The sequence below is a fragment of the Hypanus sabinus genome, assembly GCF_030144855.1.
Source record: "Hypanus sabinus isolate sHypSab1 chromosome 1 unlocalized genomic scaffold, sHypSab1.hap1 SUPER_1_unloc_1, whole genome shotgun sequence".
Classification (NCBI taxonomy): domain Eukaryota; kingdom Metazoa; phylum Chordata; class Chondrichthyes; order Myliobatiformes; family Dasyatidae; genus Hypanus; species Hypanus sabinus.
Window position 1 is genome coordinate 361,848 of NW_026778903.1, and position 72,089 is coordinate 433,936.

Sequence of the window (72,089 nt, forward strand, 5' to 3'; positions counted from 1 at the left end):
AAAATTAAGTAAATTAAGCATTCATAATACCTTGGGAACACTTTAAGATTCTCCATGTTGCTATGAGTTTCTCCCCAACCATCCAGGCAAAAAAGAAGAAAAATAGAAGAAAGATAACTAATATATAAGAAAAAAAAACAAAGTACCCCCACTAATGTTGTGAATAAAAAGAACATAACATTACCCCCCCCCATTGGGTAAAAGTGAAATTTTACCCCTTACCAAAGGAAATTATAATTAATGTCGATTAGTAACTCAATTTCGATGGTCAATAAGCGGGATAAAATACTTAGGTATTAGAGTTGATTAAGATGTAAAAAATGTATATAATCAAAATTATTTGCCATTATTTAAAAAAATAAAAGAGGATCTTGATAAATGGATGATGTTACCAATAACATTAATAGGTAGAGTTAATGCTGTAAAAATGAATATATTTCCTAGATTGCAATATTTATTTCAAACTTTACCAATACAATTACCTCAGAAGTTTTTTCAAGAACTGAATAAATATGTGAGGAAATTTCTTTGGAAAGGAAAGATGTCAAGAATATCATTGGAAAAATTGACATGTAAACTTGATTTAGTAGGGTTACAACTTCCAAATTTTAAGAATTATCATAAAGCAAATCAACTTAGATTTATTGCGTCTTTTTTTGATGAAGAAAAACCGGCATGCATTGAAATAGAATTAGATAAGATAGGAGAAGATATACCAGAAGATTTTATATATATGAATGGGAATCTAAATGATATGGGAAAAAAAGAATCTCCTATATTAAGACATTTGATTGATTTATGGAATAAGGTAAATATGGACGATGAGATAAAGAAATCTTTATTAGCAGAAAGAACTTTAATTCAAAATAGGCTTATTCCTTTTACAATGGATAATAAACTTTTACATAATAGGTTCCAAAAGGGGATTAAATATTTAGGTGATTGTTTTGAAGGAGGTATATTGATGTCGTTTGATCAATTAAAAAATAAATATAAAATATCAAACAACACTCTTTTCTGTTATTTTCAATTAAAGGCTTATTTACGAGAAAAGCTGGGTCAAACAATGTTGATGCCAAAATCTAGTGAAATAGAAATATTAATTCGAAAAGGAAAAATTAAAAAAGTTACATCTTGTATGTATAATTTGATTCAAAAACAGACAATTAAATCAGGAATTCATAAATCGACAAAAATGGGAATTTGATTTGAATGTTAAAATTGATGGAAAAAAGTGGTCAACATTATGTTCTGATAGTATGAGAAATATAATAAATGTTCGACTTAGATTAATACAATATAATTTTTACAGTAATTATATATAACACCACAGAAAATAAATAGATTAAATTCAAATATGTCTGATCAATGTTTTCGATGTAATCAAGAAATTGGTACTTTTTTACATTCTACTTGGTCTTGTTTTAAAATTCAACCATTTTGGATAAATCTAAGACTTTTATTGGAACAAATTACTGGAGTACAACTCCCACATAGTCCAGTATTATTTTTCTTAGGAGACATTGAAGGGACAATACCGAAACTTAAATTGAATACGTTTCAGAAAAAAATTATAAAAATTGCATTGTCAGTAGCCAAAAAAGTTAACGCAGTTACTTGGAAATCTGATTTATATTTAACTATGGATCGTTGGAATAATGAAACACATAGTTGTATTCCACTTGAAAAAATTACATACAATCTAAGAAACGAATATGATATATATTTGAAAATTTGGCTCCCATATCTACAAAAGACAGGATTAAATACATAACTCCTTTGAAGGTAAAATTATAAAGTAATTGGGGAAGTAAAAATAAATATTAAAATTATTTTGAACCATGGAGCATGTGGGAATCCTCCGATATCCAGGCAATCTCTCTTTTTCTTTCTTTCTTTAGATAAGGGTTAAGGGGGGAGGGTTAATATTATTTTTCTCACTGTTTATCATCACATTTATTCTTTGTAACTTTCTAAAATTTAATAAATAAATATTTTTTTTTAAAGGCGAGGCAAGGCTCCAGGCAGAGGCAAGGCCAGGCGAGGCTCCAGGCAGGAAGATTAAGAGAAGGGATCCAGACAACGGACTTGGACAGGAACAATCCAGCAGGCAGAGGCTGAATCCTGAAGCTATTTATGAGGTCAGCCCTAACAAGAATCAGCTGCCTCAACAGAATCTGGGGAAACCGGGAAATCCTGGAATTAGGTATCAGGACTGTACCCCGAACCGGAATGCGGATTTCACAGACCGGACCATGACAGGGGGCTGAGCTACGGCACGGGACCGAAAGAATCTGCAGAGTGTTGTAAATTTAGTCGGCTCCATCTTGGGTACTATCCTACAAAGTACCCAGGACATCTTCAAGGAGCAGTGTCAGTGACCATTATCAAGGACCTTTAGCACCCAGTGCATGCTCTTCTCTCACTGTTACCATCAGGTAAGGAAGCGAGAAGGCACAAACTCAGCGATTCAGGAACAGCTTCTTTCCCTCCATCCGATTCCTAAATTGGACCCGTGAACACTACCTCACTTTTTAAATATATATTATTTCAGTTTTTGCAGAATATTTAATATACGTGTATTGTAACTGATTTTCTTAATTATTTAATAATGTTTTAATTATTCTTTCTTCCTCTTCTGCGTTACGTAGTGCATTGAACTGATGCTGCTAAGGTAACAAATTTCACGACACATCCTGATGAAAATAAACCTGATTCTGAATTATAAGGTGAACTGTGCGGCGCTGGTGAAAGTTGTAGAGCAGCGCCATCTAGCGGTAGAGGAATGTAACTCACTAACAGTGGTCACACAGATAAACAGGGCGGTGAAGAAGGTCTTTGGCCCACCGGCCATGATGTGTCAGGGAACTGAGTACAGGAGTTGGGCCGTTATGTTACAGTGTCCAAGACATTGCTGAGACCGTACTGGGAGAATTCCGTGAGTTCTGGTGACCAGCAATAGGAAGAATGTAATTAATCTGGAGATGATGCTGGACAGATTAGGATGTTACCGGGACTGGAGATTTTGAAGAATACGTACACAAGGCTGCAAGAACTCAGCAGGTCAGGCAGCATCCGTGAGAAAAGAGTAGCCAACTTTTCGGGCCGTTCCTGATGAAGGGTCTCGGCCTGACCTGCTGAGTTCTTCCAGCCTTGTGTACGTATTGTTTGATCCACAGCATCTGCAGTTGTATTTTCGTGTCTGGAGATTTTGAGTTAGGTATAAGGTTTGGATGAGACCTCGAACCTTTATTGTAGCTGATCTCTCAAGCTTCATTGTGAATCATCAGTAAACCAGTCACGATTAGAGATGGCGTTGAGAGAGACACAGAGTAAACAACATATTCCTTATCCCCCGTCCGCTCTTACCCCCCCTCATTCGATCCACCACTTCCAGTCCCATCTCCCAGTCCCCGTTCGCCATCCCTTCCCCCTGCTGCTTTCCAGTCTCCTCTCCCTTCCTCAAATCCATCTCTGTCCCGCAAACATTGCCCGAGTGAGGGACTGGGGAGACGAACAAATTCGATTCTGCGACCGAGCTAACCCCTCCCTCCGCAATCATTGGTAACACGTGATGTATCTAGATGGGCAGGGATTAGGTGGGGAACCAATAGGAGACCCGGGTAGCAGGGGCGAGGATTGCCAAGGCGCGAAAATAACTCCGAGCGCGGGAAAAGTTCATCTGCTGTCAGGAAGAGAAGACTCGGGACCGCAGCCCCTCGCTGAATGGAGACAACAGATAGAATCTGTATCCAGGGATTCCGGAGAGGCTGCGGGAAATCAGCAGGTACTGCGATGTCTGTGGACGCACATTGGACTGTCTTATGTTCCAAGTCGGACACTTCCAGTGAGTCAGTATGAAGGATTGCGAGACTGAACGACATGTGTGGGTGTGGGAGAGATGTCCGTGTGTGAGTGAGAAAGGTAGACTGGACCCCGGTGGCCGGCAGGGGGTGGGGGTGAAGGGGGTTGTGAGAGAGACAGAGAGATGGTATGGGGCGCAGGGTTTTGCTTGTTGCCTGCGGATCAGAATCAGGTTTCTGTATAAAGGTGACATTCGTTGTTTTGCAGATCAGTGCAATGCAAAGGCTTCAAATCTCTAAATAACAATGCAGAACGAGGTGTTGTTGACAGTTCGCGCGTCTATTCGTGCCTCTCCCTTCTCTGCGCCCCTACGGGATCTACTTCACCCCCTTCTTTGGGGAAGAAATATTTGTCCGATAACACAGGAGGCAAAACTACTCAATCCTGTAACAGCGGTCTCACCAACGTCGTATGTAAACTGCATTATAACCTCCCAACTCCTATACTCAGCGCCCTGGCTAATGCGGAGCAGCGTCCTTCCCCACCCTGTCTACGTGTGACGCCGCCTTCAGTGAAGTATACTCGTACTTGGAGGTCCCTCTGTTCCATTGCACTCCCCAGGGGCCGTACCATTCACTATACAAGTTCTACCCTTGTCTGGTCTCCTAAAATGTAATCTTGCGTTTATCTGGTTTAACAGCCATTTGTCAATGCTCGGCCTACAAAATCCAGTTCCCTTACTACAGTTCCTGTTTCGATATCGTCTGCAAACTTCCCGAGCCTTGTCGATGGGCCGGATGGCCTACTCCGGCTCCTGTTTCTTGTATTCTAGGTTCTCCGATTTCCCATCCAAATCCAGCGAGTACAGACCCAGAGCCGTCAGCAGTGAAGCCTCATAAATCCTCAGCATCACATCCCAGCTCTTGCATTCTAGACCTCTTGAAATGAATGTTAACATTGCATTTGCCATCCTCACCACTGACTCTACCTGCAAGTTAACTTCCAGAGTGTTCTGCACAAGGAGGAGTCTTTGCATCTTAGCATCTCTGGTATTTGAGACCCTTAAGGAGACCCTTAGCATAAAGAACTGTCCAATCACTGATCCCTGTGAAACACCACTAGTCCCTGGCATCCAACCAGAAAAGGATCCTTTTATTCCCAGTCTCTGCCTCCTACCAATCGGCCAATGCTCTAACTATGCCAGAAACTTTCCTGAAATGCCACGCGCTCCTAACTTGCAGCCTCATGTGAGGCAGCTTGTCAAAACCCTTCTGAAAGTCCAAATATGCAGCATCCACTCTATCCCCTTCATCTAGCCTATGTGTAATCTCCTCAAAGAATACAAGCAGGTTTGTTAGGCAAGATTTTCCCTCAAGGAAATCATGCTGCCTTTGTCCGATCTTGCCCCGTGTCACCAAGTAATCCATAACCTCGCCCTCAAAAATTGATTCCAACATCTTCCCAACCACTCAGGTCGGAGTAACTGGTCTGTAATTTCCTTTCTGCAGCTTCCTCCTTTCTTGAAGAGTGGAGTAACATTTGCTATATTCCTGTCCCCTGGCACCATGCTAGAGGCTAATGATTCTTAAAAGATCATTACTAATGCCTCCACAATCTCTACTGTTACCTCTTTCAGAACCCCAGGGGGCAGTTCATCTGGTACAGATGACTTGTGTTCCTTTCGGTGTTTCAGCTTTTCGAGCACCTTTTAATTGCCCTCAATTCCCTTCCCTCACACCCTTCAATATTTGCACACCGCTAGTGTCTTTCAGTGAAGACTAATACAAAATACTCATTTAGTTTATCTGTCATCTCATTGGCCCCTGGTATTATTTCTCCAGCCTCATATTCTAGTGGTCCTGTATTCACTCTCCTCTCCCATTTTTACCCAATTGAAGCAGCTTTTACTATCCACCTTGATGTAGTTTGCTAGCTTGTTTTCATTTTTCATCTTTTCCCTCCTAGCAATTATTTTAGTTGCTATCTGTACGGTTTTGAAAGCTTTCTAATCTTTTATCTTCCCACTAATTTTTGCTTTGTTGTCTGCCCTAGCTTTCTTTTGCTTTTACATTAACTTTGACTTCGCTTGTCAGCCACAGCAGTACAATTTTTGACATTTGAGTATATCTTAGTATTTGGAATACATCTGTCCCACACCTTCCTGATTTTCCCTAGAAACTCGCACCATTGCTGCTCTACTGTCATCCCCGCCAGCATATTCCAGTTTACTCTGGCCAACTCCTCTCTCATGCCCCTGTGATTTCCCTTAATCCACAGTAATACTGCTATGTCAGACCTTACTTTCTCCCTGTCAACTTTCAAGTTTAACTCAATGATATTGCACTCCTCAGGGCTCTTATATCTTAAGCTCCCTTATCACCCCCGGTTGGTTACATAACACTCAATCCAGGATAGCTGATCCCCTAGTAGGCTCAATGACAAACTGGTTTAAAAAGCCGTCTCATAGGCATTCAACAAACACACTCTCCTGGGATCCATTTCCAACCTGATTTTCCTAATTGATCTGCATGTTGAAATCTCGCATGACTGACATAACATTGCCACTTTGAGATGCCTTTTCTATTTCTCGTTGTAATCCACAACCTCGCTGCTTTTGGGAGGCCTGGCACCAGGGTTCTTTTACCGTTCCAGTTTCTTATATCAACCTACAAAAATTCAACTACTTCCAATCCTATCTCTCATCTTTCTATGAATTTGATGCCTAATTTCCTATCCCTCCGATGCAACATGTGACCTTGGACATTCAGCTCCCAACTACAACAATCCTTCAGCCATGATTCAGTGATGGCCACAACGTCATAGCCGATAATCTGTCATACTGCAACAAGATGATTCACCTTATTTCTTATACCACACGCATTTAGATTAAACACCTTGAGACCGTATTTACCGACTCTGTATCCCCAATTATTTGATACTCAACTTGTTGGCTGCAACTAAGGCCCATCACCTGCCTGCCCTTCCTGACAATCTGACAGCACATTAACTTTCTTTTTCTGTTCTATCCTGCGTCCCTTTACACTGGTTTCCAATCCCCTGCCAAAATTAGTTTCATCCTCAGCAACAGCTCCAACACACCTGACTGCGAGAACATTGGTTCCCCTCGGATTCAGGTGCAGCCCGTCACTTTTGAACAGGTCATGCCTCCCCTAGAAGAGATCCCAAATATCCAAGAACCCGAAGCCCTGCCCCCTGCACCAGCTTCTCAGCCACGCTGCTTTCGGATTTCTGTTGGGATTGTTCCCCAAGCAGCTCCCTATTCCATCTGTCCCTCCCCAGTGATATCCGTGCAAGCAGAACCAGTACAACACCTGTCCCTACACCTCCTCCTTCACTACCATTCAGGGCCCCGATCAGTCAGTGAGCAAGAGTGCCTTCGGCTCCGTCTGCGAGGAGAGCAGTCGGTCTTCAGGGTGGGGTTTCAGTCACCACGGGAACCACTTCGCGAAGCACCTATGCTCTGTCCCCCAGCAGAAACGTGATCTCCCAGTGGCCATCCCATTCCGATATGTTAATCCGTGGCCTCCTCTACTGTCTTGATGAGGCCACACTCAGTTTGGAGGAACACCACCAATCATCCCCTTTTCCCTCACTCACCTCATCTCCTTACCTACCATGGCCTGCCTCTGGTGCTTCACCCCCTTTTTCTTTCTTCCAGGGCCTTCTGTTCTCTCCAGTTGGACTCCCCCTTCTCGAGCCCTGTGTCTCTTTTCCCAATCAACTTCCCAGCTCTTTACGTTATCCCCCCTCATCCTGGTTTCAGCTTCCCTCTCCTCCTCCTCCACATATTCAATCTACTCATCATTTTTTCCTCCAGTTCTGCCAAAGGTTCAGCCCAAAATGCCGACTTTTTTCCATAGATGCTGCCTGTCCTGTCGAGTTCCTGCAGCATTTTGTCTATGTTGCTCTGAAGAACCATTTTGTCTTTAAAATTAATATGAAATTATACACTGTGTTGTTATGTTTATTTTGTCTAAATGCAAACAAGGCCACAGCAGCCACTTTATTCTGATCAACATGCAAACATCGATTTTGCAGGCTTTAATGCATTGAGTTGCTGCCAAATGATTGTCTGGTTAGATATTTGCATTCATCAGGTGTAGGTAAACGTGGCCACTGAGTGCAAATTCATCACTCACTGAAGTACAAATTGAAGTAAATATAACAAAAATTTAAATTATAAATCATAATTAGAAAATAGAAAAGGGAAAGTAAGGTAGTGCAAGTCGGGTCCGGATATTTGGAAGGTACGGCCCAGATCCGGGTCAGGATCTGTTCAGCAGTCTTATCACAGTTGGAAAGAAGCTGTTCCCAAATCTGGCCGTACGAATCTTCAAGCTCCTGAACCTTCTCCCGGAGGGAAGAGGGACAAAAAGTGTGTTGGCAGGGTGGGCCGTGTCCTTGATTATCCTGGCAGCTCTGCTCCGACAGCGTGCGGTGTAAAGTGAGTCCAAGGATGGAAGATTGGTTTGTGTGATGTGCTGGGCTATGTTCACGATCTTCTGCAGCTTCTTCCGGTCTTGGACAGGACAACGTCCATACCAGGTTGTGATGCACCCTAGAAGAATGCTTTCTACGGTGCATCTATAAAAATTAGTGAGGGTTTTAGGGGACAGGCCAAATATCTTCAGCTTTCTCAGGAAGTAAAGGCAATGGTGGGCCTTCTTGGCAGTGGACTCTGCTTGGTTAGACCAAGTCATGTCATTTGTGATATTCACCCCGAGGAACAAGCTTTTGACCTGTTCCACCTGTGCACCACCGATGTAGATGCGGTCGTGCAGTCCGCTACTCCTGAAGTCAACAACCAATTCCTGACATTGAGGGATAGGTTATTGTCTTCGCACCATGCCACCAGGTTCTTAAATTCCTCTCTGTACTCAGACTCATCATTACCCAAGATATGGCCTACAATTGTTGTGTCATCAGCAAACTTATATATTGAGTCCGATGAAAACTTGGCTACACAATCGTGGGTGTACAGTGAGTACAGCAGGGGGCTGAGTAAACAGCCTTGTGGGGCACCAGTGCTCAGAGTGATTGTAGAGGAGAGCTTGTCCCCTATCTTTACAGCCTGGGTCCTGTCTGTGAGGAAGTTGAAGATCCAGCTGCAGATCTGAGTGCTGAGATCCAGGTTCTGGAGCTTAGGAATCAATTAGATAGATTAGATATTTGCATTGATCGGGTGTAGGTAGAAGTGGCCACTAAGTGCAAATTTATCACTCAACTCCTCTTGCCATTTAAGGAGCAGCTCGTATCTGCTGCCTATTGTTGGTAACTGGTTTACGATTGTCACAAATACCAAGACACAGATCACGCGTTCATCTTCTTGGGTCCCAGACGTTTGGTGATGGCGGGACAGACGTTGTCCTTGAGTCTGGTTGGACCAGTTTGAACTGTTTGTATCTTCTGCTGACGGGCAGTGGAAGAGGAGAGAATGTATAAGTGCCAAGGGTCCTGAATTCTGGGGATAGTGGGATCTCACTGTGCGTAGACAGCCCACAATGTTCTGTGTGGTCCAACCTTCTCACGAGCCACACATTCCGCACCTGCATGTAGAACAGAAGGCCGTAAGGAGAGTCTGATCACAGGGTGACACGGGCAGGGAGTGGAGCTGAGGTGGGGAGGGGATTCACAGCTGGAGGGCAACTGAAGAACGGAAGGGGTACAGCGAAGCCACCAATGGGGAGGTCTGGAATAGAGACTCTCCAGGAATGGATGAGGTCACTTACCAGAGAAAGAGAAGCACGGCCACAGGCACACAGACTGCCACCGTCACTGGGGAAGAGAAATACTATAATCAGAGCAAATCGACCAGAAATGTACAGTATAGATGTGGAATAGTCTGTTTACACCCACACCTCACCGCGCGGTTCCATCTATTCCATTGCGCACTGGGGATTGGGATCTATGGAACTGGGGGGGGGGGGGTTCTTGCTGATGTTGTTTGTTGCTCCTTCTGTTCTGATTTGTATATTTACTGCAGACACCAGAATGTGTGCTGACAATCGCAGGCTGCCCCCGCACCTCCTTCGGCTCTTAGTCGTTAACACAAAGGATGCATTTCACCGTATGTTTCAATGTACATGGAACAAACACAGAGAATACAAATTCTCCCGCCCTATCCCACTGCATTTTGCATCAAGAAATATACCCATCCCCTTATATGTCAAGTACATGTTTTGTACGCAGTGGCACAGGTAGACAGGTCCGCTGGCCTTCAGCAATCAGGAGATTTACAATATTGATTACCCTGCTATTGGACAGATGCCATTCAGCTGTAGAGAGAGCCGAGGGGATTTGACGATGTTGCCCAAGGGACTGAGCTATTGAGAGAGGCTGAACATTGGGGTTTTATTCACAGTAGTGTTGGAGACTGAGAGAGGTGCATAAAATTTGAGGGATGTAAATAAGGTGAATACATTCTTCCTAACCCTGAGTTGTGGAATCAAGGAAACGGGGGTTTAAGATGAGAGGAAACATTTAAAATGGAGCACAGGGTTGAGAAAAATCAGCCGCTGTTCAAATGGCAGCACAGACTCAATGGGCTGAATGGCCTTATGCTGCTCCTCTGCCCTCTGTTGTCAAACTGCCCAGCACGGCAATGGGGAAAAGAGCAGGAGGAGGGGAGAGACCCGCTCACTTCTGGGAGTCATTTAAACCTCACCTCGAATTCCCATCAGCACATTAAAGTCCCACGATTCTGCTCTTTTGGAACTGTCCGTCCTAGTGGACACAATCTCAGAATTCGTCACCGGTGGGGAGGTGGACGTCCCGTCTGCCACTGTCTCCTGTCTGAGACTCTCCGAACCTGTCGAACATGATGGGAACACCTCAGTGCTGAGCTGCTCTCCCCAGTTCCCCAAGTCTTTTGGGCCAAAGTGCCTGTTCCAAGTCCAGAGTGTCCCTCGTGGCACGGAGAGAATGTACATCAGAATGGAGTATCAGACCCTCCCTCTCCCATCAGCACTTACCCGATGTGTTGTAGACCTCACAATAGACAGTGTGAGGGATACCCTGGGTGTAGTTCAGGGTGACACCGCCAGCTACCACCCTGGCCTGGCTGGCGATCCGACAGTGGAGTTCGTTGCCTTTGCCTCTGGTGCAGTTATCCCGGAACTGTCGGAGGTTGTGAAGCCGCAGGATCTGGGACCTGGACATGGTGCAGGGACAGCTGAGGGAGATGGGTTTTTCAATGAACTTACAGGGGCCGTGATCACCTGCCGGGAGAGGAGTGTCAGGGTTAGTGGGTTCAGAGGGAGGTCATCCTCCCCTTCATAGAGTGGTTCCTCATACACTGCCCCATCACAGCCCCAGGGTCAGACAAACAATGAATCTCTCCCTCCCCCTACCGTCTCATAATACCATACTGGAACCAGATACAAGGTGAAATTCCCTCTACAATGTCGCATCGCCCACTCCATGGGTCAGATGAAATGCAGTTCCCTGCAGACTGTCCCATCACAGGGATCAGACACAGAATGATTCTCACTCAACCGTGGACACAGAATCTCCCTCTATGCTACGTTGTACTTACGAGCAGCAGATCCGACCGTGAACAACAACAGACAGATTGCGATGGACCTGAGGAGAAAGATAGGTCGAGGTGAGGAGTGAACTCTGCAGAATGTGATCCCACCTCAGACTAGAATTGTCAACAGCGGTCAGTTTAGTCATGAACAGCTGGAACTGTCCAGCCAGTAGCCTGATTTTAAATGTTCCTTTGGGATTGGATTTAATGGAAAATCATGGCCAAATCGGGGTCAGTCAGGCTGTTCTTGTGTGGTGTCAGTTGCGTGATTTTGACTCGATTTTGTTTTTTGACAAGGTGGAGGGTGACTGATGGAGTATGGACAGTAGTTATTATCTACATGGATTTTAGCAAGGCCTTTGACAAAGTCCCTGATGGGAAGCTCATCCAGTTTAAGGGGCGCGGGATGGAGAGTGAATCGGCTGTTTGGATTTAGAACTGGCTTGCCTACATCAGACAGAAGGTAGTGGTTGAGGGGATGTGTTGTGACTGGACGTATTTGACCAGTGGTGTTGAGCAGGGATCCATACTGGGACCTCAGCTGAATGAAACTGGATGTATGGGTCAATATCCTTGGGGACGATGGTCGATGGAATCCAGTCCAGGCAAGTGTGCGTTATTGGGTGTTTGTGAGATCATATTTAAAGGACCAGTGCATGTTAATGGCCAGACCTTGCTGAAATCCGTGTCGGCAGCATCTGCGCACTCGCCCCCTATCGCGTGCGCTCACAGGCATTTCAAACGTGATCTCGCTGTGCAGAAACACCGGCTTTCTGCTTCTAGTCATTCCTTGTCAACGTTCAATGAAACCATACCTTGATGCTGTTTTATCCCCCACTTGTTCAAACCCTTCAACCTATGTTCGTGACACTTCTCACGCTCTGAATTTTTTCAATGATTTTAAGTTCCCTGGCTCCCACCGCCTTATTTTCACCATGGACGTCCAGTCCCTATATACCTCCATCCCCCACCAGGAAGGTCTCAAAGCTCTGCACTTCTTTTTCGATTCCAGACCTAATCAGTTCCCCTCTACCACCACTCTCCTCCGTCTAGCGGAATTAGGCCTCACTCTCAATAATTTCTCCTTTGGCTCCTCTCACTTCCTCCAAATCAAGGGTGTAGCCATGGGCACCTGCATGAGTCCCAGCTATGACAGCCTTTTTGTTGGCTTTGTGGAACAGTCCATGTTCCAAGTCTATACGGGTATCCGTCCCCCTCTTTTCCTTCGCTACATTGACGACTGCATTGGTGCTGCTTCCTGCACGCATGCTGAGCTCGTTAACTTCATTAACTTTGCCTCCAACTTTCAAATTTACCTGGTCCATTTCTGACACCTCCCTCCCCTTTCTTGGGCTTTCTGTTTCTGTCTTGGGAGATGGCTTATCTACTGATAAGCCTATGGTCTCCCATAGCTACCTAGACTATTCCTCTTCCCACCCTGTCTCTTGCAAAAATGCTATCCCCTTCTCACAATTCCTCCGTCTCCGCCGCATCTGCTCTCAGGATGAGGCTTTTCATTCCAGGACAAAGGAGATGTCTTCCTTTTTTAAACAAAGGGGCTTCCCTTCGTCCACTATCAACTCTGCTCTCAAATGCATCTCTCCCATTTCACGCACATCTGCTCTCACTCCATCCTCCCGCCACCCCACTCGGGATAGGGGTCCCCTTGTCCTCACCTACCACCCCACCAGCCTCTGGGTCCAACATATAGTTCTCCATAACTTCCGCCACCTCTAACAGGATCCCACCACCAAGCACATCTTTCCCTTTCTGCTTTCCACAGGGATCACTCCCTATGCGACTCCTTTATCCATTTGTCGCCCCCATCCCTTACCACCGATCTCCCTCCTGGCACTTATCCTTGTAAGTGGAACCTGCCCTTACACTTCCTCCCTCACCACCATTCAGAGCCCCACCTGTGAGTTGGCTGGTGTGGTATACTGCGTCCGGTGCTCCCGGTGTGGCCTTCTAAATATTGGTGAGACCCAACGCAGACTGGGAGACCGTTTCACTGAACACCTGCGCTCTGTCTGCCAGAGAAAGCAGGATCACCCAGTGGCCACACATTTTAATTCTACGTCCCATTCCCACTCTGATATGTCTGTCCATGGCCTCCTCTACTGTCAAGATGAAGCCACACTCAGGTTGGAGGAACAACACCTTATATACTGGCTGGGTAGCCTCCAACCTGATGGCATGAACATTGATTTCTCTAACTTCTGTTAATGCCCCGCCTCCCCTTCTTGCCGCATCCTTGATTTATTTATTATTTCCTTTTTTCCTCTCTCTCTCACGACTTGCCTACTTTCCATCTTCCTCTGGGCTCCCCTCCCCCTTTCTTGCTCCCTAGGCCTCTGGTCCCATGATCCTCCCAACAGAGATCTTCTCCATCTCTGTATCCCTTTTGCCAATCAACTTACCAGCTCTTAGCTTCATCCCACTTCCTCCTGTCTTCTATCACTTCGGATCTCCCCCTCCCCATACCAGTTTCAAATCTCTTACTATCTCTTCTTTCAATTAATCCTGACAAAGGGTCTCAAACCGAAACGTCAACTGTACTTCTTCCTATAGATGCTGCCTGACCTTCTGCGTTCCCCCAGCATTTTGTGTGTGTTGATTCAATGAAACTTCCTGTGACCCAAACCTGGTTGGGCCTCACGGGGAGTGTCCTCTCCACGCCCACAGTGCACACGGGCTTTTCAAACACGAGCTTCGTGGCCAGAAACGTCAACAGCGCTTCTCCCTATAGAAGCTGCCTGGCCTGCTGTGTTCCACCAGCACTTTGTGTGTGTTGATTGAATTTCCACCATCTGCAGATTTCCTCGTGTTTGCCTTTTCAAACACAATCTCGCTCTGCGGGAACACCGGCATTCTCATTCTGGCCCCCGCCAGCTCCTTGATGCAATTCATGTGATCCCACCCCCACCACCGCTTTACATTAGAATCAGGTTTCTTTATAAAGGTGATATCTGTTGTTTTGCACAACGGTACAGTGTGATGGCTTAGAAATCTATAAATGATATGGTGTTGTGATCCAATAACAAACAAGAGAAATTCTGCAGATGTTGGAAATCCAAGCAACACATACAAAATGCTCAGGGAACTCAGCAGGCCTGGCAGCATCTATAGAAAATATCATAGTCAAAATGTCGGGCCGAAATCCTTCAGTAGGTCCTGTTTACCCAATTTGTGCCTGTGACTTTTCATGCCCTAACCAATCAGAGTTTTAAATATCTCAATGACTTGACCTCCAGCCAGCCCAGACAGTCTCTTTCCATCCCCTTCCAGAAGTTAGAGATACAGAAATGTGACATCACGTACCACCAGACTCAAAGACAGCTTCTGCCCTTCTCTCTTCAGACTGTTGTGTGGTTCCTCAGTGCAGTAGATTGACTCGGTCTCATTATGATCGGCACTTTATCGTTTGCCTGCACTGCACTTGCTCTGTTCTGCTCCCTGTCATTATTTTACCCTGTTCTATTGTGTAATGATCTGATCTGCATGAACAGTGGGCAGGACAAGCTTTTCACTGTCTCGGTACACATGACATAATGAACCAGTGCTGATTTCTAATATGATGAAGGCATTCAGGAACCTCTTAGAAACTAATGTGATTGGGCAGAGAATGGAGGGATTTGGACCATGTGTAGCCAGGAGGGTCCGTTCAGTTATGGGGTTCATTACTGGTTTAATTGATTTGACAAAGTATTTTGGGCCACAGTGCCTGTTTGTGTGCTGAACTGTTCTAAGTCTGGAAACCAGAGTCTCCCTCTAGTGGCACGGAGAGAATGTACATCAGAATGGTGGCAGTCTGGAGTATCAGACCCTCACGGTACTTCCTCTCCCCTTGGCACTTACCCGACGTGTTGTAGATCTCACAGTAGATGGTGCCAGGGATAACCCGTGGTGTAGTTCAGGGTGAGACCAGCAGCTTCCATCCTGGACTGGCTGGCGATCTGACAGTAGTGCCAGTATCCTGGAACATTTGGAGCTTGTGAAGCCCCAGGCTCTGCTCAGCAACTGGGAGCCAGGATATTGGGCAGGGACAGGTGAGGGAGCTGGTGTTTGGAATGAAATTACAGGTGCCCTGATGACCTATCGGGAGAGGACCATTAAATGCTGCTGATATATTAACGCTGTCATCTCCAGGGTCATTCCTGTGATCCTCATCTGGACTCTGTGACAGATCGCCGTTTATTGGGTATTCGTAACAAAACAAAATCAGTTTAGTCCACTGTAAGGAAAGGGGAGAATGAAGAACAAATGACGGAAAATGAACAAAGATGTATTACGGGAAAGTTACGAGCGTGGATAGAGCATTGGCTCTTGGGTGGAGGCAAAGAGTGGGAATTAAGGCTGCCGGTCTCCAGTGATCTGCACCAGTCAGTTTTGGGACCACTTCTCTGTACGTTGTATGTAAATAATCTGGATGACGAAATTGCTGATTTTTGTGCCCTCGCTTGCCAATGTTGGGTGGAGGGGCAGATGGAATTGAGGTAGCAGGGAGACTGCAGAAGAGCTGCACTGATTCACAGAATGGGCAAAGGAATTACTGTTTTCTAAATGGGGAGAGAATTCAAAAATCGGAGATTTTGCTGATATTGGAGATGGATCATTATAATTATCCCCGTAAGTAAAGGCTTGTCTTAGGAGGAGCGTTTGACGGCTCTGGGCTTGTACTCGCTGGAATTTAGAAGAATGAGGAGGATCTCATTGAATTCTATCAAATGTTGAAAGGCCAAGATAGAGTGGATGTGGAGAGGATGGAACCTGCAGTGAGGGAGTCTGGGACCAGAGGACACACCCTGAGATGCTCATGTTTAATGGAGATCTGGAGGAACTTCCTCAGCCATACAGTGATGAATCTGTGGAATTTATTGCCGCAGGTGGCTGTAGAGGCCAGGGTGTATTTAAGGTGGAGGTTCACAGATTATTGATAAGTCAGGACATGAAAGGTTACGGGAAGAAGGCAAGTTAATGGAGTTGAGAGGGAAACGGATCAACCACCATCAAATGGTGGCGCAGACGTGATGGACCGAATGGCCTAATTGGTTCCTCTGTCTTATGGTCTAAGTCGCCTTGCTCACCACGCCCTCTCCTCATTACTGCTGTGAGGGAGGAGGTAGCAGAGCCTGAGGACGGACACTCATCATGGACAGAACAGTAGCATAATGGGTAGCAGGTCACTATTACAGAGCCAGTGACCCGGGTTCGATTCCCACCACCGTCTGTAAGGAGATGTATGTTCTCCCCGTCTCCGCACGGGATCCGATGGGTGCTCAGGTTTCTGGTCTCCTCCCAGCTTCCAAAAGGGACAGATTTGTCTGGAGTAATACACAGTGCAGGTTTCTCCAGTTGGAAGGGCCTGTGACTGTGCTTTATATCTAAATAAAAATTTAAAAAATACCTTTTCAGTACAACTTCCAGTTTACCATCAGATTTCTGAATAGTCTGTGAAGCTGTGGTCTACCTCACTATTTTCCTCCTTTCTCCTGGTTATATCCCGCTTTGTTGACTGTCCCTGTCAATCCAAATCCCCAATCAACCAGTCCCGATAATACCTTTTCATAACTTGTCCACCACTGATGTCGACTCACTGGCCTATAATTTCCTGGATTATTCTCAGAGTCTTCCTTAAACAGCAGAGCAACAGTAGCCATTCTCCAGTCATCTGGTACCTCATCTGCTCTAAATATCTCTGCCAGGGCCCCTGCAATTTTTGCACTTGCTTTCCAAAGGGACACCTTGTCAGGCCCTGGGGATCTGTCCACCCTGACTTGCCTCAGGACAACAAACCCCTCCTCCTCTGTAATGAGTACAGATTCCACGGGCTCGATGCTGCTTTGCCTCTCTTCCATCGACTCTGTCCACCTCCTGACTGAATTCATATGCCACACGTCCATTTAACATCTCCCCTCATTGCTTTTGACTCCACACTGATTACCATTCTGATCTTCCAGAGGGCAAATTTTCTGCCTTGCAATCATTTTGCTCCTTCACCTTGTCTGCTGGAGCAAGCTCATGCCTTCTTTTAGCAACCTGATTTCTTCTTTAATGTTCTTCTGCATTTCTCCTACTCAACTACCTATCTGCGATGCACCTCCTTTTTTTCCTCAACCAGGACAGCAATATCTCTCAAAGCAAGCTTCCCTAAACCTGTTAACCTTGCCTTTTATTCTGACCAGCAGATACAAGCTTTGTCCTCTGAAAAGACCTCCCACTTATGAAGTTACCTTTGCCAGAAAACATCATGTCCGAATCCACACTTGCTAGATCCCTTCTGATACATCCAAGTTGCCCTTTCTCCAATTTAGAATGCCAATCCCAGGACCAGAGTTACCCTTTTCCATAATTACCTTGAAACTAATGACATTGTGATCACTGGGTACAAAGTATTCCCCTGCACAAACACGTGTTTTACTTCTCTGAGTTAAACTCCATCTGTAGTTGCTTGATTCAGTTTCCCAGGTCATCTGGAACTCACTATAATGTGAGATAACACTCTTCACTGCCCACTACCTCACCAATTTTGGTGATATGTGCAAAGTTATTTGAACAGGATGAGGGTGTCTGTAGATTGGGTGTTTGTAAACCTGTGACGTATGGTATCATAAGCAAAAATGAGGAAATCTGCAGAAGCTGGAAATTCAAACAACACACACAAAATGCTGGTGGAACACAGCAGGCCAGGCAGCATCTATAAGGAGAAGCACTGTCCACGTTTTGGGCCGAGACCCTTCGTCGGGACTAACTGAACTGACTAACTGAAAGGAAACTAAATGGACGTTTTGCATATGAATTGAGTCAGGACATGGACAGAGTCAATGCAAGAGAGGCAGTTAGTCCTGACGAAGGGTCTCGGCCTGAAACGTCGACAGCGCTTCTCCCTATAGATGCTGCCTGGCCTGCTGCGTTCCACCAGCATTTTGCGTGTGTTGCACATATGGTCTCATGTCTCATGTTATTTGAACAGGATGAGGATGTCTGTAGATTGGGTGCTTGTAAACTTGTGACGTATGGTCTCCTGTCTGTTCTCACTCCCTAACTGTTTCCAATCATTCTGTGAGCTTGTCTGCACCTTCTCCCTGTGGTTACCCCAGTTTTAGCCCATCAGAGACATCCTCCACCCCCACTCCCCCCTGCAGTTCCACAAGCAGAATTTACAATTTACCTGCTTCTCCATTTTGATAATTGCTTTATTATTCTCACTTGTACTGAGGAACAGTGAGGAACTTTAATTTGTGTCCTGTCCTGTCCTGAAAGATCAAGCCTACATCAGCACATCAGTGCAGTGCAAATGGGAAACGGAATGCGCAATACTGTTAGAGTTACAGAGAAAATCGGGTGCAGGTAAACAATCAGGGCCACAATGTTCTCATTGGAAGATCGGGAAGTCACAAGACTCATACCACAGCTCCCACAGTTGCTGCCTGACCTGCTGAATGTTCCCATTATTTCCGGATTACATTTCCAATCTCCATCCCCCACTCCCTCACTCTGGGCGGAACACTTTAATATAACCATAATATATTGCCATTAATACAAGTTAACTACAATAAATATTTACAACACTGATCCCTCTCACACAGGGAGGGATAGTTGGTGTTCACATCCCAGAAAGCAGACTTTGCCATTCCCACATCCAATCCTTTGAGAGATGTGTGGAAAGGTAGGAATTACTCCCATGGGATTGTGGATTGTGTGAAAAGCCTAGGCTTACTATCTGCAGTTGAATGCCTGGAAGCCAGGTTTTACATAACTGACCCATGGGTGCCCATGCACCTAGGGGTCCAGAGTTTCCCCCATACATCGGATGCCTGGTAGACAAACAACCATCAATTCCAAACGGGAATTGGTTGGCCTGGAATGTCACAGAACTATACAGGCCCTTCAGATCCTCCTTGCACAGGAGAATTCAACACCCTCCCATGAGTTTTTTTAAGGAGGTGACTATAATGATTGGCAACAACAGTGAGGTAGATGTTATGTGCATACAGTTTGATCAGATCTTTGACAGGGAGAGCTGGTTCATGGGCTCTTGACGTCTGAGGTAAGCTGGTTAATTGGATCCAACATTAACTGGTGATCAGAAGTTGAAGGTAGAATTGGGAGGTTGCTTTTCTGATTGATGTCTGTTCCTCTGTGATGTATCAAAGGGTGACTCGTGTGATATGATAACAACTGAGTTGTGAATGGTGAAGATATAATTGGCAGGTTTGTGGCAAAGACAATGTTGATGGTCCTGTGGATGGGAGGAAAGTTGGCTTGGATACAGATCGGAGGGAAAGTTGTGCAGGGAGAGGCAGATGGAGTTGAATGCAAAGGAGGGCAAGGTGATGTGTTGTGCCGTGATGGAATGGTAGAGTAGACTCAATGGGCCGAGTGGCCTAATCCTGTCCCTATGTATGATGGTCCAAGTGTAAAAGTGGACTGGCTCCTAGTCTAATGTATGAGAGATATTGGGGTGCAGATCCAAAGCTCGCTGACTGTGGATATGGTGGTTAAAAGGCTAAACTGGTAAACTCGTTGATAATTTAGTTTATTATTCACACATTTCCGAGGTACAATGAAAGTTTTTCTTCGGCACGTCCGTATGAATCATTTCACTACAGCAAGGCAGAACAGGACAACTTGGCACGTGTGCGTGTGTGACGTCCCCTCTGAGTGTTACTATCTATGTGTGTCTCTGTGTCTGTGCATGAAGGGGAAAGGGTGTTTGGGGGCAAAAGGAGTCTGTGTGGGAGGTGGGGTGGTGAGATGGGTTTGGGGTGTCAGTGATGGGAGAGGGAGAGGAGAATGTCAGGTATGTGGGATCCCAGCCTGTAACCTACTCCCAGCAATCTGTTATTCTGTATATAAACCCCCCAATCCCCTGGATTAGACCCCAGCCTGTAACCTACTCCCAGCGATCTGTTATTCAGTATATAAACACCCTAAGCCCTTGAATTAGACCCCAGCCTGTAACCCACTCCCAGCGATCTGTTATTCAGTATATAAACACCCTAAGCCCTTGAATTAGACCCCAGCCTGTAACCCACTCCCAGCGATCTGTTATTCTGTACATAAACCCCCCAATCCCTGGATTAGACCCCAGCTTGTAACCCACTCCCACAATCTGTTATTCTATAAATAAACCCCTGAACCCCTCGATTAGACCCCAGAAGGTAACCCATTACTGCTGTGTGTGGGGGCACTCCCACACCAGATTCCACCTATGTTGCAGGTGCATTCTCCTGCTCCATCCCTCTGTGTTACTCCCTCCATATGATACAAACAGCTCCCTCACCACCTTCCAAGAGCTGATGTGGCCCCTGAGGCTGGGGGTCCCAGTCACTCCATTATGAAGTTGAGGGGTCATTGAGCCCTGGGAGATGACCAACCCCTGGATTAGATGCTGATTTCTAACCCACACCTGATGATGGGTTATTAAACACACTCCCACAGATCTGTCATTCTTTATCTACAACCCTGAACCACCGGATTATATTTCAGCCTGGAGCTCACTCCCGGGGGATCTGGGGTGTTCCCCAGCCACCATGCCTCTGCCCTCGTACTTCTGGCCTGAGAGAGACTGGAGCGAGACACTGTGGGAGTAGCCGGGCGGGTGCCTTCTGTCGGCAGTCTGCACTGCAGCCACTGTGGAGGGAGGGGACGATTAGAATGAGTGCGGGGTGCTGATCGATCGGGCAGCTCTGTCCCAGACAGTGCTGTGCTTCGAGGATTGTTGGAACTGAAAGTGGACAGTGCTGTGTCACACTCTGATTTATTCTGAACCTGCAGCAGTGCACGAACGGCATTGAGACAAGATTATTCTGATTTTGAGACTGGAGAGAATTGTCGATGGCAATCTGCCTTTTATACTTTTATTAATAGGAAAATAGTGAATACATGTCAATAATCAGCAGGACATTCCTCTTCCTTAAAAAGTGCATATTTATTGTTATAAATTAATCAATGATAAACTCTGCTGAAAATTACAATGGCAAACGAGAGAGTTCTCTTTAGAACATTACTCCCCTTTTTGCCCCCCCCCCCCCCCAATACACTGGATGCCTGGGAGAACCGTCATTTCCAACCCGGAATAGATTGGCCTGGAACGTCCACACAAGAGAATTCTCTTTGGAACATTACTCCCCTTTTTGCCCCCCCCAATACACTGGATGCCTGGGAGAACCGTCATTTCCAACCCGGAATAGATTGGCCTGGAACGTCCACACAAGAGAATTCTCTTTGGAAAATCACTCCCCTTTTTGGCACAAGTGATCAAAAAGGTTCACCACCCCTCATTTCCACCATTGCCTGATTCTATTCCCAATCTCTTTGCACAGTAACTAACTCCAGGCTGAACACTTTAATAACGTATTGTCATAAATACAAGAATAATTTATAACCATAAATACTGAAATTAATATTTATAACACTGATCTCTCTCACACCAGGGGTAGCTTCTGTTCACATCCCAGAAAACTACATCCGTTATTCCCACAGATTTGGGAAAGAGGCAGGAATTACTTCCAGGAGATCCCGGACTGTGTGCAAATCCCACACCTGGGCTTGCTGAGCTGAGCCAGAGGTGCATACCCACCCAGGGGTCTGCAGATTCCCTTATACATGGCACACCTGGGAGATGTGCAATTTACAAGGGACGATCGTGGATCCGACTGGCCTTTGGCTGGGAAAGTCACAGAAGTTCCCAGATACAGGCACTTCAGCTCATCTTTGTAGAGTTAATTCCTGTCCATCTAATTTGCCTGAGCTTTTTAAGGTGGTAAGGTTTTTTAAGGCAGGGGGTTATATGGGAGGCAGGGTTTGAGGGTTGGCACAACCTTGTGGGCCAATGGGCCTGTAAAGTGCTGTATTATTCTATGTTCTACGTAAATAAAAGGATCAATAAGGGGAGTGAGGTAGATGTTATCTACGTACACTTTAGTAAAATCTTTGATTATGGAGGACTGGTCTGGAAGGCACGTGGAGTCCAAAGTGAGCCAGATAATTGGATCCAACATGGCTGCTGATCAGAGTTTGAATGTTGTGGTGGGCGGATTCTTGTCTGATTAATGTCTGACCTGTGGTTTACCACAGGGTACCAAATGTGTGATTTGTTACCAACTGATTTGTGAAGGTTGCAGGTATGATTGGCAGGTTTGTGCTAAGACTTTGGTGGTGTTGTGGAGGGTTGGGAAGGTTATCAAGAAATCACCTTCATTGTCCAACAGAACTACCAGGATGAACGATATCTTTCAGTTTGCTGGCAGCTTCCCTGAGTCAGGGGGATCACAGATGGAGTGTTTTCAAATGGAAATGTTTACTCCGTGTCTCCCCCCCACAGATGCTGTCTAACCAGCTGAGTGATTCCACCATTTCCTGATTACATTTCCAATCTCCATTCCCCACTCCCTCACTCTGGGCCGAACACTTCAATATAAAAATAATATATTGTCATAAATACAAGATAACTACAATAAATATTTACAACACTGATCCCTCTCTCAGCAGGCAGGGCTAGTTGGTGTTCACATCCCAGAAAACTGACTTCATCCTTCCCACATCTAATTCCTTAAGAGGTGTGGGAAAGGCAGGAATTAGTCGCATGAGATTTTGAACTGTGTGAAATGCCTGTACTTCGTGTACACAGTCCAATGCCAGGGTTTACATAGGTGACCCAGGGATGCACGTACACCCAGGGGTCTAGTGTCCCCCCCCACCCCCCATACATTGGGCGCCTGGGAGAACCATCAAATCTAACCCAGAATAGGTTTGGCTGGAATGTCACAGAACTATACAGCACAGATAAAGGTCCTTCAGCTCATCTTTCCACAGGGGAATTCCTCCCCTCTGCAAGTGTTTTTTTGAGGAGGTAACTATAAGAATTGACAAGGTTGGCTAGGATACAGATCGGATGGAAAATTGGGTCGATAGAGACAGATGGAGTTTAATACCAATGGGGACAAGGTGATGTATACTGGGATGTCAAATTCTGGTAGAACATCCAGAGTTTATGATGGGACACCGGGGGTGTGGAACGGAGAGTCAGTGGGATACAATTCCAGAGACCCCTGAAAGCAACTACACCATGGGACAGGATGCTGAAGAAGTTGTACAGTGCAGTTCCCTTCTGAGATCAGGGGATGGAATGGAAAAGCTGGGATGTTATGTTAGAACTTGACAAGATACTGGTCAGACTGCACTGGGATCACTGTGTACAGTTCAGTTGACAGCACTACAGGAAGGCTGGGGTCACATTGGAGGGAGAGCCGAGGAGATACACTATGATGTTGTTGGGATCGGGTGGTGGGGGTTTAGTCATGTGGAGTGATTGGACGGGTTGGAGCAGATTCCTCTGGAGTGTCGGAAGCTGAGGGGAGACCTGATGGATGTGCTGCTTGAGGTATCAACACTGCTGACAGTGGGATCTCCCTGTGCGTCTCCATCTCGACCGATCTTCTCCCGCGTTGCCACCTGGAGGTACAACAGAGGGGAAGGTCACTGAGAGTCTGTTCACTGAGCAACAGAGATGGGTCACGGAGGCGGTGAGCGATGTGGGGCACTGGAGGGACAGTGAGTGAGTTGAGAGAACTGAACACTAGGATTCCCCAAGAAGCAACGAGGTCACTTACCGCAGAATGAGCACCAGGACACCAATTAAGACTACCAGCACCACTGTAGAATGGAAATGTTACAATTAGACTGGTTTGACCAGAAGCATACTCAATCGAAATGGGAAAGTCTGATACCCATCCTCCTCCCCACTCCCATGTCTGCATCAGCATCCACACCCATCCCGGCCGTACCTCCATCCATCCCATATTCCCACTTACTCCCCATCTTCACTGCCTTTTGTATCTCTCCATCTTGTCTCTAAATTGCAAGTACAGGGTTCTGTAAACATGGTGTCACCGGTAGACGGGATGGTGAAGAAGGTGTTTGACACACTGGCCTTCATCAGTCCAGGCACAGAGCACAGAAGCTGGAACATTACATTGCAGTTGTACAAGACACTGGTGAGGGTTCGTTTGGAATATTGTGTTTCTAGTTACTTTGAATGAAAGGTGCCACTCCGGAGGTCAGTCCAGAAGTTCACAATAACTACTGGGAATGAAAGTGTTAACAAATGAGAAGTGTTTGATGTTTCTAGGCCTGTATTTGCTGGAGTTCAGAATGATGAGGGAAGGGGGTCTCATTGAAGCCTCCTGGATACAGAAAGTCCTGGGACGCAGGGAGGACCTTCCCATCAGCAGGAGATTCCAGAATCCAGGAAACAGTGACAGGATAAAGGGACACACACAAAATGCTGGAGGAGCACAGCATCTATGGAAAAGAGTAAACAGTCAACGTTTCAGACCGAGACCCTTTATCAGGAATAGTTTACTCTTTTCCATAGATGCTGCCTGGCCTGCTGAGTTCTACCAGCATTTTGTGTGTGTTGCTTCGATTTCCTCTTGTTTGTGACAGGATAAAGGGAAGTTACTTTGGAAATCAGATGAGTAATTTCACCATTCTGAAAGTGTTGAATTTATGAATTGAGACAAAATCATTAGATGGACAAAGTAGCCACTGAGTGTATGTACATGGTCTCTGCTGCTGTCACACATCCACTTCAAGGTTTGACATCTCATGTGTTCAGAGATGCTCTTCTGTGCATCACTTGCAATGTGTAGCTTTTTGACTTACTGTCACCCTCATGTTGGCTTGAACCAGTCTGGCCATTCTCTTCCGACCTCTCTCATTAAAGCATTTTCACCCACAGAACTTTGCTCACTGGATTTTTTTTTTGTTTTGTGTTTTCACATATTCTGTGTAAACCCTGAATAATGCTGTGTGAAAATGCCAGGTGATCAGCAGTTTCTGAGATACTCAAACACCCTGTCTGGCAACAATCAGTCCACACTTTCTACCAAAGTACATGACCATACACTTCCCTACACCGTGTTCCATCTGCAACCTTCTTTGCACATTCTCCTAATCTGTCCAAGACCTTCCACACACTTCTTGTTTCCTCAACACTACCTACCCCTCCACTTATCTTCACATCATCCAAACCTGGCCACAAAGCAATCAATTCCCTCAAGCTAATTATTGATATACGAGAAAAGAAGTGGTCCCAACATCAAAACTTATGGAACACCACTACTGACTGGCAGCCAAGCAGAAAAGGTCTCCCTTTATCCCCCCCCCCCCATAATTCTTTGCTTCCTGCCAGTCAGCCAATCTTCTACCCATATCAGAGCCTTTCCTGTAATACCATGAATTTTTATCTTGTTTAACAGCCTCTTGTGTGGCAGCTTATCAAAGGCCTTCTGAAAATCCACTGACAACACCCACTGACTCTCCTTTGTCGATTCTGCCTGTTATTTCCTCAAAGAATTCCATCAAGATTTCCTCTGAAGGAAACCATGCTGACTTTGGCCTATTTTATCACGTGCCTGCAAGTATCCAGAAACCTCATCCTGAACCTTCCCAACCAATGAAGTCGGGATAACGGAATGATCATTCCCAATGCCTCAGTGTCTTCAGAACCCTGGTGTATCGTCCATGGTCCAGGTGACATATCTACCTGCAGACCTTCCAGCTTCCCCGTCACATTCTCATTAGAAATAGCAACACTCACTTCTGCACCAACACTCTCAGATTTTTGGCATACTGCTGGTGTCTTACACACTGAAAATGCATGCAAAATACTTGATTTGATTGGCAATTTATTTGCCCCCCATTACTACTTCTCCAGCCTAATTTTCCATTGGTGCAATATCCACTCTTGTTTCTCGTGAAGGTGGGAGGATGGGACTGAGAGAAAAAAAAATCAGCTGTGCTAGAATGGATCAGAGGATTCAATGGGCTGAATGGCCACATTCTGCTTCTACATCCTAGAACAGCTCACTTCAGTCTTCAGGAATGGAAGGGGAAGGCTCACCTGGAATTACTATCGACACACGCACCCTCGTAGTGGTGTCCTCCACCTCTCTTCTGTCTGTCCTGGTGGTCACTGGCTTCCGAGATGTCACCTTTGGTGGCGTAGACAACTGGTCTACTGGTGTCCTCTGCCTGGGACACTCCATGCCTGCAAAACACAGCGGGTACCCCTCAGAGTCCTTAGATCTGCGTGTGATTCTCTGAGGTTGGACGAGTCCTGTGAGGAGGAGTGGTGAGCTCGGTGCAAAGGGAGCAAGGGGTGAGCCTGTCCACCAGAGCTGGTCTGTCCCAGGACCCAGAGTCACAATCACACACCGGGGAAACATGCACCTTGGGGCACAAACCAACAGAGCCAGTCCCATTGGCTTGCATTTGTTCCGAAACCTTTCCCATCCATGTACCTTTCTGAGCAACTTAAAAGTTGTTATTGTACCTTCATCAAACACTTATTTTGGCTGCTCATTCCAGGTATTGACCACCTGGGTGAAAATGCTGCTTAAAACTCTGCATAACCCGGGAAGAAAGGCCATGTATATTCACCACATCCATGCCCCTCGTCATGATAAATAGATACAGAGATAGACAGAAGACAGCCACATCATTTACCCCATTGTCGAGATATCTAATACTAGAGGGCAGACATTTAACCAAAATTGGTAACTTTTAATAAAATTTTTGGAAATCGCAGTTAGTGATGGACTGCTGGAATATGCTGCCAAGGGTGATGGGGAAAGCAGATACAATATAAGGGTTAAAGTGTCTTTAAATAGACACATGAATGTATGGTGAATGGACGGATATGGACATTGTGCAGACGCATTTAATTAAGAGTTCTAATTTCAAGAGGGAGCACAGAATGGCTTTCATGGATGGGAGATGGGAGACAGGGGAATCACGGATATTAAACTATCGGAATAGTGAGATCCCGGAGTGTCGGACCCTCTCCCCCAGCACCTACCTGACGTGCTGATCTCACAGTAGATGGTGCGGGGGATAACCCAGCTGTAGTTCAGGACAACGCGGTCAGCATCCACTCTGGCCTGGGTGGCGTTTTGACAGCAGAGTCCGTTCCCCTCCCCTCTCGAGCAATTGTCTCGAAAGACTCCTGCAAGGTTGTGAAGGTGCAGGCTCTGTGCACCAGAGGGTAAACAGGGGCAGCTGAAGGAGCTGGTGTTGGGAATGAGATCGCAGGTGCCCTGCTGACCTGTTGGGAGAAATATGTTCCTGGACAATGGGGCCGGGGGAGGGGGAAGGACGTCAACACCCTTAACTCCCCACATCCCATCACACACCCCCGGGGTCAGACACAGAGTGAAGCTCCCCCCACACCGTCCCATCACACACTCCCGGGGTCAGACACAGAGTGAAGCTCCCTCTACACAGTCCCATCACACACTCCCGGGGTCAGACACAGAGTGAAGCTCCCCCCACACCGTCCCATCACACACTCCCGGGGTCAGACACAGAGTGAAGCTCCCTCCACACCATCCCATCACACACTCCCGGGGTCAGACACAGAGTGAAGCTCCCTCCACACCGTCCCATCACACACTCCCAGGGTCAGACACAGAGTGAAACTCCCTCCACACCATCCCATCACACACTCCCGGGGTCAGACACAGAGTGAAACTCCCTCCACACCGTCCCATCACACACTGCCGGGGTCAGACACAGAGTGAAACTCCCTCCACACCGTCCCATCACACACTGCCGGGGTCAGACACAGAGTGAAACTCCCTCCACACCATCCCATCACACACTGCCGGGGTCAGACACAGAGTGAAACTCCCTCCACACCGTCCCATCGCACACTCCCGGGGTCAGACACAGAGTGAAGCTCCCTCCACACCGTCCCATCGCACACTCCCGGGGTCAGACACAGAGTGAAGCTCCCTCCACACCGTCCCATCGCACACTCCCGGGGTCAGACACAGAGTGAAGCTCCCTCCACACCGTCCCATCGCACACTCCCGGGGTCAGACACACAGTGAAGCTCCCTCCACACCGTCCCATCACACACTCCCGGGGTCAGACACAGAGTGAAGCTCCCTCCACACCGTCCCATCACACACTCCCGGGGTCAGACACAGAGTGAAGCTCCCTCCACACCGTCCCATCACACACTCCCAGGGTCAGACACAGAGTGAAGCTCCCTCCACACCATCCCATCACACACTCCCGGGGTCAGACACAGAGTGAAGCTCCCCCCACACCGTCCCATCACACACTCCCGGGGTCAGACACAGAGTGAAGCTCCCTCTACACAGTCCCTTCACACACTCCCGGGGTCAGACACAGAGTGAAGCTCCCTCCACACCATCCCATCACACACTCCCGGGGTCAGACACAGAGTGAAGCTCGCTCCACACCATCCCATCACACACTCCCGGGGTCAGACACAGAGTGAAGCTCCCTCCACACCGTCCCATCACACACTCCCGGGGTCAGACGCAGAGTGAAACTCACTGCACACCGTCCCATCACACACTCCCGGGGTCAGACACAGAGTGAAACTCACTGCACACCGTCCCATCACACACTCCCGGGGTCAGACGCAGAGTGAAACTCCCTCACACCGTCCCATCACACACTCCCCGGGTCAGACACACAGTGAAGCTCCCCCCACACCGTCCCATCACACACTCCCGGGGTCAGACACAGAGTGAAACTCACTGCACACCGTCCCATCACACACTCCCGGGGTCAGACGCAGAGTGAAACTCCCTCACACCGTCCCATCACACACTCCCCGGGTCAGACACAGAGTGAAGCTCCCTCCACACCGTCCCATCACACACTCCTGGGGTCAGACACAGAGTGAAGCTCCCCCCACACCGTCCCATCTCACACTCCCGGGGTCGGTCACAGAGTGAAACTCCCTCCACACCGTCCCATCACACACTCCCGGGGTCAGACACAGAGTGAAACTCCCTCCACACCGTCCCATCACACACTCCCGGGGTTAGACACAGGGTGAAGCTCCCCACCGTCCCATCACACTCTCCCGGGGTCAGACACAGAGTGAAACTCACTGCACACTAGGGTAAACTTACCAAGAACAGATCCGACTGTCATCACCAAGACAGAGACTGCGAGGGACCTGCGGAGGGAGAAAGGTTGAGGTCAGGAGTGAGCCGTGGAATCGGACCAGACCTGTCCAGGTGCGGGTTCAGGGCGGCAGGTCCGGTCACCCCCTCCCAGGATATTTCACAGCTCCTGTCCCTCACCCACTGAACATGCAGAAAACACAGAAAATCCTTCAGGAAACAGACACAGCAAAGAGCTAGGAGATAAAGACGTAAAATTCTTGAGAGAACACAGTCAGTCAGACAGCAGTTCGGCTGCCTGAGGCTAATCAGTCAGTGGCTCGTCGATGAAGGCGAGCTCTCAGCCAGACTGCCTCAATCTAGACAGTCATCCGGAACCCTGCCCTCCCAAAACGTCTCTTTCTCTCACTCTCCCTCTCTCCGTCTCTATCCCTCCCTCTCTCTCCCTCTCTATTTCCCCATCCTTCTCCCTCTCCCTCCCCCCCCCCCCAGTTGACTGCCTTTCAATTTCTCTCTCTCTCCACAATCGGAGCACAGACAGACAAATGAATATCTCCTCGCGCAAAAGCGACTCCGTGCCCTTCACTTCTATTACTACATCTTCTCTCCAGTAGCAAAGCGCCGGGTCCGACAAATACCTCTCAGACGCTCTCTCCATACCCCGTCACCGATTCTGTTGTCTGCCTCTCAATTTCGCTCCCTCTCTCTCTCTCACTTTCCACAGTCGCCGCGCCGACTGACGAACCCTTCTCTCTACGTCCATGCCGGACGGGCTCAGCCCCGTATAATTCTACAGTATTACTCTCTCGCCCTCCCAAAACCTCCCCTATCTCTCCCTCGCCCTATGTGTCCCCTTCTCTCTCCCTAACTCTCGCTCCCTCTCCCTCCCTTCCTCTCCTTCCTTCTCACTCCCTCTGTCCCTCTCGCTACCCCTGCCTCTCCTCTCAATCTCTCTCCCTCTTCCTTACTTCCTCCTATCCCTCCCCCTCCCTCTCTCTCTCCCTCTGTCACTCCTTCTTTCCACCCCTCTCCCTCCCTCCACTGCCGCTCTCACTCCACCTCTCCCTCCCCTCTCTCTCGCCCTCTCTCACCCTGACTCTCCATGCCCCAACACCCCTCACTGTCTCTCTCCCTCTTTTCTCCCTTTCTTTCCCTCGCTGCCCCCTTCCCCTTTCTCTCTGTGAGTGTGTCTGTGGGTTGTGTGTTTGGTGTGTGAGTGTCTGTAGGTTGTGTGTTTGGTGTGTGAGGGTTTCTGTAGGTTATGTGTTTGGTGTGTGAGGGTTTCTGTAGGTGTGTTTGGTGTCTGTAGGTTGTGTATTTGGTGTCTGTGGGTTTCTGTAGGTGTGTTTGGTGTCTGTAGATTGTGTGTTTGGTGTCTTGAGTTTCTGTAGGTGTGATTGGTGTCTGTAGGTTGTGTGTTTGGTGTGTGATTGGTGTCTGTAGGTTGTGTGTTTGGTGTGTGAGGGTTTCTGTAGGTTGGGTGTAGGTTGTGTGTTTGGTGTGTGAGGGTTTCTGTAGGTTATGTGTTTGGTGTGTGAGGGTTTCTGTAGGTTGGGTGTTTAGTGTGTGAGGGTTTCTGTAGGTTGGGTGTAGGTTGTGTGTTTGGTGTGTGAGGGTGTCTGTAGGTTGGGTGTTTGGTGTGTGAGGGTTTCTGTAGGTTATGTGTTTGGTGTGTGAGGGTGTCTGTAGGTTGGGTGTTTGGTGTGTGAGGGTTTCTGTAGGTTGGGTGTTTGGTGTCTGTAGATTGGGTGTAGGTTGTGTGGTGTCTGTAGGTTGTGTGTTTGGTGTGTGAGGGTTTCTGTAGGTTGTGTGTTTGGTGTCTGTAGGTTGTGTGTTTGGTGTGTGAGGGTTTCTGTAGGTTGGGTGTAGGTTGTGTGTTTGGTGTGTGAGGGTTTCTGTAGGTTGGGTGTTTGGTGTCTGTAGGTTGTGTGTTTGGTGTGTGAGGGTTTCTGTAGGTTGTGTGTTTGGTGTGTGAGGGTTTCTGTAGGTTGTGTGTTTGGTGTGTGAGGGTGTCTGTAGGTTGGGTGTTTGGTGTCTGCAGGTTGGGTGTTTGGTGTCTAGGTTGGGTGTAGGTTGTGTGTTTGGTGTCTGTAGGTTGTGTGTTTGGTGTGTGAGGGTTTCTGTAGGTTGGGTGTTTGGTGTCTGTCGGTTGGGTGTAGGTTGTGTGTTTGGTGTGTGAGGGTGTCTGTAGGTTGGGTGTTTGGTGTGTGAGGGTTTCTGTAGGTTGGGTGTTTGGTGTCTGTAGGTTGGGTGTGGTATGTGAGGACAGGACAGAATTAGAGTGTTTTCTTAGGAGTGAAGGGGGCTGGGAAGCTCAGTTTTTTTTAAATAATCAGGGGTGTTGGTAAATCACAGAATATTCCCCTGGGTGGGGTGGGAGTAGAAAATGGACTGCAACACTGTCTGGTATGGGGGGTGGGGGGGCTACTGCACAGAGAGTTGTGAATCTAGACGGCTCCATCTGGGGTGCAAGCCTACAACTTACCAAGACATTTTCAAGGAAAGGCAGCGTCCATTATTAAGAAGCTCAGGATTTCTCGCACAGTCCAAAGATGTAGATAAATAGATCATTATAAATTGTCCTGTTATTCGGCGATGGTTGAATAGGTGGATTACTGAGAGTGCGGCTGAGTTGTATCTTGAAATAAATAAAAATTAAACAATATTTACCATCCTCATTACCTTCATAAATCTGTCACCCTTTCCCCGCATTCCTCTCTGACCCTTCTCACTTTACTACTACCTCTGACCTCCTGACCCTTTCCACCTCCCTACTCACTCTCTGCCATCCTCTGTGCTACCTCCACTCCTCTTGTGGCCTCGCCTGCCTCTCCCCCTCCCTCTCTGACCACCCCCTCTCCCCCTCCCTCTCTGACCACCCCCTCTCCCCCTCCCTGACCACCCCCTCTCCCCCTCCCTGACCACCCCCTCTCCCCCTCCCTGACCACCCCCTCTCCCCCTCCCTCTCTGACCACCCCCTCTCCCCTCACTGCTTTAGTGGCATGAGCATCGGACTTCAAGGCCAGAGGCTTTCCATCCGGAAAAACAGACAATTGCTAAGGAAACTGCAAGCTAACTCCAGACTGTCTTTCCTTAATCTCCGGGCCCGCCTCCAGATCTCTCTCTGGCAGTATCAACATCCTTTCCACCTCATTTCCCCTACCCTTTCGCTGTGGCCAATTCATAGATCGCACACTGCAGGTCAGTCCTGGTTCCGAAGTTATTCCCGCTGAGAAACTGAAATACGAACCTGAGGCCGAACCACCATTGGTAGGAAGCGTAAGATGGGCGGGGCTTGCGTGGACAGCCAATAAGGAGCCGGAACCGGAGGGGCGGGGATTATTATGGCGCGAAAATAACAGCGTGGGGAAGTTTCATCTTGTTAGAAGGTGAAGACTCAGGACTCTGCAATCCTGCGCCGAATGGAGATAACAGATGGCTCTGTGTGTCCAGGAATCCCGGAGAGCGTTCATGCCGGAATTCCTGAAAGGCTGGGGGAGCTCAGTGGGAACGGCAGTGACTGGAGGCAGAGGGGACTCTCTACGTTCCGGGTCAGACCCTCCCAGTGGGTCAAGTTGAAGGGATGCGAGATGGAATTTCTGCTGTGTATGTGAGAGAGGCTCGTCCCCCAGTGAGGTTCTGTGAGAACGAGAGACTCCATCCCGGTGACGGACTGGTCTCGGCCCGAAACGTCGACAGCGCTTCTCCTTATAGATGCTGCCTGGCCTGCTGTGTTGTTTGACGGACTGTCTGTGGTTCTTTCTGCGACGAATGCCTCCCGCCTGCGGAGCTGGCGTTCAGCTGTAGCTCCGCTCGCTGGCGTTCAGCTGTAGCTCCGCTCGCTGTCCCATCTCGGAATTACAGCGGCTTCACCCTCTGCGTTGGAACAGCAACTGCGGAAAATGTCTCCCGGCTGAGAGAAAAAATGACGGGTTGCAAATCCGACCCCGGGCTTTAGGGCCGGTAAGCGAGGGGAGTGCACATTGTCATCCCACTACAGGTACATGACCATGGATTGGAGGGGGCGGGAGTGGGGAACGTTCAGAAGGAAGGAAAACGGGAGCCGTGTGATCGGTGCAACCAGCGGAGGCTGGGGTTGGGCCGGCATGATGAGCGGTCAGAATCCCCGTCAGCAAGGCGGAACCCCGGGGGTGAATTACCCCGGAGCTGAGACAGTAATAAGCTGAGGGTTTTTGTCTGTTGGCTGCGCATTAGTGTAACCCCCTGGGTCGCCTCAGGCTGGCTCAGCTCGTTTCGTCTAGGCCCAGGGGGAGCAGCCTTCGGCCCCGCCAAACTGGGTAATCAGCTGGTGTGGATGCTGTGTGATGTCCCCGCCTCGCCCAAAAACAGACAGTACACCATATGCGATTAAATTACAATTTATAAAGGTTACTATAACTAAGTGATTAATAACGATACAGTATATATGAAAAAAATAAAGAAAACGCGCCAAACTTATCAAAGTCCAAACCACTTCGTGCACAACCGTTGGAGCTCAATTACTGAAGTCTTCTGGCCACCATTCGATCCCCTCCGAACTCCTCGACTCGCAGCTCAGGACCCTCCGAACTCCTCGATTCTCCAAACAGCTCAGGACCCTCCGAGTGGTCAACCAAGCACATCTAGCTTCATCCCCCCTCCTCGGAGTACCTCCCGGCCTCGGACCCCCGCTTGGGGTCCGATCCTCGCCCAACTTACAGCATTGCGACCTCTCTCTCGACCCCCTCGCGCCGATCTGCCCCAAAGCCCGTCAACCAAAGCTAACAGACTCAGAGGAATGAACATTAATCCCCATTTGGTTTACAAAGGAATACCATTCTCGTTATCAGTACATTGTAACAAACAAGCTTCCAGCACTCTCTGGCAACAAAGAAACATTCCTGCTGTTAACAAAGAAACCCTTTCCCAACAGTACCAAAAAAAACCCCTTTACATTAGAATCAGGTTTCTTTATAAAGGTGATATCTGTTGTTTTGCACAACGGTACAGTGTGATGGCTTAGAAATCTATAAATGATATGGTGTTGTGATCCAATAACAAACAAGAGAAATTCTGCAGATGTTGGAAATCCAAGCAACACATACAAAATGCTCAGGGAACTCAGCAGGCCTGGCAGCATCTATAGAAAATATCATAGTCAAAATGTCGGGCCGAAATCCTTCAGTAGGTCCTGTTTACCCAATTTGTGCCTGTGACTTTTCATGCCCTAACCAATCAGAGTTTTAAATATCTCAATGACTTGACCTCCACAGCCGGCCATGGCGATAAATTCCACAGAAATCCATTCTCATTTCTGTTCTAAATGAACGTCCATCTATTTCGAGGCTATGCCCTCTGGTCCTAGACTCCCGCACCTCCTGAGGAGAAAGATAAGTTGAGGTGAGGCGGGAACTCTGCAGAATCGGATCCCCCCTCAGACAGGAACTGTCCAGGGGGGCCATCTGGACTTAATTATACTTTGGGGATTGGATTTAATGGAAAACCATGCCTGAATTGGGGTCAGTCAGCCTGCCTGTGTGCGGGGTAAATTGTGTGTTTTTGATTTGATTGAGTTTTTTTTTACGAGAGGGACTGATGAAGTCTGAGCTGTGTATGCTGCCGACATGGATTTTAGCAAGGCCTTGATGGGAGGCTCATTGGGTTTAAGGTGCGTGAGATCCCGAGTGAATCGGCTGTTTGGCTTCAGAATTGGCTTCCCCACATCAGACAGAAGGTAGTGATTGATGAGATGTATTCTGACTGTAAGTATTTGGACTAGGGGTGTTGTGCAGGGATCCGTACTGGGACGTCAGCTGGATGAAACTGTGTGTCAATATGCTTAGAGACGATGGCCCCTCTGGATTGTTGTGTTAACTTCTGGTCACCCAATACAGGAAGGGTGTGAAGCACAGGTTAACCAGGGTGTTGCCTGGATTGTTGTATACATGCAACATGGAGAGGTTGGACAAACTGGGATTGTTTGGGGAGATCTGATAGAAGTTTATGACGTTTCCAAAGGCATAGAGAGAGCAGACAGCCGTTAGCTTTTCCCGAGGAAATCTGCAGATGCTGGAAATTCAAGCAACACACACAAAATGCTGGTGGAACACAGCAGGCCAGGCAGCATCTATAGGGAGAAGAGCTGTCGACGGTTCAGGCCGAGACCCTTCGTCAAGGCTAACTAAAAGAAAAGACAGAGTAGGAAGGGGAAATCCAAAATGATAGGAGAAGCCAGAACGGGGTGGGGTGAACCTAAGAGCTGGAAAGCTGATTGGCAAAAGGGATAAAGAGCTGGAGAAGGGAAAGGGTCATGGGACGGAGGCTGAGGGAGAAACAAAGGGGGAGGGGAGCACCAGAGGGAGATGGAGAACAGGAAAAGAGTGACAGGGAGAGAGAGATTAAAAAGGGGAGGGGAAATAAATCAGGGATGGGGTAAGAAGGGGTGGAGGGGCATTAACGGAAGTTAGAGAAATCAATGTTAATGCCATTAGGTTGGAGGCTACTCATGCAGTATATAAGGAGTTGTTCCTCCAACCCGAGTGTGGCCTCAACTTGACAGTAGAGGAGGCCATAGATAGACATTCATGCCATCAGGTTGGAGGAACAACATCTTGTATGCTGTCTGGGTAGCCTCCAACCTGATGGCATGAACATTGATTTCTCTAACTTCCGTTAATGTCTCTCCACCCCTTCTTACCCCATCCCTGATTTACTTCTCCCTCCCCTATTTTTTTCTCTCCCTCAATATCAATCTGTGCATGTTCTCCATCTCTGTCTGGTTCTCCCTTCCCCATTTCTTTCTCCCAAGGCCTCCCATCCCATGACCCTTTCCCTCTCCAGCTCTGTATCCCTTTTGCCAATCACCTTTCCAGCTTGTAGCTTCACTCCAGCCCCTCCTGGCTTCTGCTATCATTTTGGATTTCCCCCTCCCCCTCTCAAATCTCCTACTATCTTTTTCTTTCGGTTAGTCCTGATGATGGGTCTTGGCCCGAAACGTTGACAATGCTTCCTCCTATTGATGCTGCCTGGCCTGTTGCGTTCCACCAGCATTTTGAGCCATTAGCTTTTCCTCGGGGTCGTAATGTCCAACACGAGGAGACGTGCAGCTATAAAGTCAATGTGCGCGTAAGTTTTCCTTGGTGGCGAATTCCTGGAATGTGCTGGTGGAGTTCCATATGACAAGTGTGTAAAAGGCTCGGAGAGATATACATGGACAGGGATATAGACCAATGAATCTGAATCTCTGTGCATCTTATCTATCTTTGGTGCTGCCGGAACAGAAGCTGATGAGATAGTGCGGCATAATATCGCATGTGGGTCACTACTTGGGCACAATAACAGTTGCCCGCCCAGGGACAAGGCTATTCCTCCGCTCGCTGCCCCTCCTCCTCCTACACTCGCTCGCTCTCTGCCCCTCCCTCACTGGCGCAAACTGGGTTCTTGGTCTTTCTACAGACACATTGAAATGCTACAGCAGCTTACAGGCCTTTGGCTCCCAAAGCTGTGCTGAACATCAAGGCAAGTCACCTTTTATCGTCATTTCGACCTAAACCGCTGGTACAGTACACAGTAAAAACGAGATAACGTTTTTCAGGACCATGGTAAGGACATGTCCTTACTGTTATGTTGTTTGTACTTTCGATTAATAAAAGACTTTACTCCCTTTAACTTCATTCACTCACGAGAACTGAGAATCTGGACAATTCCGTTCCAGGTACGCACATAGATTCGCTAAACACAAACACTACCCCCATCCCGCGACCAGAGCCCAGCTCCCTGTGTGGGAAATATCGCCGGTGTGGGTGTCTGTCCCCATCGGCAACCCAACCTGTCACGACTCAACAATAACGGTCCAGTAGTGTCCCAGCAGTACAACACCACCGTCATGGTCCCGGGAATTTTACCTGAGGATATTCGGCTGTGTGATAATCCCATACACCCGGAGCAGAACCGCTCCAAACCCCATCGCGAACGCTGTGGAGAGACTCCCGCTCTCTGCTGCTGGGCCAGCTCCGGTATGATGTTCCATTGCAGGCCCCCCCCGAGTTGAGAAATCTGGGGACCGATTGGCACAGCTACTGTACTTCGTGCAGTCTTAAAGTGGTAGTCACAATAGGACATGGGTTTTAGGGTCTGTTGGTAGGTACAGAGGAGTTGTCAGGGGTACCTTTTTTTACTCAGACCGTGGTGAGTGCGTGGAATGCGGTTCCGGCAATGGGGGTGGAGACGGACATGATAGGGTCTTTTGGATAATTACATATTGCTTAGAAAAATGGAGGGTTAAGGGTAAGCCTAGTAATTGATGTGGCAGGGACATGTTCGGCACAACTTTGTGGGCCGAAGGGCCTGTATTGTGCTGTTGGTTTTCTATGTAAACCTGATGATCCTGTCTCGTTCCACAGGAGTAGATCCCTTATTGCATACTCTACTGTTGGGACATAGTCATAGAAGTTTACAGCACAGAACCAGGCCTTTTGGTTTATCGAGTGATTCTAACCATCTACTCCCATTGACCTGCAAACATAGAGTAGGCCATAGATAGACATTCATGCCATCAGGTTGGAGCCCTCTTCTACTGTCAAGATGAAGCCACACTCAGGTTGGAGGAACAACACCTTATATTCCGTCTGGGTAGCCTCCAACCTGATGGCATGAACGTTGATTTCTCTAACTTCCGTTAATGTCCCTCCACCCCTTCTTACCCCATCCCTGATTTATTTCCCCCTCCTCTTTTTTTTTTCTCTCTCTCTCTCTCTCTCAATATCACTCTTTGCCCGTTCTCCCTCTCCATCTGGTGCACCCCTCCCCATTTCTTTCCCCATCTACTCCCATTACCTGCATACAGACCATAGTCCTTCATACCCCACCATCCATTCAGCCATCCAAATTGCTCTGAAACATTGAACTCAAGCTGGCATTTACCGCTTGTGCTGGCAGCTCATTCCCCACTCTCGCAACCCTCGGAGTGAATAAATTTCCTCTTTTGTTCCCCCAAACTTGTCATTTTTCACCTTTAACCCATGACCTCTAGTTCTGGTCTCATCCAACCTCAGTGGAAAAAGCCTGCTTGCATTCACCCTATCTATGTCACTCTTAATTTTGTATACCTCTATCAGATCTCCTTCCAGTCTTTTATGCTCTAAGCATTGAAGTCCAAATCTTTTCATTCATTCCATACAACTCGCGTCCTCCAGTCCTGGTGACATCCTTGTAATTTTTCCCTGTACCCTTTCAACCTTATTTACATTTTCCGTTAGGTAGATGACCAAACATTTACATTTTCCTTTCGGTAGATGATTCGGAGCAAGAAGGCTGCAAGTGAATGGCTGATTTCGGGAGCAAAGGCAGTTACTATTCAGGGTGGAAGGGAGGCAAGACTGCGCAGATGCGGGACATCAGCCAGTAGAGTGCAGAAGTTGTAAAAAGAAGACTGTGCTATCCAGCAGGCCGCAGGGTGATAGGGCTTTGACTCAACGGGACAAGGCGACGTAGGTTTACCCGTGTTAACTGCAGAAAAGAGGAAGTATGTGTGTGAGGCCGGTGTTCTGGGCTCTATGTCAAATGTGGGAGGACCTGGAGTCTCCCAGCCTCCTGGACAGTCATATCTGCACCTGGTGTGCTAAGCTGCAGCTCCTATGGGACTGAGTTAGAGAACTGCAGGTGCAGCTAGACAACCATCTTGTCAGGGAGAGGGAGGAGGGGATAGAAGGGATTTATAGGCAGGTGGTCACACCGGGGCCATGGGAGACAAACAAGTGGGTCACAGTCAGGAGGGGGATGGAGAAGAGTCAGGTACCAGAGAGTTGCCCCTGTGGCTGTACCTCCTGACAATAAGTACTCCTGTTTGAGTACTGTTGGGGGACAGCCTATCTGGGGGAAGCAACAGTGGCTGTGCAACTGGCACAGAGTCTGGCCCTGTGGCTCGGAAATGTAGGGAAAGGAGGAGGAAGGCAGTAGTGATAGGGGACTCTACAGTTAGGGGGTCAGACAAGCAATTCTGTGGATGCAGGAAAGAAACTCGGATGGTAGTTTGTCTCCCAGGTGCCAGGGTCCGGGATGTTTCTGGTCATGTTCAAGATATCCTGCAGTGAGATGGAGGAAAAGGGAAGAGGTCCTGAAAGCAGACGACAGGGAGTTGGGAAGGAAGTTGAGAAGCAGGACTGTGAAGGTAGTAATCTTGGGATTACTGCCTCTGCAACGTGACAGTGACTATAGGAATAGAATGAGGTGAAGGATGAATATGTGGTTAAAGGATTGGAGCAGGGATTCAGATTTTTGGATCATTGGGACCTCTTTTGGGGCTTACACTTGAATCCCGGGGGGGGGGGGGGGGGGGCTAATGTCCTGGCGGGGAGGTTTCCTAAGGCTACTGGGAAGAGCTTAAACTAGAATTGTTGGGGTGTGGGACCCAAACCGAAGAGACTGGGGAGGAGGTGGCTGACTCACAAATAGAGAAAGCTAAGAGACTCTGTGTGTGTGTGTGTGTGTGTGAGGAATGGGGACAGGATTGGACCCAGATGCGGGACGCAGGCACTGAAGTACGAGGGGTAGGACAGGATGGGGATGCCATGGCATGTAAGGGGTTGTGCAGGCGGGGCTGGATCCCGGAGGTCAGGCGTGGCAGGCAGGAGGATCCCAGAGTTGGTGGCAGACAGGAGGATCCCTCATAGCGGGCCGCATGGATCCCGGGCAGGGCCGCCTCCCAGGTGGAAACACGGAGTTGGGCAAAGCGCGGACCCCTGGGCAGGTGCAGGGCACAACTCATGTGAAACGAGGGGAGGAAAGGGTAGGAGACCTTAGGGCGGGCCGCATGGATCCCAGGCGGAAAACACGGAGGCCTGGGCAGGTGCGGCAACCAGGGCAGAACCGGAGCTGGTACAGAGCGGGTTAAACCAGCTTCGGAGCAGGAACGACCCCACAACCAGGCTCAGTCCCCAAGCCCCTTATAAACACCTGCTCTCTAATAGGTGACAGGTGTACCTCCAAAGATGATCCAATGACTCCGGGTGACAGGAGGGCTAGCTGCAAGGCCTTGAGTCCGGAGTCCACGGACCAGAGCAAGACCCGGAAGCCGGACACCAGACCGGACCCTAACAGTAAGGGAGGAGAGGCAGGTGATAGAGAAGGGATGCACTCAAACCAAAGGTTTGAGATGTGTCTATTTTAACACCAGGTTTGTTGTGAACAAAGCAGATGAGCTTTGAGTGTGGATCGGTACTTGGAGATGTGATGTGGTGGCTATTACAGAGACTTGGATGGCTCAGGGACAAGAATGGTTCCTTCAAGTGCTGGGCTTTAGATGTTTCAGAAAGGACAGAGAGGGACTGGGAGGCAAAAGAGGTGGGAGTGTGGCACTGTTTCTAAGAGAGAGTGTCACCGCTGCAGGAAAAGTTGACTTTATGGAGTTATTGTCTACAGAGTCTCTGTGGGTGGAGCTTAGGAACAGGAAAGGGTCAATAAATTTACTGGGTGTTTTTTATAAGGCGCTCAATAGTAACAGAGTTATCAAGGAGCAGATTGGGAAACAGATCCTGGAAAGGTGTAATAATATCAGAGTTGTTGTAATGGGGGATTTTGATTTCCCAATTATGGATTGCAATCTCTCCAGAGCAAGGGGTTTGGATAGGATGGAGTTTGTTAGGTGTGTTCAGGAAGGTTTCTTGACACAGTATGTAGATAAGCCTACAAGAGGAGGGGCTGTACTTGATCTGGTATTGAGAAATGAACCTGGACAGCTGTCAGATCTCTCAGTGGGAGAGCATTTCGGAGATAGTGATCACAATTCTATCTCCCTTACAATAGCATTGGAGAAAGATAGAAACAGGCAAGTTAGAAAAGCAACACACTCAAAATGCTGGTGGAACACAGCAGGCCAAGCAGCATCCACAGGGAGAAGCACTGTCAACATTTTAGGCCGAGACCCTTCGTCAGGACTGACTGAAAGGAAAGATACTAAGAGATTTGAAAGTAAGAGGGGGAGGGGCACAATAACAGCAGTCCGCCCGGGGGCAAGGCGATCCCTCGGCTCGCGCTCTTCCCCTCCTCTTGCTCCTCTGGCTCACGCTCTGCCCCTCCTGCCCCTCCGGCTCGCGCTGTGCCCCACCTCTTGCTCCGCTAACTCACGCTCTGCCCCGCTGGCTCACTGCCAGCTCGCGCTCTGCCCCTCCTCTTGCTCCGCTAACTCACGCTCTGCCCCGCTGGCTCACTGCCAGCTCGCGCTCTGCCCCTCCTCTTGCTCTGCTAACTCACGCTCTGCCCTCTGCCCCTCCCGCCCCTCCGACGCGCTCTGCCCCTCCTCTTGCTCCGCTAACTCACGCTCTGCCCCGCTGGCTCACCGCCAGCTCGCGCTCTGCCCCTCCCCTTGCTCCGCTAACTCACGCTCTGCCCCGCTGGCTCACCGCCAGCTCGCGCTCTGCCCCTCCCCTTGCTCCGCTAACACATGCTGTGCCCCGCTTGCTCACCGCCAATTCTCGCTCTGTCCCTCCTGCCCCTCCGGCGGGAACTGGTTCTTGGTCTTTTCATGGACACATTGAAATGCTACTCCACAATACAGGCCCTTCGGCCCACAAAGCTGTGCCGAACATGTCCGTTCTGTCATGCTTTTGTAGTTTATCGCATGTTTGGTGATACTTTAAATTAATAAAAGACTTCACTCCCTTTAACTTCATTCGCTCACAAGAAGTGAGAATCTGGACAGTTCCGTTCCAGATTCACACAGAGATTCGCTAAACACAGACACTACCCCCATCCCGCGACCTGAGCCCAGCTCCCGGTGCGGTAGGTGTCGCCGGTACGGGTGTCTGTCCCCGTCGGCAACCCGACCTGTCACAACATCCACGTCTCGGCAATAACTGTCCGGTAGTGTCCAGCAGTACAACACCACCGTCACGGTACCGGGATTTTTACCTGAGGATAATCGGCTGTGTGATAATCCCATACACCGGGCAGAGAACCGCTCCAAACCCCATCGCGACCGCAGTGGAGTGACAGACTCCGGTTCTCTGGGGCTGGACCAGCTCAGCTATGACGCTTCATTCTATAACGCCAGTTGAGAAATCTGTACAGATTGGTACAGCGTTGAGAGCTGCTTCCGCATCTTTCAATGACGTATATTGGGACAACATATTAAAGTGGCTGCCACAAGAGGGCACAGATTTATTGTGCTGGGGAGTAGGTACAGAGGAGATGTCAGGGGTAAGTTTTTTACTCAGAGTGGTGAGAGTGCAATGGGCTGCCAGCATGGCGGATACCATCGGGTCTTTTAAGAGATTTTCGGACAGGTACATGGAGCTTAGAAAAATAGAGGGCTATCGGTAAGCCCAGTAATTTCTAAGGTAGGGACATGTTCGGCACAAGTTGGTGGGCTGAAGGACCTGTATTGTGCCGTAGGTTTTCTGTATTTCTAACCTACACATAATACTCCAAATTAGGCCTCAACTATATCATTCAACATCTCCATAACGTCCCTTATCCTGTACTCAATTTATGAAGGTTAACTTGCCAAAAGTTTTCTTTCCAACTCTGTGTGACTGACTCCTGAGTAAATACATATGCAAAAGCTCCATTTAAGATCTCCCACATCTCTTTAGGCTCCACACGGCTTACCAACTGATCTTCCAGGGACCAATTTTGTCCCTTGCAATCCTTTTGATCTTAACATACCTGTAGAATCCTTTACGATTCTTCTTCATGTCTGCTTCAGCAATCTTGTGTCTTAGCTCTCCCAATTTTTTTTTAAGCATTCTTACATTTCTGTACTCCATAAGTACCTCATTTGTTCCTACCTGCCTCTACCTGCTATGCAATGTTTTTTTTATTAACCAGGGCCCCAGGATCTCTTGAAACTCAGGGTTCTCCCAGCCTGCTATCGTCACAATTATACTCTGACACACACATAAGTTTTGAACCGCAAGCTAGAGAAAATCTGCAAATGTTGGAAATCCAAGCAACACACACCCTATCTCTGGTGGGTGGGCGGGTGGATCGAAAGGATACAGGTGAGGACAATGTTGATGGTAGAGTGAGGGAAGCTCATTTCTTTGAAGAAGGAGAACATGTAGAAATGCCATCCCCTTCTCTCAATTCCTCTATCTCCAATGCACCTGCTCTTGGAATGAGCCTTTTCATTCCAGAACTGGACTACTTCTTTGGTAATGACTCTCCAACCCACACAGATGAGCCCTTCTTCTGTCTTCAACCCTCCTTCTTTTCCTCAACACCCCAGTCTGGTCTTCTGCCTGCACTGGATATTTCCATTGTTAACTGCTGACAAGACATCAACTGTCTTCACCTCTCTCAATTCTAACCTCACTGCTTTGGAATGCAATGCTCTCCTCACTCACCACACTAATCCTAACCTCACCATCAAACCTGCAGGTGGTATGGGGTGGAAGTACTGTAATAGTTTGGAGGACTGACTTCTACCTTGCTGAAAGCAGGTGACAACTCTCAGATACTTCCTCTTACTTATCACTTGAAGAGGACTCCGCTAAGGAGCACAAGATCCATTGTCTGCCATACCCTCTGACCCTATCAACTGTAAGGATCTGCCTTCAACCCCACAGTTCCCTTACACTGCATGTCCTGTTTTAACCTCATACCCAAAATCCACAAACCTACCTGTATAGGTGGACACATTGTTTCTGCTTGTTCCTGCCCCACCAAACCTGTATCTGCATACCCCTGTTTCGGTCTGTTCCTGCCTACATCCTGCTGACATTTTTATAGAACGTCAGGTTCTATTGCCCCGATCATCTTATTTTCACCTCCAGACCCAGCCAGTTCCCCTCCACCAACAATCTCCTCCATCAGGCAAAAATGGTGCTCACTCTCAATAATTTCTCCTTCGGTTCTTCCTATTTCCTTCAAACCCAAAGTGTAGCCATGAGCACTCTTCCATTTAGAAATCAGATGGCGGAGGGGAAGAAGCTGTTCCTGAGTTGCTGAGTGTGTGCTGTCAGGCTTCTGTACCTCCTATCTGATGGTAATAGTGAGAAGAGGGCATGCCCTAGGTGCTGGAGGTCCTTAATAATGGATGCTGCCATTCTGAGACACCACTGCTTGAAGGTGTGCTGGGTACTTTGTAGTCTAGTACCCAAGGTGGAGTTTCTAACCCTCTGCAGCTTCTTCCTGCCTTGTGCATTACCCCCCCCCCCCCCCATACCAGACAGTGATGCAGCCTGTCAGAATACTCTCCACGGTACATCTGTAGAAGTTTTTGAATGTATTTGTTGACATACCAGATCTCTTTAAACTCCTAATGCAATATAGGTCCCCAGGTTAGGTCCTCAGAAATCTTGACCCACGGGAATTTGAAACTGCTCACTCTCTCCACTTCTGATCCCTCTTTGGGGATTGGTATGTGTTCCTTTGTCTTACTCTTCCTGAAGTCGACAGTCAGCTCTTTCATGTTACTGACGTTGACTGCCAGGTTTTTGCTGCGATACCACTCCACTAGTTGGCCTTTCTCGCTCCTGTATGCCCTCTTGTCACCAACAATTGTTGTATCATCAGCAAATTTATAGATGGTATTTGAGCTAAGCCGAGCCACACAGTCATGTGTATAGAGAGAGTAAAGCAGTGGGCTAAGCATACACCCTTGATGTGCACCAGTGTTGAGGAGATGTTATCACAGACATTTCCAATGGTCTGATATTAACTCTCGCTTCTCTTGTATTTCAGGAAAAACATTTAGTACCCTCTTGTATATTATTGGCTGTCTTACCTTCATATTTCAACTTCCATACCCCTCACCCCCCATGTGTTTTTGCTGCATTCTGTTGGTTTTTAAAGCTTCCCAATCATTACATTTCCCACTAATTTTTGCTCTGTTTTCAGCTTTTCTGCTGTCTTTGATTTACCTCCTCAGCCACGGTTCCCTCGTCCTCCCTTTAGAATACTTCATCTCTGGGACTCAGGATCCACATGCGTAATGTTGCATGAACACTATCAGCAAAGCACTCTGGTGCAATATTGGCTCCATTTTGCTACAACAAGTAAAGTATATTTCCACATCTCCTTTTTGTCATTTCAAGACAGCACTACATTTCACCCAACAGAGTAATTGAAATATGTGTATATGTATATAAAGCAATGATGCCGTTTCAAAGCCCTATCCAAAATTCCCTTTTCATCTGTGTTTGTAAGTACAGCAACACAGGAGACCCTTTCTCTGAAAGATCAGAATCCCAAGCCACTCTGCTCTGTAATGCTACTGTATGAGCAGCCATCGGTTCTGCGACAACTTGGTTAATGCTTATTGGGTTTGATCAAATGCATGTGGAGTTTCATTCATTTAGCACCAGCTGCTCCCTCCCTGTCCCAGAGGCATTCCCTTTATGCTCGGACACCATTGGGCGCTCCCACCCTGGCCCTAATCCACCGAGACCTCACCACCAGCCCGACATACACTATCACTACTGATTCTGCCGTATCACCTCAACGTCTACCAGAGGCATCACAATGATGATGCCAGGAACCGTAGTTCAAAGAGTTCCATCCGGCCAATGGAAGATCATCAACTCATTAGGAGCTTGTTGGTTTTAGGTGACGTACTGAATCTCTACAAACTTCTAAGAAAGTAGATGTGCTGTGGTGCCTTTGTGATGAGGCTCATGTGCTGGTCCCAGGACAGATCCTCTGACATGTTCACCCCAAGGAACTACAGCTAATTGACGCTCTCCACCTCTGATCTCTTAATGATGCGTGGGTCATGGACCTCTGATTTCCTCCTGCTGTAGTCAATAATCAGCTCTTTGGTGTTGCTGATGCTGAGTGAGAAGTTGTTGTGCCACCATACAGAGACATTTTCAAACTCCTTCCTTTATGCTGAATCATGACACCTTCCAATCGGCCCACATTGATGATGTCGTTATTTACCTTTAATATCTTTTCATGTTGACAAATTCGCCCATGTTGACCAACAACTTTTAATGCTGGCAAATTCTACATGTAGGATGTAAAATAACTTTTAACATTTACAAATTATGCATGTAACTTTAATGACTTTTACTGTCAGCAAATAATACATGTAGCCTTGAATTATCAATGTAACAAATTCTACATCTAAATTTGACAATGTAATTTGCACATGTACCTTTAACGACTTAATGTTGGCAAACTCCACATTGAGGGTTCACAACTTTTAATGTTGGCTAGAAGCTACAGAGAACAGTAGAAGGAGTGAGAGCTATTACTGATACAGCCGTTACAATGATTGAGGGACATCTACAGGAGGTAATGTCTTGGGAAGGCAACATCCATCATCACGGGTCCTCACAAACCAGACCATGTCATCAGACCAGAGGTATGACAGCCTAAAGGCAGACATCTCAAGGTTCAACGACAGCTTCCTCTCCGCTGCTATCAGGTTCTTGAACCTACCTACAAAAAAACCCTGTCACTGTCTCTGATTGTGTCTTCCCCACCTTCAGCCTGCACTGATGTTTGAGTAATTAATTAGTAATTTATCAACATAATTGCATCAACATGTACCATCTTGGATTTGTGGTCTTACAGCCAGCCATAAAACAAGAAACTCAAAATAACCCATTAAAAGAAACAACAAACACGCAAACAAACAAGCCTTCTGAAGGCTTCGCTCTTACCAAGTACACCTTTGCTAGAAAACATCTCGTCTCAATCCACACTTGCTAGATCCTTTCCAATACCATCAAAGTTGCCCTTTCTCCATTTAGAGTGTCAATCCCAGGACCAGACTTACCCTTTTCCATAATTACCGTGAAACTAATGGCACTCTGAAACCTAGTGTGTTACTTGTCTGAGTTCAACTGCATCTGCAATTCCTTGATTCAGTTCCCCAGGTCATCTGGAACTCACAAAAATGTGAGATAACACCCTTCACTGCCCACGAGCTCACCAATTTTGGTGATATGTGCAAACTTACTTGAACAGCATGAGGGTGCCTGTAGATTGGGTGTTTGTAAACCTGTGATATGTGGTCTCCTGTCTGTTCTCACTCCTGAACTGCTCCCAATCACTCAGTGAGTTTGTCTGCACCTTCTCCCCATCAGAGACATCCTCCACCCCCACTCCCCCCTGCAGTTCCACAAGCAGAGTTTACAATTTACCTGCTTCTCCATTTTGATAATTGCTTTATTATTCTCACTTGTACTGAGGAACAGTGAGGAGCTTTAATTTGTGTCCTGTCCTGTAAGATCATGCCTACATCAGCACAGCAGTGCAGTGCAAATGGGAAACAGAATACACAATACTATTAGAGTTACAGAGAAAATCGGGTGCAGGTAAACAATCAGGGCCACAATGTTCTCATTGGAAGATCGGGAAGTCACAAGACTCATACCACAGCTCCCACAGTTGCTACCTGACCTGCTGAATGTTCCCATTATTTCCGGATTACATTTCCAATCTCCATCCCCTACTCCCTCACTCTGGGCCGAACACTTCAATGTAACAATGATATATTGCCATAAATACAAGATAACTACAATAAATATTTACAACACTGATCCCTCTCACAGCAGGGAGGGATAGTTGCTGTTCGCATCCTAGAAAGCAGACTCCATCATTCCCACATCTAATTCCTTAAGAGGTGTGGGAAAGGCAGGAATTAGTGGCATGAGATTTTGAACAGTGTGAAATGCCTGTGCTTGTATACACAGTCCAATGCCAGGGTTTACATAGGTGACCCAGGGATGCACGTACACCCAGAGGTCCAGTAATTTCCCCCCCCCCCCCCCCGATACATTGGACGCCTGAGAGAACCATCTATTCTAACCGGGAATAGGTTGGGCTGGAATGTCACAAAACTATACAACACAGGTAAAGGTCCTTCAGCTGGTCTTTCCACAGGGGAATTCCTCCCCTCTGCAAGTGTTTTTTTTTAAAGGAGGTAACTATAAGAATTGACAAGGTTGGTTCGGATACAGATCGGATGGAAAGTTGGGTCGATAGAGACAGATGAGAATTTAATACAAATGAGGACAAGGTGATGTATTCTGGGATGTCAAATTCTGGTAGAACAACCACAGTTTATGATGGGACACCGGGGGGGTGGAACAGAGAGTCCGTGGGATACAATTCCAGAGACCCCTGAAAGCAACTACACCATGGGACAGGATACTGAAGTCATACAGTGCAGTTCCCTTCAGAGGTCAGGGGATGGAATGGAAAAGCTGGGATGTTATGTTAGAACTTGACAAGATACTGGTCAGACTGCACTGTGATCACTGTGTGCAGATCAGCTGACTGCACTACAAGAAGGTTGGGGTCACATTGGAGGGAGAACCGAGGAGATACACTATGATGTTGTCTGGATCGAGAGGTGGGGGCTTTAGTCATGTGGAGTGATTAAACAGGTTGGAGCAGATTCCTGAGGGCAGACGATGGACATGCTGCTTGAGGTATCAGCCCTGCTGATTGTGGGATCTCACTCTGCATTGGCACCCTGTGCACGTCCATCCAGGCCAACATTCTCAGACATTTTTTCCGATGTCTCCTGGAGGGACAACAGAGGGGAAGGTCACAGAGTCTGTTCACCGAGCAACAGAGGCGGTGAGCGATGTGGGGCATCGGACAGCACATCTTGAGTACTATCATTGCTACAGCTAACTTACAACACATCAGGGTATTCACTTCAAATCTTATCTCTATCTTGTTTAGCCTCTTCACTTCAATTATCTTGATTATGAATTGCAGCAAGTGAGCAAGCCGGTAACTCAGTCTTCACCATTTCAGTAACAATCTGAATATCCTTCTTTAATCAATATTGAAATATTATTAGCCCTAGGAATCTGCCCCCATCTTTCTTTTTCAATCTTTTTATTATTGTTATTAATATCAACAAAATACAATTGATACATAGATAATGGGATTACAAACATACACATTTCAACTGCACATGAAAGAATACATAAGCAATGATTACAGTATAAATGAGTATTCCCAAATCATGGATGATACAATATATATATAAACAAGGCAATTCTAGGTATATCATAATATATAATAAAAAAACAGTAAAAAGAAAAAAAAATATGCAAAAAACTAATCTAATAATCTAATAACGAAAAAAAAGCAAAAAAGGAAAAAGAGAAAAAGAAAAAACAAGGGCTGTTTATAATATCGCACAAGAATACAAAACCATCAGTGTCGTCAACTCCAATCCTCTCAACATAAATAAAATCAAAACTGGAAGATCAAATAGGCTTGAAACGGGTCATATTATATCATATGAAAATATTGAATAAATGGTCTCCATATCTTTTCAAATTTAATAGAAGTATCAAATACATCACTTCTAATTTTTTCTAAATTTAAACATAACATAGTTTGAGAAAACCAATGAAATACAATAGGAGGATTAATTTCCTTCCAATTCAACAACATAGATCTTCTAGCCATTAGAGTAAGAAACGCAATCATTCGGCAGGTGGAAGAAGATAAATGAAGTGTGTCCATCATTGGTAAACCAAAAATTGCGGTAATAGGATGGGGTTGTAAATCAATGTTCAATACCGCAGAGATAATATCAAAAATATCTTTCCAATATTTTTTCAAAAGCAGACACGACCAGAGCATATGTGTTAAAGACACTATTTCAGATTGACATCTATCACAAATAGGATTTATATAGGAATAAAAATGAGCCAAGTTATCCTTGGACATATAGGCCCTATGTACAACCTTAAACTGTATTAATGAATGTTTGGCACATATAGATGATGTATTAACTAATTGAAGAATTCTATCCCAATTCTCAATAGGAATAATAAAATTAAGCTCTCTTTCCCTATCATTTTTTGTCTTATAAAGGGGCTCAGAACGTATCTTCATAATTATATTATAAAGTTTTGATATAAGCCCTTTTTGAAAAGGGTTTAATTCAAACAAACTCTCCAAAATACCTGAAGACACAAAATGTGGAAAAGTAGGAAGTACAGTATTTTAAAAAATGCCTAATCTGTAAATATCTAAAAAAATTAAATCTAGGCAAATTATATGTATTAGATAATTGCTCAAAAGACATAAAACAATTGTCCAAAAATAAATCAGAAAATCGTAGTAATCCCTTAGTCTTCCAAGTCGAATAAGCTTGGTCTACAATTGAAGGGTGGAAAAAACAATTGGATACAATAGGAATATTTAAAACAAACTGAGTCAACACAAAAATTTTCGAAATTGAAACCATATACGTAAAGTATGTTTAACTATCGGGTTGTCAATTCGCTTCGGCAATTTAGAAAGAGCAAAAGGGAGAGAAGTCCCCAAAATGGAACCCAGTGCAAAATCTGGTACCGATTTAATTTCCAGGCTCACCCAATGAGGGCTAAAAGATCCATCCCAATCTTTCAACCAACATATCAAATATCTAATATTAACTGCCCAATAATAAAATCTAAAATTAGGCAATGCTAACCCACCTTCCTTCTTTGCCTTCTGTAAATATATTTTACCTAACCTGGGATTTTTATTCTGCCATATATATGAGGAAATTTTTGAATCAACATTAGTAAAAAAAAGATTTCGGAATAAAAATTGGTACCGCTTGAAAAATATATAAAAACTTAGGTAGGATTATTGCTATTAAGATGGTTATTTTACCTATCAGAGATAAAGATAATGGTGACCACTTAGTAAACAAGCATTTAATCTGATCAATTAAGGGTACAAAATTAACTTTAAATAAGTCTTTATGGTTTTTTGTGATTTTAATCCCTAAGTAAATAAAAGAGTCATTAACTAATTTAAAAGGTAAGTTTCCATAAATTGGGACCTGTCTATTTAAAGGAAACAATTCACTCTTATTAAGATTTAATTTATCCCCAGAAAAATCACTAAATTGAGCCAACAATGATAAAACTACTGGAATAGATTTCTCAGGATTAGAAATAAATAATAATAAATCATCTGCATACAAAGATAACATGAGTATCTGTCCCACGATTAATACCAAGAATATCCTGTGATTCTCTGATAGCAATTGCCAAAGGTTCTAAAGCAATATCAAATAATAGTGGGCTAAGAGGACAGCCTTGTCTAGTGCCCCGAAATAAACGAAAAAAGGGAGATCTTTGATTATTAGTAAACACCAGTATGATAAATCAGTTTAATCCAGGAAATCCAGGACTAAAATTAAACTTCTCCAATATATTAAATAAGTAAGGCCATTCAACTCTGTCAAATGCTTTCTCCGCATCTAATGAAATAACACATTCTGAAATATTATGTGAAGGAGTATACACAATATTCAATAACCTCCTAACATTAAAAAAAATTAACGATTTTTAATAAAACCGGTTTGATCTTCCGAGATAATTTGGGGTAATACCTTCTCCAACCTGGATGCAAGTAACTTGGAAAAATCTTGGAATCTACATTCAATAAGGATGCGCAATCAGTAGGGTCTTTATCTTTCTTCAATATTAAAGAGATGGAAGCTCTATAAAAAGATTGTGGCAAATTGCCCAATCTAATTGCTTCTTCAAAAACCTTACATAACCAAGGAGAGAGAGTAGCGAAAAAACATTTTTAAAATTCTGCTGTATACCCATCCGGACCAGGTGCTTTCCTTGAATTCATGGAGGAAATAACCCCTTTGATTTCTGCCGCCATCAACCACCGTATTTTAATCATTCCCCAATTACCTCCAAGTTTAATACCGCTCTGATCCTATCAGAATACGACCACCCATAAACCTTTGTCGCAACCTTCACTACTTTCCCCACCACCGCCTGTGCCCTTTTAAACTGAACACGGCGCGGAGCTCGCCGATTGTACTTCTTAAGGAACGAACCAGTCGCTGTCAATCACAGGTGTATAGCCAATCAGATGGGTGTATCAGACAGACCCCAGTGCATTGATTGACGGAGGTGTTTGTGCCGGCAGGGTCTGCATTGAATGATGTGGAGAGGTCTGGAGAAAGGTGAGAAGTCGTCTTTCATTGTTCATCCCGAGCAGTTGCATGACAGAGGACTCTCCCATCGCCGGGCTGTTCGCAGGGACACACAAGGAGACGGACATCAAGCGCAGCTGGCAGATCATCAACTCGGTGAAAGGCGCCATTTGGTCCGCCCGGACCCCACTGGTCATCGAGATGTCCGTGGATGGGAGCTGCCGTCTGGCGACAAGAGACCGTGCTGAGGGAGGGGCTGAAGCTTGGCTCGGGCACCGCAGGGCTCGGTGAGGAAGGGGTCCAGTGCAGTGTTCTTTCACTACTGGAGAGGGAGGGGCCGGGTTGGGTGAAGAAGCCCCTCAATTGTTGTAGTAGTGTACGTGAGTGACAACGATCCTATTGGTGTTAAGGAATGGAATCGAACACTAATGAAAGCTTTGACTAAGAATTTAAGAATGAAAGGCCGCTTGTTCTTGTGTTTTTTTAAAATTATGAATAAAGATATTCTTCAACTATAAAAACGTTGACAAACCTTTGGAAATCCTTCTAAGTCAACACATCTCACCACAAATCCATCGGGCAGTGGTCTGCGCGGAACTATCTGCAGACACTGCGGGACAGCGGCCGTGGGGTGAATCGCTGAGCAAACGGCAGAATGCCTCATCGCCAGATCGCAGTGACAAGCACAGAGTCATGCTGGGCTGGCGGTGAAAGTGTCCCTCCCGGTAAGAATCTTCCTCCATCATGACCACCACACGTTACCTTCGGGACGGCTGTGATCGAGAACAGACGGTCAGCGCCTCTTCGCAGACCGTGGATTCGCTCGGAGGGTGTGGAGACAGAAGCAAAGGTCTGAGTACCGGTTCATCCCCATCAACTGTGAAACGAAGGATTCTCTGAGAAACAGACTATTTCCTGATCACACACAGACAGGCATCAAATATTGCTGGAAGATGATCAGCTCCATGAAGGACGTCCTTTGGTCTGTCGGGACTCTGTTGGTCTCTCCTGACGGTGAGATGTCGTTGGGAGAAAGTTGGTGATTGGCACAGTCCAGGCCGCAGGAGGACGGACTAAGGAAGTGTCCCGGGTCCGCCAGCAGTGCTCCGCCACTGTCTCCGTCCCTTCAGAGTCCGCACATTACGGAACTGAACTGGGTGCGCTGGTTCGCTCTTGCTCTTTGGGAGCCGATACGCGGTGGTCAGGAATAGCAGTGCGAGCGCCTTCAGGCTGAGCAGGATGTAAAGAGGCAGTGGCTCCCGGGGAGAACCTGAGAGTAAATCGGAGTTCAGAGTGAGACGGTTCACCGAGGCGAGCTAGGGATGGGATGTATTCCGAGTGTAAAGGGCGGGTTTCTTCTTTTTTCTTTGTTACTGTTGGGAAAGGGTTTCTTTGTTTTGTTTACAGGAATGTTTATTTGTTGCGAGAGAGTGCTGGAAGCTTGTTTGTGAAAATTTACTGATAACAAGAATGGTATTCCTTTGTAAACCAAATGGGGATTAATGTTCATTCCTCTGAGTCTGTAAACTATTGTTGACGGGCTTTTGGGCAGATCGGCGCGAGGGAGTCGAGAGAGAGGACGCAATGCTGTAAGTTGGGCGAGGATCGGACCCCAAGCGGGGGTCCGAGGCCAGGAGGTACTCCGAGGAGGGGGGATGAAGCTAGATGTGCTTGGTTGACCACTCGGAGGGTCCTGAGCTGCGAGTCGAGGAGTTCGGAGGGGATCGAATGGTGGCCAGAAGACTTCAGTAATTGAGCTCCAACGGCTGTGCACGAAGTGGTTTGGACTTTGATAAGTTTGGCGCCTTTTCTTTATTTTTTTTCATATATACTGTATAGTTATTAATCACTTAGTTATAGTAACCTTTATAAATTGTACTCATTTAATCGCATATGGTGTGCTGTCTGTTTTTGGGCGAGGCGGGGACATCACACAGCATCCACACCAGCTGATTACCCAGTTTGGCGGGGCCGAAGGCTGCTCCCCCTAGGCCTAGACGAAACGAGCTGAGCCAGCCTGAGGCGACCCAGGGGGTTACACGAGGGTTCAGGGGTTTATGTATAGAATCACATTGCTGGGAGTGGACCACAGGCTGGGATCTAATCCGAGCGTTCAGCGGGATAATATATATGAAATAACAGAACTGGACATGCGGTCCAATCCCAGGAGGAATCAGGGAAGCGGCGGTGGAAAGTGAACCAGGGGAGAGATACCGGAGACTCACCTCGTACCAGGAGCACGGTCCCGTTCCCTCGGAGCAGCAGCTGCCGGTCGGGAAGGTGAACGGACGCCAGGCAGCGGTAGGTGTTGGAGTGGCTCGGGCGGAGGTGCCGGAGTTGGAGGGAGAGTCCCGCGCCGATCTCACTCTCAGGTAGGGCGGCTTCCTGCTGGGATTCCTTGGGGGGCGGGTAGACGACACGTTCCTCTTCCCCCTCCCCCGTCCCGCCGATCACCCAGTAGGGGTAGATTATCACCCGGGGTTCCGTCAGCCCCAGAACTTCGCAGTGCAGCGTCACGTTGGAGCCACTCGGGACCTCCAACCTCTGAGGCCACTGGGACACGTGGAGGGTGGCGAGGGAGCTGTCTGTAACACAGTGAGGGAGGGAGAATGGTGAGGCAGCGTCTGTATCTCAGAGAGGGAGGGAGTGTAGTGAGGTAGCGTCGTAACACATGGAGTGTGGGAGAGGTAGTGAAGGACTGTCTGCACACAGGGGAGAGGATAGGAGTGCAGAGAGTAAACGTGGAGTGATAACTGTAAGGAAAGAGTTAAACATTATTCGTTCTTGGTATGTGCTGAAATAAAAAGGAAGTCTGTCAGACAACATGGTGTTAACCCGGAGTGGAACTGATTTGAGAAGGTTGAATGAGTACCAGTCTCCAGCCTGGAGAGTAGATCATGCTGAATTCAAATTTGTGTCGGGAAGGCGAGGCCTTTGTCCAGGCACCAAATAGCGTTCTGGTGTAAGAGTTATGTTAAGAGTAAGAGTTTTAAAGGGATATTGAAGAATATTAATACGGGTAAATCGTTTTGTAAATGGGGAGATTTTTCCATCAGACCACGTTATGACCAGTGATAACGGTAAGAGTTGGGGAAGATGCGGTGAGGGAGCGTCTGTAACCGGTGAGGGAGCGGAGCGGGGCAGAGAGTGACCCGGATGCAGTGTCCAGAACAGCTCGAAGTCAGGCAACCTCTGCCCAATATCAACCAGTTCCTCTGCCGACGACCCCTGACCTTTCCCGAATCCATGACATTCCTCTGTCAACAACACGCGCCCCTTCTCCTTCACCCCTACATTGACATCCTAACTCATTCACCCCAAAACGACGGAATTTCTTCCCAACACTCGGCCCCTTCATGCGTACTATCACTCAATGGGGAACGGGGCCCCACAGACACAGACTCTTTCTGTCATTTGCTCCATCTTTTAATCTCTCTCCCACACACACACACACACACACACACACACACACACACACACACACACATGTCCCGAGCAGTAAGAGAAGTTCTTACCCAGTAGCAGGAGCAAGATCAGTTTCCGAAGCTGCGCCCTCATCGCCCAGTTAAAGTATTTTCAATGAATACAGCTCTGAGGGCGCAAAAAGAAACTTAGCACAGTCTTGCTGGGCCGAAGGGACGCAATACCTTGCTGTAGTGAAATGCTCTGAATGGACGTGCAGAACAAAGTTTTTCACTGTGACAATAATAAACCAAGTTACCAGTTACATGTTTCAATTACAATGTGCACACGTTGTCTCATTTAGGGAGCCGCGAACACAGCCCAAAGACTGACAATCTCTGCCCAGTACCCGTCCCCAACTCTCCCCGTGACCCCCCACCCAACCCTTCCATCCATAGCCATGACATTACATTCACCCCTATACACGCCCGCTCCATTTACCACACAGTCCTCCCAGCTCCCTCTTCCAAGTCAAGGCAGTAAATAGGAAACCGATATCGCTGACATTGACGATCAGTGTGCGTCTTCACGCTTCTGTACCTTCTTCATCGTGGCGGCAATGAGAACTAGGCTTCAGCTTAATGTAGAGGGAGTAGAGCAGTGGGTTAAGCACACATCCCAGAGGGGCGCCGGTGTTGTCAGCGAAGTGGAGATGTTATTTCCGATCCACACAGACTGTGGTCTCCAGCTTGGTAAGTCGAGGATCCAGTTGCAGAGGGAGGTACAGAGGCCCCGGTTCTGGAGCTTTTTGCTCAGAACTGAGGAAAGATTGTATTCAATGCTGAGCTGTGGTCAATAAACAGCACCCTGTCATGGCTATTTTTATTGTCCACGTGATCTGAGGCCGTGTGAAGAGTCTTTGAGATCGCATCCTCCGTAGACCTTCCTTAACCTGTCCCTTTCCAATCTACGTTTCTCTTCTCTCTCTCTCTTTCTCTCATTATTCTGCCCCCTGTTCTTCTCTTTCGTTTCCCATCCCGGGCTTTCTCCCTCCTAATACCCCAAGATATTTTTCCAGCCCACACTCCCTCCTTATGTCTCTCCCTCTCTATTCCTCACCCCATTCCCCCTCCTCTTCACTTGTCTCTTCCTCACACTGCCCCTCTCTCTCTGCTCCCTCGATTTCCCTGAAACCCCACTCACTGCTCACATCCCCCACCTCCGCCTGGTATCATGTACACCACATCCTGTTCACCTCTTGTTCCGCTCTCCCCTGTTTCGCTGTAACTAATTCACTGACCTCACTGGCAGGCCAGTTCCGTTCCGCTGTAACTGTGTGTGGTACGGACTCTGACAACACTCCCACCCGATTTGCTTCACCGCTACCGGGGTCTCACCAGCGCTTATTGATCCCGGGCAGCGGCAGGTGGCTGGCCAATTATACAAACGGGAACTGGATCCTCTTTCTGGACCAGTTACCTCACTGGTCGTGCGATCCCTCACTTGCCCTAACTCCTCACCGCCCCTCCCGCAGTGGTTCATCAGCCGAGGACTTCAAACTGATTTCCACCGAGAATCGCTATCTTTGTGCTTCAGATGAGGGAGACAAGAAACAGAGAGAGCGGAAGAACAAGAGCGAGAGTTATGAGGAGAAAGAGGGAGGGAGATGGGGACATGGAGATGTGGGGAGACAGAAAGAAGTGGTTAGGGTTAATGGAGACAGAGAGACAAGCAGATACTCATAGAACTCCAGGCCGCCATCACCTCCTCACCTGCCCCCTTCTCATAGGCTGGCCACTGAGTTCAGTCACCGCCTCCGACCTGTTCCTCCCTTCCCCGCCAGGCGCGCTCTCCTCTTCGTTTGGGAGCAGCCGATCCCATTGTAACCGCTTCCCCGTTGGGGTCGAGCGCTGGCGCTCCGGACGCCCGACACGAGAGGAGCAGCGGCAGCGAAAGTCAGTTCTCTGTCACGTCTGACTTCCAGTCCGGGGGCCGGACTGAATCTGACCATCCGGAAACTCATAACACTGTTCCATCGGAAGTGGGGGGCGGGTGGAATGGCCGCCCTGAGGCGGACCGAGGGAGCAGCCTTGAAGAGGCAAAGTCACGGAATGAGCGGCAAGCAGTGAGAAAGGGACGGGGCACAACGGACACGGCTTCCCTTTCATCTACCCTCTTCCCCCAATTCCTCATCGCTCCAAAGCCTTCCTTTACCCCTCCCGACTTCTTCCACCCTCCCCATTCTACCCCACCCACACAGACAATGGTGCGAGAAACACAAAACATCCAGTAAATGGCGGTTCTGTTGGAGAAATCGCCTTGTTAATGAGAGGGCAGACTGGTTCATGCTGACGGGTTGGGGACAGTAACTCAGATCATCACGCGATACAACAGTGTGTGCTAAATGCCCAGCACATGGAAACTTGCAGCGGGTGATGCAGGTCACGAGCAGACAGTCAGCGGCCACTTTATTAGGTACAGGGGGTTCCTGATAAAGTGGCCGCTCATCGTCAGCGGTAATGGTGATATGGTTCAAACTACTGGAATGACCAAATGACACGAAATTTGTTTAATATACATTTTATTGTGAATAAGGTTTATTTTTGAAATTAAAATCGTTCCACACACAGCTGGAGAATTGGTGGTTGAAACAAGGCCAAGTATCAAGTAGACAACGCTGAGCCTTTAGAAGACGCTAGTCAGGCCGCACTTGCTGTATTGTCGACAGTTTCAGGTCCCTGATCTCAGAAGGGATGAGTTGTCATTGGCGAGACTCCAGAGGAGGTTCACAAGGATTATTCCATGATTGAAGGGGTTAACATATGAGGAGCGTTTGTCATCTTTGGGCCTGTGCTCAGTGGAATTTAGAAGAACGCGGGGGATCTGATTGAAACCTATCGAATGTTGAAAGGACTAGATTGGGTGGATGTGGAGAGGATGTTTCCTGTGGTGGGGTTATCCAGAACTAGAGGGCACAGCCTCAAAATTGAAGGGTGACCCTTTAGAACAGAGGATATTTTCGCCAGAGTAGTAAATCTGCGGAATGCTTTGCCACAGATTGCGGTGGAAGCCAAGTCTGTGTATTTAAGGTGGAAGTTGATCAGTTCATTATCGGTTAGGGCATCGAAGGATATGGCAAGAGGGGAAAAAGTTTAGGGGTAGCACGAGGAGGAACTTCATGCTTGGGGAGTGGTGGCTGTGTGGAATGGGTTTCAGGTAGAAATGGTAGAGGCAGGTTCGATTTTGTCATTAAAAAAATTGAATAGGTATTTGATCAGAAAAGGAATGGAGGGTTATGGGCTGAGTGCAGGTACGTGGGACTAGGTGAGAGTAAGCATTCAGCACGGACTAGAAGGGCCGAGATGGCCTGTTTCCGTGCTATAATTGTTATATGTTTATATGGTTATATATCAAAGCGTGAACTGTGAAGTGCTTTCGACAGAGACATCTAGCGAATGGGAGTGTTTTCTTTGGAGTGAAGAGGGGTGGAGGGTGTACCTCGTAGTGTTTTTTTAAATAATGAGGAAAGGTTTAAAGTTGGATGATGCAACAAGACAATGATCCAAAACACAGGAAATAAATGGTTTAAAAAGAAGAAAATTTGTGTTTTGGAAGGGCCAAGTCAGAATCCAGACCTTAAAAATATTGGGGTGCTGTGGCATAACCTGAAGAGGGTTGTTGACACAAGGCATCCCAGAAATATTGATGAACTGAAACAGTTTTGTATGGAGCAATGGTCTAAAATTCCTGTGCATCATTGTGCAGGTCTGATCAGCAGCTACAGGAAACATCTGGTGGAGGTTATTGCTGCTGAAGCAGGTTCTCCCAGTTATTAAATACAAGGGTTCATACATTTCCCAGCCTGGACTGTGAATGATTTTAAAATGTGTTCAATAAAGACATGACAAGTACAATTGTTTGTGTGTTAATAGTTGAGGCAGATTGTGTTTGTCTATTATTGTGACCCAGATGAAGATCAGACCACATTTTATGAGTAATTAATGCAGAAAACCAGGTAATTGGAAAGGGCTCACAAACTTTTCTTGCAACTGTATGCATGTTGGAAAGCATTCTGACTGGTCGTATCACGGCCTGGTATGGACACGCCAGTGCACAGGAACACAAGAGGCTGCAGAGCAGAGCGCGGTGGGTTCATCACAGGTACAAGTCTTCCACCAGCGGACATCCTCAGAAGGAATTGCCAAAGGAAGGCAATATCTATCATCAGGCCGTGCCCCTTTCTCGATGCTGCTGTCAGGAAGGAGGTGCACAAGCCTGAAGACCCATTCTCAACGTTCCAGCTTCTTCCCCTTTGGGCACGGAACGGCACAGCACAGAAACAGAATACTGTGCCAAATAGTTTTTGATATTCAATATTCACCTCAACATTACTCAATATCTCTCTCCATATTGCTTCGCCACCCTCTCTCCCCATCCCCCTCTACTTTTTATCTTCCATCTCCACCCTCCTCCCTCTAGATCCCTTTTCCGCTGTATCCTGGTCTCAAACATTCCAAGGCAGCCTCTCCACACTCAACTGACTCTCCTGTACGAGGCCTGGAGGTGCTCACTCACCACCAGCTGCTCTGCCAGTCTAAGAGTCACTTTCTTCCCGGTCCGTCACCGCCTGAGGCCCCTCCCCAGGCCCAGAACCACTTACTACGTGGTCCAGCCCCACTCCCTCCCCGCTCCTCGCCACTGAGCTGTCCCATCACGGCCCAGACGCGTTCCCTTACCAACGGGCTCTCTCTCCATTCCCAGTACCGCTCCATCCTGTTCCAGAGGCGCTTTCTCATCACCGGACTCTCCACAGTCAAACTGAGCTCCATCTGAACCGCTGAATCTGCGCGTCAGTCCCACTTCTACCTGCTCGCCGGTAACTATCGTTCTGTAGAAACCACCAGCCGCTGCCAATCAGAGATCAATAGCCAGAATGACGGGAGGTGCTTGTGGCGGCAGGGTCTGCATTGAATGATGTGGAGAGGTCTGTGAGGTTCGGGACCCTGCGAAGCCAAAATGCCCTGAGGAAACATGAAACTGGGCGCTGGGAATTTAAAGGGAAACAGGACCCGGTGAGATGGAAGGAACACACCAAAAAGGAAGTTCCAGAACACCAGAACCTCCCAGAACTTCCTGTCGTCTGTCACAGAGGTGTTAGACAACAGCAAGCGGGGGGTTTGGCGATTTTATCAGTTCCTTTGACTGGAAGAAAACTCCGGGAAACGACGTCTGACCAGCTGCGTTGTCGTCGGCTCTGCGGGCCTGGATGAGCCGAGACTCGCTGGAAATGTATAATACTGTGCTTCTCGCTGGCAGCCCGGGGTCAGTCCCACACTGTGCGGCTGTCATGGGGGAGAGACGGTAGCTCAGCTCTTTGAGGACCGTGGGTTTGCGAAGAGGGTCTGGAGAAAGGTGAAAAGTCGTGTTTCATTGTGCACCCCGAGCAGATGCGCGATAGAGGACTCTCCCATCTCCGGGCTGTTCCCAGGGCCTCAGATGGAGACGGCCTCAAATACCATCTATAGATTCGCTGATGATACAACCATTGTTGGTAGAATCTCAGGAGGTGATGAGAGGGCGTACAGGAGTGAGATATGCCAACTAGTGAAGTGGTGTCGCAGCAACAACCTGTTACTCAACATCAGTAAGACGAAAGAGCTGATTGTGGACTTCAGGAAGGGTAAGACGAAGAAACACAAACCAATCCTCATAGATGGATGAGAAGTGGAGAGAGTGAGCAGTTATAAGTTTCAGGGTGTCAAGATCTGAGTACCCAATCTGGTCCCAATACCGATGTAGTTATAAAGAAGGCAAGATAGCGACTATACTTCAGTAAGAGATTTGGTAGGTCAACAAATACACTCAAAAGCTTCAATAAATGTACGGTGGAGAGCATTCTGACAGGCTGCATCACTGTCTGGTATGGGGGGTTGTGTCATCGGGTGGGCGTTGGGAGTGGACCCAAAAGCAAGACACAGACACTGAACTACCAGGAACAGGACTAGGCGTGAGAAGGAAGCAAGGAAAGTGGGGAAAATAGGACGCTGGACATGACACAGGCAGGCCCTGGACGAGACAAGGAATCCAGGCCTGAGCTAGGACTTGACGAGGATAGCGGAAACAGGACTTGGAACTGGGAACTAGGAGTCTGGGCTTGGACTCCGAGCCAGAGACTAGACAAGGACCCAGAACATGGCTCTTGACGCGGGCTCGGACCCCAGAACCCGGCGAGGACAAGACGTGGCTACAGGACGAGGAGAGGCACAGGACTGGATGAGAGACTCCTGGACGGGACAAGGGAACCCCAACACAGGACGAGGGAATCCCAGCACCGGGCTGGGCAAGGTACTCCTGGGCTGGGTGAGGCACATGGACATGATGGGAGCACAGGGTCTTGGTCGAGAGAGGACAGGAACATGGAACACCAAGCCGGGACCCCTCCTTGGCTACAGGACGTAGGGCCAGGACTCATTACACAGAACACAGAGCCGGGACCCCTCCCTGGGTACAAGAGGACTCATTACACAGAACGCTGAACACGACGAGACAGTTCCCAACGCTAGGTAGTGGCAAGATGGCCGGACCTTCCTAGCGAAGGCGTGGACATGGAGAGGCAGTTGCAAACAGGGAGAGGCTCCAGGCACTTGCAAGGCGAGGCAAGTCTCAACTGCCAAGCAAGAATTTTATGTGATCTTTCACCTAATTCGTAATATTTCAGTTTAGTTCTCATAATTACTTTTTCTGTACGATATGTCTGGAGTGTATTATATTGTAGTTTTTTATTAACAAGTTGTCTTCGTTTTTCTTCTGTCATGTATCTTTGGGATTCTTTTTCTAACTTTATGATATCTTTTTCCAATTGATCTATTTCTGCCATGTATTCCTTCTTAATTTTAGATGTATAACTTATAATCTGACCCCTTAAGTATGCTTTCATCGCTTCCCATAATACAATTTTATCCTCAACTGAATGTAAATTTGTATCCAAAAAAAATTGAATCTGTTTTTTCATAAAATCACAAAAATCTTGACGTTTTAATAAAATTGAATTAAATCTCCATCTATAAATCGATTCCTCCTTATCCATCATTATCATTGTCATTATCAAGGGGGAATGATCTGACAGTATTCTTGCTTTATATTCCACACTTTTCACTCTATCTTGAATATTTTTTGATAATAAAAAAAATCAATCCTTGAGTAAGTTTTATCTCTATTTGAATAAAATGAATAACTTCTTTCTCGGATTAATTTTCCTCCATATATCAATCAGGTTTAAATCTTTCATTAATGATAAAGTTAGTTTTATTACTTTTGATTTTGTAGTAATTTTTGTTGACCTATCCAAAACTGGATCTAAACAAAAGTTAAAATCTCCACCTATTAGTATTTTATCATGTGCATCAGCCAAGTTCAAAAAAACTTCATGTATGAATTTTGCATCGTTTTCATTTGGTGCATAAATGTTCATAAAAGTCCATAATTCGGAAAAAATTTGACACTGTATAATCAGATATCCCCCCCAGAATCTATTATTACATTTTGTATATTAATTGGTAAAGATTTATTAACCAAAATTGCAACACCCCTCGATTTTGAATTAAATGAAGCTGCAATGACATTTCCAACCCAATCCCTCTTTAATTTCTTATGTTCTGTTTCTGTTAAATGTGTTTCTTGTAAAAAAAAAGCTATATCTCCTTTCATTTTCATAATATATGTTAAAACTCTTTTTCTTTTCACAGGTCCACTAATTCCATTAATATTAAAACTTAAAAAATTAAGTAAATTAAGCATTCATAATACCTTGGGAACACTTTAAGATTCTCCATGTTGCTATGAGTTTCTCCCCAACCATCCAGGCAAAAAAGAAGAAAAATAGAAGAAAGATAACTAATATATAAGAAAAAAAAACAAAGTACCCCCAATAATGTTGTGAATAAAAAGAACAGATTACCCCCCAATTGGGTAAAAGTGAAATTTTACCCCTTACCAAAGGAAATTATAATCAATGTCGATTAGTAACTCAATTTCGATGGTCAATAAACGGGATAAAATACTTAGGTATTAGAGTTGATTATGATGTAAAAAATGTATATAATCAAAATTATTTGCCATTATTTAAAAAAATAAAAGAGGATCTTGATAAATGGATGATGTTACCAATAACATTAATAGGTAGAGTTAATGCTGTAAAAATGAATATATTTCCTAGATTGCAATATTTATTTCAAACTTTACCAATACAATTACCTCAGAAGTTTTTTCAAGAACTGAATAAATATGTGAGGAAATTTCTTTGGAAAGGAAAGATGTCAAGAATGTCATTGGAAAAATTGACATGTAAACTTGATTTAGTAGGGTTACAACTTCCAAATTTTAAGAATTATCATAAAGCAAATCAAGATTTATTGTGTCTTTTTTTGATGAAGAAAAACCGGCATGCATTGAAATAGAATTAGATAAGATAGGAGAAGATATACCAGAAGATTTTATATATATGAATGGGAATCTAAATGATACGGGAAAAAAAGAATCTCCTATATTAAGACATTTGATTGATTTATGGAATAAGGTAAATATGGACGATGAGATAAAGAAATCTTTATTAGCAGAAAGAACTTTAATTCAAATTAGGCTTATTCCTTTTACAATGGATAATAAACTTTTACATAATTGGTTCCAAAAGGGGATTAAATATATAGGTGATTGTTTTGAAGGAGGTATATTGATGTCGTTTGATCAATTAAAAAATAAATATAAAATATCAAACAACACTCTTTTCTGTTATTTTCAATTAAAGGCTTATTTACGAGAAAAGCTGGGTCAAACAATGTTGATGCCATAATCTAGTGAAATAGAAATATTAATTCGAAAAGGAAAAATTAAAAAAGTTACATCTTGTATGTATAATTTGATTCAAAAACAGACAATTAAATCAGGAATTCATAAATCGACAAAAATGGGAATTTGATTTGAATGTTAAAATTGATGGAAAAAAGTGGTCAACATTATGTTCTGATAGTATGAGAAATATAATAAATGTTCGACTTAGATTAATACAATATAATTTTTACAGTAATTATATATAACACCACAGAAAATAAATAGATTAAATTCAAATATGTCTGACCAATGTTTTCGATGTAATCAAGAAATTGGTACTTTTTTACATTCTACTTGGTCTTGTTTTAAAATTCAACCATTTTGGATAAATCTAAGACTTTTATTGGAACAAATTACTGGAGTACAACTCCCACACAGTCCAGTATTATTTTTCTTAGGAGACATTGAAGGGACAATACCGAAACTTAAATTGAATACGTTTCAGAAAAAAATTATAAAAATTGCATTGTCAGTAGCCAAAAAAGTTAACGCAGTTACTTGGAAATCTGATTTATATTTAACTATGGATCGTTGGAATAATGAAATACATAGTTGTATTCCACTTGAAAAAATTACATACAATCTAAGAAATGAATATGATATATATTTGAAAATTTGGCTCCCATATCTACAAAAGACAGGATTAAATACATAACTCCTTTGAAGGTAAAATTATAAAGTAATTGGGGAAGTAAAAATAAATATTAAAATTATTTTGAACCATGGAGCATGTGGGAATCCTCCGATATCCAGGCAATCTCTCTTTTTCTTTCTTTCTTTAGATAAGGGTTAAGGGGGGAGGGTTAATATTATTTTTCTCACTGTTTATCATCACATTTATTCTTTGTAACTTTCTAAAATTTAATAAATAAATATTTTTTTTTAAAGGCGAGGCAAGGCTCCAGGCAGAGGCAAGGCCAGGCGAGGCTCCAGGCAGGAAGATTAAGAGAAGGGATCCAGACAAGGGGCTTGGACAGGAACAATCCAGCAGGCAGAGGCTGAATCCTGAAGCTGTTTATGAGGTCAGCCCTAACAAGAATCAGCTGCCTCAACAGAATCCTGGGAAACCGGGAAATCCTGGAATTAGGCATCTGGAGTGGACCGCGAACCGGAATGCGGATTTCACAGACCGGACCATGACAGGGGGCTGAGCTACTGCACAGGACCGAAAGAATCTGCAGAGTGTTGTAAATTTAGTCGGCTCCATCTTGGGTACTATCCTACAAAGTACCCAGGACATCTTCAAGGAGCAGTGTCAGTGACCATTATCAAGGACCTTTAGCACCCAGTGCATGCTCTTCTCTCACTGTTACCATCAGGTAAGGAAGCGAGAAGGCACAAACTCAGCGATTCAGGAACAGCTTCTTTCCCTCCATCCGATTCCTAAATTGGACCCGTGAACACTACCTCACTTTTTAAATATATATTATTTCAGTTTTTGCAGAATATTTAATATACGTGTATTGTAACTGATTTTCTTATTTATTTAATAATGTTTTAATTATTCTTTCTTCCTCTTCTGCGTTACATAGTGCATTGAACTGATGCTGCTAAGTTAACAAATTTCACGACACATCCTGATGAAAATAAACCTGATTCTGAATTATAAGGTGAACTGTGCGGCGCTGGTGAAAGTTGTAGAGCAGCGCCATCTAGCGGTAGAGGAATGTAACTCACTAACAGTGGTCACACAGATAAACAGGGCGGTGAAGAAGGTCTTTGGCCCACCGGCCATGATGTGTCAGGGAACTGAGTACAGGAGTTGGCCCGTCACGTTACAGTGTCCAAGACATTGCTGAGACCGTACTGGGAGAATTCCGTGAGTTCTGGTGACCAGCAATAGGAAGAATGTAATTAATCTGGAGATGATGCTGGTCAGTTTAGGATGTTACCGGGACTGGAGATTTTGAAGAATACGCACACAAGGCTGCAAGAACTCAGCAGGTCAGGCAGCATCCGTGAGAAAAGAGTAGCCAACTTTTCGGGCCGTTCCTGATGAAGGGTCTCGGCCTGACCTGCTGAGTTCTTCCAGCCTTGTGTACGTATTGTTTGATCCACAGCATCTGCAGTTGTATTTTCGTGTCTGGAGATTTTGAGTTAGGTATAAGGTTTGGATGAGACCTCGAACCTTTATTGTAGCTGATCTCTCAAGCTTCATTGTGAATCATCAGTAAACCAGTCACGATTAGAGATGGCGTTGAGAGACACAGAGTAAACAACATATTCCTTATCCCCCGTCCGCTCTTACCCTCCCTCATTCGATCCACCACTTCCAGTCCCATCTCCCAGTCCCCGTTCGCCATCCCTTCCCCCTGCTGCTTTCCAGTCTCCTCTCCCTTCCTCAAATCCATCTCTGTCCCGCAAACATCCCCATCCCATTGCCCGAGTGAGGGACTGGGGAGACGAACAAATTCGATTCTGCGACCGAGCTAACCCCTCCCTCCGCAATCATTGGTAACACGTGATGTATCTAGATGGGCGGGGATTAGGTGGGAAACCAATAGGAGACCCGGGTAGCAGGGGCGAGGATTGCCAAGGCGCGAAAATAACTCCGAGCGCGGGAAAAGTTCATCTGCTGTCAGGAAGAGAAGACTCGGGACCGCAGCCCCTCGCTGAATGGAGACAACAGATAGAATCTGTATCCAGGGATTCCGGAGAGGCTGCGGGAAATCAGCAGGTACTGCGATGTCTGTGGACGCACATTGGACTGTCTTATGTTCCAAGTCGGACACTTCCAGTGAGTCAGTATGAAGGATTGCGAGACTGAACGACATGTGTGGGTGTGGGAGAGATGTCCGTGTGTGAGTGAGAAAGGTAGAATGGACCCCGGTGGCCGGCAGGGGGTGGGGGTGAAGGGGGTTGTGAGAGAGACAGAGAGATGGTATGGGGCGCAGGGTTTTGCTTGTTGCCTGCGGATCAGAATCAGGTTTCTGTATAAAGGTGACATTCGTTGTTTTGCAGATCAGTGCAATGCAAAGGCTTCAAATCTCTAAATAACAATGCAGAACGAGGTGTTGTTGACAGTTCGCGCGTCTATTCGTGCCTCTCCCTTCTCTGCGCCCCTACGGGATCTACTTCACCCCCTTCTTTGGGGAAGAAATATTTGTCCGATAACACAGGAGGCAAAACTACTCAATCCTGTAACAGCGGTCTCACCAACGTCGTATGTAAACTGCATTATAACCTCCCAACTCCTATACTCAGCGCCCTGGCTAATGCGGAGCAGCGTCCTTCCCCACCCTGTCTACGTGTGACGCCGCCTTCAGTGAAGTATACTCGTACTTGGAGGTCCCTCTGTTCCATTGCACTCCCCAGGGGCCGTACCATTCACTATACAAGTTCTACCCTTGTCTGGTCTCCTAAAATGTAATCTTGCGTTTATCTGGTTTAACAGCCATTTGTCAATGCTCGGCCTACAAAATCCAGTTCCCTTACTACAGTTCCTGTTTCGATATCGTCTGCAAACTTCCCGAGCCTTGTCGATGGGCCGGATGGCCTACTCCGGCTCCTGTTTCTTGTATTCTAGGTTCTCCGATTTCCCATCCAAATCCAGCGAGTACAGACCCAGAGCCGTCAGCAGTGAAGCCTCATAAATCCTCAGCATCACATCCCAGCTCTTGCATTCTAGACCTCTTGAAATGAATGTTAGCATTGCATTTGCCATCCTCACCACTGACTCTACCTGCAAGTTAACTTCCAGAGTGTTCTGCACAAGGAGGCGTCCTTGCATCTTAGCATCTCTGGTATTTGAGACCCTTAGCATAAAGAACTGTCCAATCACTGATCCCTGTGAAACACCACTAGTCCCTGGCATCCAACCAGAAAAGGATCCTTTTATTCCCAGTCTCTGCCTCCTACCAATCGGCCAATGCTCTAACTATGCCAGAAACTTTCCTGAAATGCCACGCGCTCCTAACTTGCAGCCTCATGTGAGGCAGCTTGTCAAAACCCTTCTGAAAGTCCAAATATGCAGCATCCACTCTATCCCCTTCATCTAGCCTATGTGTAATCTCCTCAAAGAATACAAGCAGGTTTGTTAGGCAAGATTTTCCCTCAAGGAAATCATGCTGCCTTTGTCCGATCTTGCCCCGTGTCACCAAGTAATCCATAACCTCGCCCTCAAAAATTGATTCCAACATCTTCCCAACCACTCAGGTCGGAGTAACTGGTCTATAATTTCCTTTCTGCAGCTTCCTCCTTTCTTGAAGAGTGGAGTAACATTTGCTATATTCCTGTCCCCTGGCACCATGCTAGAGGCTAATGATTCTTAAAAGATCATTACTAATGCCTCCACAATCTCTACTGTTACCTCTTTCAGAACCCCAGGGGGCAGTTCATCTGGTACAGATGACTTGTGTTCCTTTCGGTGTTTCAGCTTTTCGAGCACCTTTTAATTGCCCTCAATTCCCTTCCCTCACACCCTTCAATATTTGCACACCGCTAGTGTCTTTCAGTGAAGACCAATACAAAATACTCATTTAGTTTATCTGTCATCTCATTGGCCCCTGGTATTATTTCTCCAGCCTCATATTCTAGTGGTCCTGTATTCACTCTCCTCTCCCATTTTTACCCAATTGAAGCAGCTTTTACTATCCACCTTGATGTAGTTTGCTAGCTTGTTTTCATTTTTCATCTTTTCCCTCCTAGCAATTATTTTAGTTGCTATCTGTACGGTTTTGAAAGCTTTCTAATCTTTTATCTTCCCACTAATTTTTGCTTTGTTGTCTGCCCTAGCTTTCTTTTGCTTTTACATTAACTTTGACTTCGCTTGTCAGCCACAGTAGTACAATTTTTGACATTTGAGTATATCTTAGTATTTGGAATACATCTGTCCCACACCTTCCTGATTTTCCCTAGAAACTCGCACCATTGCTGCTCTACTGTCATCCCCGCCAGCATATTCCAGTTTACTCTGGCCAACTCCTCTCTCATGCCCCTGTGATTTCCCTTAATCCACAGTAATACTGCTATGTCAGACCTTACTTTCTCCCTGTCAACTTTCAAGTTTAACTCAATGATATTGCACTCCTCAGGGCTCTTATATCTTAAGCTCCCTTATCACCCCCGGTTGGTTACATAACACTCAATCCAGGATAGCTGATCCCCTAGTAGGCTCAATGACAAACTGGTTTAAAAAGCCGTCTCATAGGCATTCAACAAACACACTCTCCTGGGATCCATTTCCAACCTGATTTTCCTAATTGATCTGCATGTTGAAATCTCGCATGACTGACATAACATTGCCACTTTGAGATGCCTTTTCTATTTCTCGTTGTAATCCACAACCTCGCTGCTTTTGGGAGGCCTGGCACCAGGGTTCTTTTACCGTTCCAGTTTCTTATATCAACCTACAAAAATTCAACTACTTCCAATCCTATCTCTCATCTTTCTATGAATTTGATGCCTAATTTCCTATCCCTCCGATGCAACATGTGACCTTGGACATTCAGCTCCCAACTACAACAATCCTTCAGCCATGATTCAGTGATGGCCACAACGTCATAGCCGATAATCTGTCATACTGCAACAAGATGATTCACCTTATTTCTTATACCACACGCATTTAGATTAAACACCTTGAGACCGTATTTACCGACTCTGTATCCCCAATTATTTGATACTCAACTTGTTGGCTGCAACTAAGGCCCATCACCTGCCTGCCCTTCCTGACAATCTGACAGCACGTTAACTTTCTTTTTCTGTTCTATCCTGCGTCCCTTTACACTGGTTTCCAATCTGCTGCCAAAATTAGTTTCATCCTCAGCAACAGCTCCAACACACCTGACGGCGAGAACATTGGTTCCCCTCGGATTCAGGTGCAGCCCGTCACTTTTGAACAGGTCATGCCTCCCCTAGAAGAGATCCCAAATATCCAAGAACCCGAAGCCCTGCCCCCTGCACCAGCTTCTCAGCCACGCTGCTTTCGGATTTCTGTTGGGATTGTTCCCCAAGCAGCTCCCTAGTCCATCTGTCCCTCCCCAGTGATATCCCTGCAAGCAGAACCAGTACAACACCTGTCCCTACACCTCCTCCTTCACTACCATTCAGGGCCCCGATCAGTCAGTGAGCAAGAGTGCCTTCGGCTCCGTCTGCGAGGAGAGCAGTCGGTCTTCAGGGTGGGGTTTCAGTCACCACGGGAACCACTTCGCGAAGCACCTATGCTCTGTCCCCCAGCAGAAACGTGATCTCCCAGTGGCCATCCCATTCCGATATGTTAATCCGTGGCCTCCTCTACTGTCTTGATGAGGCCACACTCAGTTTGGAGGAACACCACCAATCATCCCCTTTTCCCTCACTCACCTCATCTCCTTACCTACCATGGCCTGCCTCTGGTGCTTCACCCCCTTTTTCTTTCTTCCAGGGCCTTCTGTTCTCTCCAGTTGGACTCCCCCTTCGAGCCCTGTGTCTCTTTTCCCAATCAACTTCCCAGCTCTTTACGTTATCCCCCCTCATCCTGGTTTCAGCTTCCCTCTCCTCCTCCTCCACATATTCAATCTACTCATCATTTTTTCCTCCAGTTCTGCCAAAGGTTCAGCCCAAAATGCCGACTTTTTTCCATAGATGCTGCCTGTCCTGTCGAGTTCCTGCAGCATTTTGTCTATGTTGCTCTGAAGAACCATTTTGTCTTTAAAATTAATATGAAATTATACACTTGGTGTTGTTATGTTTATTTTGTCTAAATGCAAACAAGGCCACAGCAGCCACTTTATTCTGATCAACATGCAAACATCGATTTTGCAGGCTTTAATGCATTGAGTTGCTGCAAATGATTGTCTGGTTAGATATTTGCATTCATCAGGTGTAGGTAAACGTGGCCACTGAGTGCAAATTCATCACTCACTGAAGTACAAATTGAAGTAAATATAACAAAAATTTAAATTATAAATCATAATTAGAAAATAGAAAAGGGAAAGTAAGGTAGTGCAAGTCGGGTCCGGATATTTGGAAGGTACAGCCCAGATCCGGGTCAGGATCCGTTCAGCAGTCTTATCACAGTTGGAAAGAAGCTGTTCCCAAATCTGGCCGTATGAATCTTCAAGCTCCTGAATCTTCTCCCGGAGGGAAGAGGGACAAAGTGTATTGGGATAAAGTGGGTCGTGTCCTTGATTATCCTGGGAGCTCTGCTCCGACAGCGTGCGGTGTAAAGTGAGTCCAAGGATGGAAGATTGGTTTGTGTGATGTGCTGGGCTATATTCACGATCTTCTGCAGCTTCTTCCAGTCTTGGACAGGACAACGTCCATACCAGGTTGTGATGCACCCTAGAAGAATGCTTTCTACGGGGCATCTATAAAAATTAGTGAGGGTTTTAGGGGACAGGCCAAATTTCTTCAGCTTTCTCAAGAAGTAAAGGGAATGGTGGGCCTTCTTGGCAGTGGACTCTGCTGGGTTAGACCAAGTCAGGTCATTTGTGATATTCACCCCGAGGAACTTAAAGCTTTTGACCTGTTCCACCTGCGCCCCAGCGATGTAGATGCGGTCGTGCAGTCCGCTACTCCTGAAGTCAACAACCAATTCCTGACATTGAGGGATAGGTTATTGTCTTCGCACCATGCCACCAGGTTCTTAAATTCCTCTCTGTACTCAGACTCATCATTACCCAAGATATGGCCTACAATTGTTGTGTCATCAGCAAACTTA

General features: G+C 46.6%; 1 protein-coding gene and 1 long non-coding RNA gene across 2 annotated transcripts; both read right to left on the reverse strand.

Annotated features, from left to right (window-relative positions):
- Positions 1-8,657: 8,657 nt before the first annotated feature.
- LOC132385366 (uncharacterized) lies at positions 8,658-10,593 on the reverse strand. The gene is made up of 3 exons (XR_009509165.1): positions 10,490-10,593; positions 9,555-9,600; positions 8,658-9,371 (listed from the first exon to the last, which is right to left on the reverse strand). It is a non-coding gene; the product is annotated as an uncharacterized LOC132385366 (long non-coding RNA).
- A 10,821-nt stretch (positions 10,594-21,414) lies between these two features.
- LOC132385341 (uncharacterized) lies at positions 21,415-32,562 on the reverse strand. The gene is made up of 7 exons (XM_059957380.1): positions 32,474-32,562; positions 31,796-31,948; positions 29,317-29,363; positions 27,222-27,467; positions 26,265-26,411; positions 23,971-24,013; positions 21,415-23,812 (listed from the first exon to the last, which is right to left on the reverse strand). The coding sequence occupies exons 2-7, from the start codon at positions 31,879-31,881 to the stop codon at positions 23,653-23,655; spliced, it is 729 nt and encodes a 242-aa protein (XP_059813363.1). The 5' UTR covers positions 31,882-31,948; positions 32,474-32,562; the 3' UTR covers positions 21,415-23,652.
- Between the last annotated feature and the right edge of the window lie 39,527 nt (positions 32,563-72,089).

Coding starts and splice junctions, on each gene's coding strand:
- LOC132385341 (XM_059957380.1), bottom strand. CDS start 31,881: ATGATCTATTTATCTACATCTTTGGACTGTGCGAGAAATCCTGAGCTT. Junction 29,364..31,795: donor CTTTCCTTGAAAATGTCTTG/GTAAGTTGTAGG, acceptor CTCCCTCCGCAG/GTCCCTCGCAGTCTCTGTCT. Junction 23,813..23,970: donor GTCCTGGTGCTCATTCTGCG/GTAAGTGACCTC, acceptor TTGTACCTCCAG/GTGGCAACGCGGGAGAAGAT.